The following is a 72,089-nucleotide window of genomic DNA, read 5'->3' as shown; positions in this document are numbered from 1 at the left end:
TGGCCATGGGAGGTAAAAATGTTGAAAAGTCAACATTAGGTAAGTTGATAACATAATGTATGATATAATAATGCCCTAAGCCTAGTTATCATCTTTTTCTTTCTTTATTTCTTCTTTACCACTGATTTTTTAGCCATTTTTATGGGTTTTGAGCTTTAAAAAATTCAGCAACTCATTCCTCTCGCAAGTAAGTAATTTTTAAGGCTTTTCTTGAATATTTTTATACTCTTGAGACCCTTGAAGCATAAGCTTTCAAATGAGGGTACTATTTTGCAAAATGATAAGAGTTTAGGGCTTTTTAATGAAAGGATTTGTAATGGTTGCTGAGTTTTTGTGGAAGAAAATGAGTCTTGGGTGTCTTATAACCAACTTTTGTGAAAGGTGTTAGCATGAAAACACCTAAAAGGACTATTTTGCATAAGTTGTAAAATAGGTGATAAGTGTGTGAAATAGTGCGAAATTGGAGTTGCTATAAGAGTAGTAAAGGTTTGGCTAGGCTTAAGATGAGAAGAAATTTGATAAAAATCAATTTTCGGGCTTAGGGGTAAAATGGTCATTTTGCAAAAGTATAGGGGCAAATTGGTCATTTTGCCCAATTATGTATTGTAGAGTGCCTAGATTGATAAAGTGACTAAATAAGTGCATTTTTTTATTATAGATTAAGAAATACCGAATCCGAACCTAAACCGGGGGAAAGCCAAGCAAATAGACTAAATTGACTAGTCGCAACATTTTGTAATCCAAGGTAAGTTGTATGTAAATAATACAACTACATTGATAATGTATATGTTTGAATTGTATTGAAAGTATTATAGCATGAATTGCTTGATTGTGGGAATGAGATAATGTGATGAGTATAGAGTCAGTAGAATTCCTGAATGAACCGTAGGAAATAAATCAGATATTCATGCCATGACGTTTGGGTCGCTTGTGTGAGCTAGTGTAAGACATGTCTGGGACATGCATCAGCCATATTATGAAAGCCAATGTAAGACCATGTCTGGGACATGGCATCGGCATTGAGACGAGTGCTAGTGTAAGACATGTCTGGGACATGCTTCAGCTTCGAGACGTAAGCCAGTGTAAAACATGTCTGGGGCATGCATCAGCTACAAGATGTATCAGTGTAAGACCATGTCTGGGACATGGCATTGGTACAGATATGCTAAAACTTGTGTAAGACCATGTCTAGGACATGGCATCGGCACCTGACCCCATGTTGAGGCTAAATGAATATCCGATAATGCTTCAAATGGTTCAACGGTGAAAGTATGATTTCAAGTTAACAAGGAAAATATAACCATGTTGTGAGTGGTACAGGTACCTATATGGTATGTATGAAATGTGAGCTCGATATATGCTTTATGAGGTGTATTGAATACTGATGAGTAAGTTGTGCTTATGCCACTTGTGTATTATGATATTGTTGATGAATGGTAAAGTTATGTTGTATATTTATTTATGTGCAACTTACTAAGCTTTATGCTTACTCCCTCTCCTTTTTCATTTTCTTATAATGCCGCCTATCTAGCTCAAGGATCAACGGAAGGTAGAGATATCGATCATACTATCAATCAAAGCTTTCGGTATAGTTTGATTTATATTTTTGAATATGGCATGTATAGGGAACTAGACTTGTGTTTCATGTCATTGAAAACTGGAAAAGTGTGTTGGCTTCGATTGTAAACTCTTCATTTTGTATTAAGTCTTGAATGATGGCTAATATTCATTTTGATTTATATGTGAAGATGTTATTTTTATGGATGAGTAAAATGCACTAATGGAATGTTGTATGTTGTGGCTGATTTGGTTGCATGAGATAGCCTTGTATTGGTTTTGGTTACTTGTGTGTAGGTTGTGTATAAAAGGGTGACAAAGAGGCTTGGTAAATAGCCTTATATTGTCCACACGGGTAGACACACGGGCGTGTGTGTAGGCCGTGTATGACACACGGTCTGCCCTATGGGCGTGTGGTACAGACATGTATCCCCTGCATGTAAATATTTCAAGTCAGCATGCATGACAGTAAACACTTGAGCAGAGACATGACCATGTGTCTCAGCCGTGTGATGGACACGGCCTAGCACACGGGCGTGTGCATTGGCCATGTGACATTTTGGAAATGTTGACGTTAGAAACAGAATGTCCATGTTTTTGCACACAGGCTAGGATATGAGCATGTCATGGCCATGTGAAAGACACGGGCCAGGGACACGGGCGTGTGCCAGGCCGTGATGAAAACCCCTGTTGGTGTGTATTTAGAATTAATTCTACATGGGTGGAGGACACGGGCATGTCCATTTATTGTTAGGTTGTGTGAGCCACACGGGCTATCAACACGACCTTGTCGAGTTAGTCACATGGGCGTGTTGCCCCTCCCACACGGGCGTGTGCCCCTGTACCTAGTGATATTTTTCACAGTTTGTGGAAAGATCCATAACATTCCCGAATGGTTTTAAATGACGGATGGAACCTCGTAGGCCCTTGTTACGAAGTTCTTGTTATAGAATAGAAAAAGTTTTAAATTTGACTAAATTTTGATGTCTAAGAATCGTGTGTTTGTACGTGATCGAGTTAGATAATACCTCGTATTCTGGCCCGTCGTAAGGTACGGGTGATAAATCGTAAACTATACATATTTTTACCCCATGTTTAATGCATTTTATGGATGATTTCTCATTAGAATTGGTGAATTCGATACTCCTAATGCTTTAATTTCATGTTTTATACTTAAGAGAGCATAGGAGAGCGAAAGGAACAAGAAACGGGCCAAAAACGGAGAAAATGGTCCAAAGTACGAAATCAACATGGTCTGGACCTCCTCACACGGGCAGACCACACAGCAGTGTCAATTTGGGAGGCTCAAACACGGCCTGAAGTAATCGAACACGGGCGTGTTAAACGGGCATGTCTCTGCCGAGCCCAAGTTGAGACCAATTCAGAAAAGGCCAATTTTGAAGGTTTTAGGCATTTCAAAGCCTATAAATACACCCTAGATGAGGAGGAAAAAGGAGGCGGAGAATAGGGAGTAAGGAATTACTCCAAGGAAGCTGATTGATCCATCTCAGAAGCCGGATTCATCATCAAGACTGAAGATCTCTCCTCAATTTCCCTTCAGGAGCTTTGGGTTTTCTTTATGTTTTGTATTCTTTATTCTTCTGAGATGTTTTCTTATTTAGTTATGAACTAAAACCCCTAAATACCTAAGGGGAATGAAACCTAAGATGAATCTTGTTATTATTTTCTGAATCGTATGATAAATATTTAACTTGTTCTTAATTATGTATTCTTAATTCTTGTTTTGATATCCTAGGATACTGATTCAAGATTAGCTCTTATTCAGAGGAGGAATAGACCCTGGCTAAGAGTACATTTATCATAATTAAGCGGAGTTGATTGCGCGCCTAGACATAGGGTGACAAGATTTTGACAGATTAGGGTGAAACCTAATAAGGGGATCCATAGATCGAGTTAATGCAACCCTAGAGTGTTAATTAGAGAAAAGTCTCGGTTATTCAATCTAGGGATTAGACGTTATTAGTCTTGAATAGGGATAATAACATAACTTATGGATCTCTACGGAACAAGTTGAATGAATAAATTGTCCGATTCAGAGCCAGAATAACAAGTAAAGTCTAGGTGGATTTTTCCTTAGGTATTGTCTTAAGTCAATCAATTTTTCCCAAAATCAATTCCCCAATTCTTTTCTCTGTGAGTTCTTAGTTTAGATAATTAGTTAATTAAAACAAAACCCCATTATTCTTAGGCTAGATAATAAAAAGACAGTCATTACTAGTATTTTTAGTTCCTTTGGGTTCGACAATCCGGTCCTGCTAAAACTATACTACTGTTCAATAGGTACACTTGCCTACATCACGATAATAGTTTGTTTCAAGAGTGATTAATTATAAATATTTAAAACCTATCATGAAACCACGCAATCAAGTTTTTGGCGCCGTTGCCGGGGAACTAAGATATTAGGAACGCTTTATAGTTTATGACTAGAAGAAACCCATTGGGACCATTACTTTTTGAAGAAGAAATCGATCGCACAGTACGTAAAAACCGTAGAGAAAAAAGGCGAAGCTTAAGATACACGGAGAATAAGCAAGAAGACGATACTCAACCCCCAACCGAAGAGATGGTTAAAAACCAAGGCAATCAGCTACCTCCTACAATTGCGGTTAATCAAAATCCTGCTCCACGCACTATGTATGATTATACTAAACCCTCTTTAACAGGAATTGAATCGAGCATAGCTAGACCTGCTGTAGCTACAAATACTTTTGAATTAAAACCTAACACTATTCAAATGATACAGCAATTTGTTCAGTTTGATGGTTTGCAGGATGAGGATCCCAAAGCTCATTTAGCCAACTTTTTTGAACTATGCGATACACTTAAAATCAATGGCGTTTCTGATGATGCCATTCATCTTCGGTTATTTCCCTTTTCATTGAGGAACAAAGCTAAGCATTGGTTGAACTTGTTTCCACGAGGATCAATTACTACTTGGGAACAAATGACCGAAAAATTTTTACTAAAATATTTTTCACCAGCTAAAACGACTAAATTACGTAATGATATCTCTTCTTTTGTGCAGATGGATTTATAAACACTCTACGATGCATAGAAGAGATACAAGAACCTTTTGAGAAGGTGCCATCACCATGGGTTACCGCTTTGGCTCCAAGTGCAAACATTTCACAATGGTCTAAATCCTTTGACTCGGTAAATGGCTGACGCAGCAGTAGGTGGAACCATCAATAATAAAACACTAAAAGATGCCTATGAGTTTATAGAAAAGATGTCACTGAATAACTATCAGTGGCAAGTCATTAGGAAAATGCCAACGAAAACAGCCGGCGTTTATAACGTTGATTTGGTCACCATTGTCTCTAATCAGGTAGAACTCTTAAATAAAAAGATTGATGGTTTTCTTAATTCTTCACAGGTTCACCCAGTAATGCAGTGTGAAGCAAGTAGCGGTGGAATAAACCGTTCGGAATACCAACCTTATGGCCACAACATGGATAACGATCAATTAAACTACATGGGTAATAATCCTTGACCTCAAAACAATCCATATAGTAACACTTATAATGCAGGTTGGAGGAACCACCCCAATTTCTCGTGGGGCGGTCAAAGAAATCAAAGACCACAACAACCTCCGTGCTACCAACAACCACCCTACCAATAGGAAAAGAAGCCAAACCTTGAAGAGATGCTCTCAAAGTTTATTTCGATGTTGGAAACTTGTTTTTCGAACACTGAGACAGCACATAAAAATCAACAAGCGTCGATCCAAGGGCTCGAAACTCAGATAGGCCAGCTGTCCAAACTAATCTCCGAATGACCACTAGGTAGCTTGCCAAGTATGTAACACCCCAAACCTCGCCTAGACGTTATGACCGGATCTGATGCGCCACATCGAAGCGTTCAAAACATTCCGTATTACTTAGTTTGGAAAACTTAGTTGGTGTTGTAAAAGACACTTTTAAAAGTAGGTTAAAGTGAATGGAAGCTGTGCACCTGGTAGGAAACCAGGAAGAAAAGGAGGTGAGTCCGTCGGACTGCTTAAGTACCAAGCTCCCTTCGGATCCAATCCTAGACATGCACACCACCATTGCCACACTCTAACATCTCGTATAATTTTGAGAAAACCGTTTGGTTATGTCCATCTTAAGAAAATGATTAAGGTTGAAAACGTTTGCTTAGCGGAAGTCTTACTTGTATTCGTGTTATTTTGAAATCACTTAATGTTTTTGAAAACGCGTCCTAGAGCTAATCCATCTCATTAGTTATCATAGTTCAGTTTTATCATAATAGAATTAAATAATAAAGAAACAACCCAAACCATAAAAATAATTAAGCGGCCTTATTACAAAAAAAACCCAAAACCATAAACGAAAATATGGAAAATCTAGTTCACCAGAAGAAAACGAATTTGCAGAAAACGTGTGGCCACTCCGAATCTCGCCCAGCTCCAAGTCCACCAACTAAGGCTCACCTGCAAGGATGGAAGAAAAAAAAAAGGGTGAGTTTGGGAAAACTCGATATATCTGAAACCCATCCAAAGCCCAAATCACTCGAGCCCATTGGGCCTAAGCCCTATTCAGATAACAATTACACGATGGACCAAGCCCTTTTAGAATACAAGATGTAAGGCCTTAGCCCTTTTTACATAACAGTGTGGCCCATAGGCCCGTTCGATAACATAGGTAACAATAGTAATAATGCATGCAAACCCATCTGGGAGACTACTCAACCCACCAACCGCTACACTACCCCAAGACCAAATTTACACTCCATGTGGGGAATATCTCAACCCACCCACCTTACACTTTACAGGTTGCTTGACAGAACGCACTCAATATCGATAAGTTGAGGCAAAGCCTCCGATCGTGGATGAACCACTTTCAATACTTCCTCCATCAACACCCCAATCCCATGCAATGAGATATTAATAAAAGCATATCATGTAAAATACAGTATTAATCAATCATGCAGTTTAGCCAATTTAAACCCTAGGGGTATATCGGTAATTTTGCTCTTTAGGGGTAATTTTCGTAACTTAGCAACTACACAAGCTACTTCAGTAATTTTCAACAGTTTCATGCAGTTTGGTTCCTCCATCTAACTAACAGGCTAATTTGCCCATCTCTTACCCATATTGGTCCGTAAGCCCATTGGGCCCAGTTTTGGCCCATCGAGGCCTTCTTTTTCTGAAGTACGTTAAGACGTCACACAACTTACTTACCACCTTGCGGTGCTAGATCTAACAATTACTCTACGTCTTGAGAGCATTCGTATACTCACAAGCCCATGATGTGACAGCCCTAAATTGACCCTAGTCGGAAAGTGGTCTCGGGACCACTAAACCGAGTCACAAAAATAATTAGTCGTCATAGTTGGTGCTCATTATATGTACATATGCATGTGTGAAAAATTCATGTTTGAATTTTGTTAATTGTAAGTGAATTTTATCAAATAGGACTTATGTGAGAAAATTTAGAAATGTGCTAGGCAAATGTAAAGTGGCCTATTAATGCATGTTGTGAAAATGATGGGCTTGCATGTCAAATTTCCCTAGATTAAAGCCTAGTGGCCGGCCATGACAAAGGGGGATGGGCAAAACATGGCATAAAGCATGTTGTGTAAGTGGTTTATGTTGGAATAAATAAAATAAGGAGTATGGGTAATAAAGAAATGAGAAAAAAAGAAAGAAGGTGTGTGATTCTCCCCCCCCCCATTGCCGTGAGTTGAAGAAAAGAGAAAAAAAAATTGTTCATCCTTTTCATTTTCTTTTGGCCGAAAATTGTAAGGAAGAAGGAAGGAATTCTTGCTCCATGTTTGGTTTAGAAGAGGTTTAGGAGGAGGTTCGGCCATACTTGTATCAAGATTAAGGTATGTTTGATGTTGTGCCATGAGATTCATGCATGTTTTTAGTTGCTAGCTTGATGTTCTTATTAGCCCATGGTTCAAATCTTTGCTATGTCATGGGGATGGTATTCGGCCAAGGTGGATTTTGTGTTGATATCATTGCATGCTAAATGTGAAGCTTGTTAATGATGCATGTGATGGTGGATTGATAACTCTTGAATCTCCTTTTTAGCATCCTTGAGTGAGACATTAAGTTCCTTGTTCAACCATGACAAAAAAATTGAAATGGTAAGGTGTTGTGATGCATTCGGCCATGGTAGGATATAGAAGAGAAATAAGGTTGTTGTTAGATGAAGTTGAGTCTAACAAATGAGCTCGTATGTGCATTGGTTGCTAAATGGAGAAGAATCGGCTAGCAAGTTGTGTGCTAAGGCCGAATGTAATTTGGTATATTATAGGTAATGTATGTGTTGAATTAGTGTAAAGGGAGAGGATGCTTTAATAGTGTATATATGTGTATTATCCAAGTTTTGAACTTGAAACAAATGGTGTTTAGTCAACACAAGTGACCATACTTGTAGAATGTATTAAGTGTTGCAATCGGCCTTAGCATAGATGTATATGTTCGGCCATTGGTAGCCTATTGATGGCTTTAGCTTGACTTAGAAAATTCGGCTAAGGGGAAATATTAGCTAGTATGTTGAATTCGATTCGTGATTTCGTACATATGTGACTCTAATGTCTAATGTATATATATGGGCTAAGTACCTTGAGCTTCTCTTTTGATGTTCGAATGAATTGTATTAAATTGTTGATGTGATTAAAAATGCGTATGATCATTGTGTATTTGAGCTAAAAGGTGGCCATATGACCTATCAAACTCCTTGTCTTATTCGACCATAAGCTAGCAAAATGAGACTTTGATAAGTTAAATTTGTTTGAATTAGCTCAAGAGCTTAGGGGACCACAATTGGATAAGGGAAAGGAAAAAGTGATCGAATAGCCGTTGAAGCCGTTCGACAACATCCGAGGTAAGTTTTCGAGTAATGGAACTTAAATTATGATTCGATTAGATTATGTCTTAAATAAATCAAAATCATGCTCTTTGTATGTGGCTATTGAGTCGAAATTGTAAATATGATAAGTGTCTTGTGTTGAGCTTTGGTAATGAAAATGAAATATGGATGTGTCATGATTTATTGATATATGTGTGCATGGTTCTTCGAATGATGTCCGGGCTAAGTTCCGAAGGCTTTGTGCTAAGTGACTATATCCGAACTAAGATCCAAAGGCATTTGGGTGAGTTACTAAATCCGGACTAAGATCCAAAGGCATTTGTGCGAGTTACTAAATCCGGACTAAGATCCGAAGGCATTTGTGCGAGTTACTAAATCCGGGATAAGTCCCGAAGGCATTTGTGCGAGCTACTATAACCGGGCTATGTCCCGAAGGTATTTGAACGAGTAGCTATATCCGGTTAAACTCCGAAGGTACGTGATTCGGGAATGAATGAACTTGCTGTAAAAATTTCAGTTAATACGCTTGTGAAATCCCGACAATGAGGTATGTTTCGTATGTGCTTTGAAGTAGTCGAGCCCTTACAAATAAGTATTCGCTCAGTTGATAAATGAGCTACCGGCCTTTGGCTAAGTTGATCTTTTGTGTATGAACATAAGGGTTGGTAATGTGAAGTAAGTATGATATTGAGAATTTGTGCATATGAAATTATCTGTTTAGCTATATGAATGCTATGCTTTTGTTGTCTTGGAATCCTTGCTCAAAACTTACTAAGCATAAATTGCTTACTCCGTTTCTTTGTTTCTCTGTTTTATAGATTTTGGCTCGTCACCATCGACTTGGGATATTTGGAAGTCGAAGTCTCCCACACTATCAAAGCCCCCTTTTGGTACAATTTTGTTTGAACTTTGAAATGGCATGTATAGGACTACCCTTTTTGTTGTTGGTCATGTACCCATGGATTTCGTGTAAATTTGGATAGCCATGCGAAAATGGCTTATATCGTTTTAGCATAGTACTATAATCGTTTTGTATGTTGATCACTAAGAGGTATGGAAATGTTTGGAAACGATTAGCCATTGGAATGGTTAATCATGATTATACTTTGTGCTATGTATGCAAAAAGGGCCAATTGAATCATGGAAACTATGAAATAGGTAAAGTCTACCTTAAAGGTAGATGCTGACAGCAGCAGCGGTGTGGATGTGAAAAATCAGTAAACATAGTAGGAATGGAATTAAATAGTTAATAAATTATGTAAATGAACCTTGATGAATCTACTTTCATATGGAAGAAACGAAACGGTCATATGAGTTATATGTTAAGAGATATTTAGGTTTTCGTGAAACAGGGCCAGAACGGTTTCTGGATTCCCTGTTCTGACTTTGGAAATTCATTATAAATTAACCAGAGGTAATTAGGAGTCATGCCATATATTTATAGATTACTCTTTGAGTTTAGTTTCTATAGAAACAAACGGCATCAGTATTGAAGCCATGTACAGGGAGATATCCAGGTCGTAATGCATGATGGTCAGTGTAGTCGCACCCTGTAACAGGAGAGACTTTAACTAATAAACTGTACTAATTGGCCTTACCAAAACTTCTAGAAAAAATTTTTTAGATGCATATATGAGTCTAGTTTTAGGGAAAAATTACGAAACTAATTTTCGAGTTTTGGAACTCAAGATATGATTTTTAAAGTGACAGTGATGCAGTTAGCCAACTGCCTGGAAAATTTTGAAAATGGACTGTGAAAATGAATGGTTTAAGCCGTTAACCCCTCGTGTCCGACTCCGGCAGCGGTCTCGGGTACAGGGTGTTACACATGAAATGCCGAAATTTCGGCATTTCGGCTTTTTCCGAATTGAACTAAGAAAGGGTGTTCGGTACACACCTGATTCGCGACGACTGCTACTGAGATCTATTCCGATGTCCTACAATTGATTAGCACAGTTCTTATTTACAAACCATAATCACTAAACCCCAAAACTTACTCATCCATGCTCAAACCATGTCCCTAAAAGCCTTTGAAACCTTACCTTTTTGCCAAAATCGATAGCTAGCTCCGAATCCGATTGCTCCAACAACCCACGCCTTCAATCCAACACTTAAGAAGACACTAATCATTGACAGAAAACGTCAGTTAAAACCCTTAGAGCCACATGCCCAAATCGACAGCCTCCCTAGATTTTAGGGACTTCGGCTTTTCCTAACTTTGTAAAATAGAACCAGATCTGAGATGATGAACACTTACCCCTTACTCCTTTTTCATCTCCACGCAATCTGGTGTAGATTTATCTTTCAAACGACGATAGAACTCGACTCCCGGAGTTTTGAAGTTTCAGCTATAAGCCCCCAAATCTATGGTTTTTTGGCTTTTGGGTGATGAAGGAGATGACAATGTGGAACTATAACCTGGATGTAGAATTGCCGACAGGTCTCTAGAATTTAGAAAGAATAATCATTGATTAATGGAAACACAATGTTAAAGGGTTTGGCTTTGAAGAAATCGGTACCAGTAATGTGTGTTCAAGATTTCGGCTTTTATGGATTCGGCAAAAGTATTGATGAACAGCAGAATTGATGAATGGTTTTGGAGAAGAAAAATAGAAAAAGAAGAATAGGGGAAGTGGTAGTTTCGGCTAGAGAGGAAGAAGAGAAAAGAAAAACCTTGTGATGTCTCGAGAAAAAGAACGGCACCACTCAATACCCTAGGTGCCAAATACTAACCTCATAACCTTCGCGATTTTTCCCTCTTCAATTCCCAAAATTCAGCCAACTCCTAGCCTCTCTCCCAATCCCTTAAATCTCTCCCTTATCACTCCTTAATCCAAGCGTTTAGGTGATTCAAACTCTCCTCTAGCGAGAATCCACCGACTCCAACACTTACCCTCCAAAGACTTAAAAATAAATGCATCTATTTGTCAACACAGAATCGATCCCATGCTTTCCCCAATGCTCCACATGTCATCTTTTTAGGAGCCTAGTGGCGTCACCCTTGCCACTTTACTAAGGCTCTTTTTGTGATGCAATTTGCCCATATCTCTATACAAGGGCCATCTAGCCAGAACCCCTAACTCCTAAGTCTAAAAATTCAAAAATTCAACCGGGTTTTGGCCAACACATGGGCCTTCTACAAGCCCATTTACCTACTCAAAATATTAATTTCACATCCAAATACAAAATTTTAAAATCTTTACAAAATATTGAAAACCGCGAATAAATCCGAAAATTAGGATGTTACAAAGTAATACTGAACCCAACCCAAGGGAACAGCTCAACGCAATTAATATTCAAGATGACAAAGGAGTCGTTGAGCCTGAACCAGAATCGAGGCAAGAAACTGTGGTAAGCGAAGGTCAAGGTGAGGTAGATCAAAATGTAAACAAACCAGTGATTGTCGAATATAAACCTCGTGTGCCATACCCCAACGCGACAAGGAAAGACCGCTCAGATGAACAATTTGGTAAATTCCTTAAACTCTTAAAAAATTTACATATTAACTTACCGTTTATTGAAGCTCTATCACAGATGCCAAACGTAATGAAATTTTTAAAGGAGCTTTTAGCAAATAAGCAAAAGTTGGACGAGGCTTCACATGTGGAGCTGAACACAATTTGCTCGGCCATTCTCCAAAATAAACTACCCAACAAACTAAAAGATCTAGGGAGTTTTACGATTCCTTGCTTAATTGGTAGTTTAGACGTTAATTATGCATTGGCTGATCTAGGGGCTAGTATCAACGTCATGCCTAACAAAATGTTTAAGCAACTAGGTTTCTGGAAACCCAAACAGACAAGAATGAGCATTCAATTAGAAGATAAAACTATAATATTCCCTAGAGGTATTATTGAAGATGTGCTAGTTAAAATCGATAAATTTATATTTTCTGTTGACTTTATTGTTCTAGACATAGAAGAGGATAGCAACACTCCCTTAATTCTAGGAAGGCCCTTTTAGCAATCGCTGAAACCATCATTCTTTGTTAGCACGGTGAACTCACACTCCGGGTGGGAGACGAAACAATAACCCTTCAAGCTCGCAATTCTGGCAACACATCATAGATTGAAAGTAATTATTTAAACCATCCTACTAAAACTAACTGTATGGTGCAACCTACTTTGCAGAAAATGAGTCTGAAGGAAGCACACGAGTCGTTCTCAAGCAATAGTAGAAGACCTGTTTATGAAGATCGAAGACTACAAATTGAGGAACTCGATGAATGGCGGACGCACAAACCAAGAACACTTGACAAATCGAAACTACGCCAAAACGAGCCCGATACTTTTCCAAATCAACTTAAGGTTAGTGATAAGGTCTTATGAGATGCCGAGGATCCCCACATTGTCACTACCACACCGAATGAGGAAATCCCTCTTACGGTACTCAGTATTTTTTCATTCGATACGGTGGAGGTCAGTCATCCCAAGTTCGGCACTTTTAAGGTAAACAACATCCGATTAAAACCTTATTTTGATGAGATTGATAGCAGGAATGAGGAGTATAAACTCCTTAAACCACCATGATTATTCAACAGAGACGTAAGTCGAGTTTAGACTATAAATAAGTGCTTCTCGGGAGGCAACCCGAGCACTAACAATAGTAATTTCTTTCAATTTTGGTATTTAACTCCTAACTTACTAATAGAAATCTTGAATACAGGTATTTTCACAGAGACATGGCCAAGCACACGGGTGTGCGTAAGGCCGTGTGAAAATAGGGCAAAAGGTTTCCACAACAAGAGCTACAATCAAACGCCATGGCTGTGCAATATAGCCATGGTCAAGCCTGCCAAAACAACACAGGCGTGTGACACGCCTGTGTGGAAAACTCATGGTTGAAACTGAGAAACTAGCACGGGTGTGAGACAAGCCCATGTTGTCTCACACCCGTGGTCGAACCTGTTTTAACACTGGCGTGGGGCTTGCATACACGGGCGTGGGAGAAGCAAACGAAGCTAGAAACGGCTATGCGACACGGTCGTGTTCACTAACACGCCTAAGGCACATAGGAGTGTGTCGAATTTCAGATGCCCTAAAATAGGAAAAACGCGAAACACATGGGCTGAAATTGGGGCACACGGGCATGTCCCATGGCCGTGTGTACCAAAATCTATAAATAAGCTGCACTATTCATTTTCTTCCCCACTCAAAAACCCTAACCCTAGCCACTGCAAGTCTACACGGCCTCTTTGCCACGCCCGTACACCACTTCTCACTCTATTTTTGACGCTCAATCTCTCTCCCTTAGCGTTTGTTCACTCTTTTCACCTCTATTCTACTTATTTTTAATGCTTATTCTTAAAATAATTGTTATTTTTATCATACTATGTTCATTTTGTTCATTATTTCCTACATTATTAGATTATTTATCATGCATTTTATGTTAATGTAGGTTGTTAGGAAAGCTTCATTCCTTTGTCATTCACATGCCATTATGATGCTCATCCTCATGCCCGTACAATGTAAGAAAATTATGCTATCAAAAAGAATTTTGTTGGTTGAGTTTGGTTCATATTTTGGCTAAAATTAGTAGTTAAATTCATGGCTTTCCAAATTCACGTATTTACTATTATTCTTCTTTACAAATTATAGGTATACGATGTCGTCTTCACGAGGAAAGAAATCCACTGTCCCCGCTTCAAAGAAAATGAAGGGAATGTCATCTTTCTCAGGTCCTACTGCGGAAATTCATCACCTTTTCCTCCAATTCCCCAATGGGCCCCAAGAAGAACTGTTTCAAATACTACGGGCCCGACCTTTAGCAGCGGGCCGTTGCATCGACTGGGCTGCTGTCGAACAAGTCCAGTTGGTTGACGCTATCCGGGCTCTTCTTACCACCGACCCTTGGGAGCTGTTCTTCGGGATTATCGAGCCAACATACCTCTAGCTCACGATGGAACTATGCTCAACGTTTCATCTTCAGACTGTAATTACAAGGTACGATGATCCTGGCACAGTTCAATTTCACCTAGGCAGATTAATCCGCCAGCTAAGCGTCCTAGAGTTTGGTGCTGAACTAGGCTTATAGACGGAGGAGTTCAGGGAGAAGAATGAACTACATGCTCTCAGTCGCCACATACATTTCTCTCCCTCGAAGTGCTGGCACATTTGGCCCCTAGAACGGCCTCATAAAATCCTAGCTGCTCCAAGACATCAGTTCTCCCACCATCCCTGAGGTACTCATATGCTATTTTAGCTCACACGATTACAGGGAGGTGAGAGAGCACTGGCGTCATCAACACCCACGACGTCTACTTCTTATGGTGCATGTCGCAAGGGCACCTCATTGACCTTGCCTATTTCATCGCCTTTGCGATTCAGCACTAGATGGAGCGGCATCGGAAAGGGGTCATCTCCATTGGCCCCTACATGACTCGACTGGCGCGACACTTTGGGCTCCTCAACACCCCGACCCAAGAATCATCCCTCACCCTCATCGGCCAGATGTCTCCACAAGGCATCTCGAGCATGCTTAGCATGATGATGATCGAGAGGCACCGAGGAACCTACCCTTGTAACACCCCGAACCCGAGACCGTTGCCGGTGTCGGTCACGAGGGGTTAACGAGCCAAAACCACTTATAGCACCGACCAATTTGACATTTCCAGACAGGCTGGAGAACTGCATCACTGTCGCCTTAAAAAGCATATCTCGAGTTTCAAAACTCGGAAACTGATTCCGTAAATTTTCCCTGAATTTAGACTCATATATCCATCCATGGATTTATTTCTAGAATTTTTGGTCGGGCCAATTGGTACAGTTTATTAGTTAAAGTCACCCATGTTGAAGGGGTCGACTACACTGACCTTCACGCGTTACAACTTGAATATCTCTCTGTACAGGGCTTCAATACTGATGTGGTTTGTTTCTAATGAAACTAGACTCAAAAGGAAATCTGCACATATAAGTCATGACCTCTAATTACTTCTGGGTAATTTATGGTAAATTTTCAAAGTCGAGACAGGGGATCCAGAAACCGTTCTAGCCCTGTCTCACGAGAACTTTAATATCTCTTAGTATACTATTTATATGATCGTTTTGTTACTTTCATATGAAAGTAGATTCATCAAGGTTCGATTAAATAATTTATTCACTATTTAATACCATTCCTACTATTTTTAGTGATTTTACACATCCACGTCACTGCAGCTGGCAGCATCTGTTTTCAAGGTAAACTTTACCTATTTTGTGGTTTCCATGGTCCAACTATAGTCTTGTCATACATAGGTCCACATGTGATCATATTTAGCCATTCCAATGGCTGATCATGTGACCAACACTCCCATTCCAATTCATAATCACATCATGAAACCATATATATATTTACAATAAGCACGACTTCAAATGGTCTAATGCCATACTCCACTTTTACGAGCCATTTTCGCATGGCCGTACACATATACATCACAAGGTACTTGAAAACAACCGAGGGTCGTCCTATACATGCCATATCCAAGGTTCGACTAAAAGAGTACCAAAAAGGAGTTTTGATAGTGTGGATGACTTCAACTTCAATGATCCCGAATCCGATCGCTAACGAGCAAAATCTATAAGACAGAGAAACAAAGAAAGCGGAGTAAGCAATTTATGCTTAGTAAGTTTGAGCCATAAATTACACACAACCAAAGCATAGCATTCAAGTAGCTAAACAATAATTCATATGCACAATTTCTCAATGACATGCTTACTTCACAATCCCAACTCTTATATTCATACACAAATAACGGCTTAGTCAAGGCCGATAGCTCATTTATCATTGGAGCGAATACTCATACACACTTACTCACAGTGTGCAAAGCACACACGAACGTACCTTGTTGTTGGGAATTTCACAAGCGTATTAACTGAAAATTTTACAGCAAGTTCATAATTCTCAAATCACATACCTTCGGAGTTTAACCGGATATAGCTACTCGTTCAAACGCCTTCGGGACATAGCCCGGTTATGGTAACCCGCACAAATGCCTTCGGGACTTAACCCGGGTATCACAACTCGCACAATTGCCTTGGGCTTAGCCGGATATCATAATCGGCACAATTGCCTTGGGCTTAGCCGGATATCACAATTCACACATTTGCCTTGGGCTTAGCCCGATATCTGGTCGCACATTCATACACATCTTTGTTTCAATTTCATAACAAAACTTTTATGCACAATTCACTTAATAAGAAATATCATTTCGGCTCAATGGCCACATACAAGGGCACAATTTCGATTGCTTATTACTTCATCCAATCGAATCAAAATCTAAGTTCGATACTCGAAAACTTACCTTGGAGGTTGTCGGCGCTTCAACTGACTATTCAATCACCTTTTCCTTTCCTTTATTGGAGCTAGTTCCCTTTGCTCTTGAGCTTTATGTTAACAAATAAATTGATTTAATCGTTTTGAATATCAAAAGGGGAATCCAAGGTACTTAGCCTTTATAAGGCCGCACACACTTACATTCACATACTTAAGCTCAATAATTATAATATAGCATCAAGTACTCATTTTACTCATGTGGCCGATTGTTCTAAGTCGATGTAAAGCCATCAACATGCTTAGCTATGGCGAATATACACAACATCTTAGGTACTCTTTCATGGGCCGATTATGCATGTTGATGTCGAGGCCAACTACATGTTTAATACCACACATGAATGGCACACATTTTACTAGCTAATGCATTACATATTGTAGCTCAATACACATCTATCATTTACTTTATAATCGAAACATCATCACAAGAAAATATATACTTTGAGATAGCATATATGTCATACCAATACATCATGTGCAAACATATCTATACATATAGGTGCAAGGCAATCTCAAGGTGCTCATAACCATCCAAAACACAAATTTTACCAATCATATAACAAGCATAAATCATGCTCATGAATGCACCATGGCGAATACATCACAACCATACCCTTTCAACTTCGGTCATGGTTAAACAAAGAATTCAATGTCTTACTCAAGAATGCTAAAAGAAATTTCAAGAGTAGTCAATCCATCATTGCATGCATCATCAACAAGCTTCACATTTAGCATGCAATGGCTTTAACACAATATCAACCTTGGCCAAATACCATTTCCATGGCACAACAAGGATTTGAACCATGGGCTAACATGAACATCAAGTTAGCAACTAAAACATGCATGAATCTCATGACACAACCTCATACATACCTTAATCTTGGTACAAGTATGGCCAAATCTCCTTCTAGTTCTCTTCTAAACCAAAATGGAGCAAAAATCCTTTCTTCCTCCTTATGATTTTCGGCCAAAAAGATGAGAAAGGATGAACACAACAATTTTTTTCTTCCTTCTTTCTCAACTCACGCAAGGGGGAATACCACACTCACACACATTTTTTTTTCATTCTTTTATCACCCATACACCTTTGTTTATTATTTCACCCTAATGCACTAACAAAACATGTTTCATGACATGTTTAGCCCATACTCCTTGTCATGGCCGCCACTTCATGTTAGGGGAATTTGACATGCAAATCCTTATTTTTGCATGCATTATCAACTAGTCATCACACATTTCCCATCATACTTTCAAAGTTTACTACTAGGTCCTTTCTAGTGAAATTCACATTTATAACTCTAAATCGAAACATCAAAAATGTCACACATGAATTAACACATATCATAGGCATCAAAATAAATTATAAATTATTTTTATGCCTCGGTTTTGTGGTCCTGAAACCACATCCCGACTAGGGTCAATTTTGGGCTATCACAACCCTCCCCAGTATCGTCTCGATCAATCTATAGAGGAGGAGGCCTACGAGGAAATTCCTGATGATGTTCCCCCACAGCACGAGGACCCACCGACTTAGCCACCACCACCCTCTCGTCCAGTTCATGCGGTGGCTTCATATGTTGACATCTCTGAGCGCCTCACCCGATTCGAGCAGCAGTGTTTTCAACGATTTGACAACTTGATGCTACTCTACAACAGATTTGTTAGCACCTCTACATCTCATCGCCAGTCCCACCTCGTGAACCATCCAGCGATGAAGATGTTTAGAAATATTTATTTATTATTTTATGTTTTTTATTTTTATTAAAACTACTTTTTATTTTTATTTTTATTGTTTATTTTTTAGCAGATTTTAGAATTTTATTTTTAATTATCAATTTCAATTTTTCTTTATGAGTAATTATTCTTCCTAATATCCCCTAAAAAATTCCTGATTTTATCACAGTTATATAGAGGTCCTAAGCTCATCATCGCATAGAAACTACAACTCCACCGGGAAAAGTTCTCCACGACTGCCATGTCCTGCTCGCCCACGACCATAGCTACCACTAGAGATAATATCCTTTTGGCACAGGACTTATGGCCTAATGAACCTCTATGACTGCTAGAGTATCCTCCTCCACTTTCAAACCGATTACTCTCCAAAACCCTAGTTCGAGGAATTCATCATACAGGAAGTTTCACTTCTCTCCCTATCTTATTTTTATTTTATAATACCTATCTTTGTACATTGAGGACAATGTACATCTTAAGTGTGGGGGGAGGCATTCATTTCATTATTAGAAAAATCCCTAAATAATCTCCTTGTTCGCTTGAAAAGCTCTCATATCATATTTAGGATAAATTTTAATTAATTTATGATTTTGATTGATATATCTTGAATTAAAACATAGGGATTTATGCATTGATTATTTAAACTTTAAGACATTAGAGAATCAAGCATGATAAGTTGATTTTTAAGAATTTAAAATTATAGGTTGTTTCCCCAAGTCTAGGTATTACTTTAAATTGGAATTCACGAGTCTAAACATCAAAAAAGTCATAATTTTTGTGAGCCTTTTGAGCATCTATTAATTCTTTCATGCTCACTTTTATTATTGCTTTGAGTGCGTTAGTATTGAACTATAATTCTAGAACTTGCTTGATTATGTATGTCGAGACCACACCATTTGATTTGATATGTCAAAATAATTAAGGCACTTAGGATTAACCCACTCATGCAATGAAAAGCCTACCTCACGATTAACCCCTAGTAAACTCCCTTGAGCCTAGAAAGCCATTTCTTGTATTACCCTTAATATTAACCTTTAACCCATTATTGTTGAAATCCCCTAAATTAATCCCTATTTTTGTCGAGATTTGAGTTGAATGGATTGCTTAGCTATGTTTTGTTCTTAATAGTTAGTCTATATTATTTAACTTGTTCTTAAAAAAAAAAAACTATGTAAACATATCTGTAATTTCATATTCTGAGAGAAGCTCTGTTGTACGCAAATGAAGATTAACACTTTTTCTAGTTAGGCAATCCTTCAATTTAATCTCGATTCTAACCCTTTCTTTCAGCTTGTAACCACACCCCCTAACCAAGCCTCATTACAGCCCTCCAAAAACCTTTTGATTGATGTATCGTCTATAGTGGTGGAGATTTGATTTTCATGCAAGCCTATGGTAATGACTTTTTATTATTTACTATTGAGTGCTTCGTTTATTGTCCTTAAACACCTCGAGTGATTTGAGTGAATCTTTAGTGAGGATGTGAAACTCTGTGATATTCTGAATCAAAGGTAATTATTTAGATGCGGAGAGCACCTATGTTTGCATGATTAAATACTCAACTTGGAATGTTTGGAACTTTTATGTTCTTTTAGCTGAAGTCTTAATGTATGATTACCTATGGATTAATTTGAGATATTATTGATAGAAATTATAAGTTGAGAAGAATTTATTTTGATTATGAGTTGAGAATTTTGCTTGAGGACAAGCAAATGCTTAAGTGTGGGGGTATTTGATAAACCGTAAATTATACATATTTTTACCTCATGTTTAATGCATTTTATGGATGATTTTTCATTAGAATTGGTGAACTCGATGCTCCTAATGCTTTAATTTCATGTTTTATACTTAGAAGAGCTTAGGAGATCGAAAGGAACGAGAAACGGGCCAAAAACGGAGAAAATGGTCCAAAGTACGAAATCAACACAGCCTGGACCTCCTCACACGGGCAGACCACACGTCTGTGTCAATTTGGCAGGCTCAAACACGACCTGAAGTAATCGAACACGGACGTGTTACACGGGCATGTCTCTACCGAGCCGAAGTTGAGTTTAATTTGGAAAAAAAAGGTGGAGAATAGGGAGTAAGGAATTACTCCAAGGAAGCCGATTGATCCATCTCAGAAGTCGGATTCATCATCAAGACTGAAGATCTCTCCTCAATTTCCCTTCAGGAGTTTTAGGTTTTCTTTATGTTTTGTATTCTTTATTCTTCTGAGATGTTTTCTTATTTAGTTATGAACTAAAACCCCTAAATACCTAAGGGGAATGAAACCTAAGACGAATCTTGTTATTATTTTCTGAATCGTATGATAAATATTTAACTTGTTCTTAATTATGTGTTCTTAATTTTTGTTTTGATATCCTAGGATACTGATTCAAGATTAGCTCTTATTCAGAGGAGGAATAGACCCTGGCTAAGAGTACATTTATCATAATTAAGCGGAGTTGATTGTGCGCCTAGACATAGGGTGACAAGATTTTGACAGATTAGGGTGAAACCTAATAAGGGGATCCATAGATCGAGTTAATGCAACCCTAGAGTGTTAATTAGAGAAAAGTCTCGGTTATTCAATCTTGGGATTAGACGTTATTAGTCTTGAATAGGGATAATAACATAACTTAGGGATCTCTACGGAATAAGTTGAATGAATAAATCATCCGATTCAGAGCCAGAATAACAAGTAAAGTCTAGGTGGATTTTTCCTTAGGTATTGTCTTAAGTCAATCGATTTTTCCCAAAACCAATTCCCCAATTCTTTTCTTTGTGAATTCTTAGTTTAGATAATTAGTTAATTAAAACAAAACCCCATTATTCTTAGGCTAGATAATAAAAAGACAGTCATTACTAGTATTTTTAGTTCCTTTGGGTTCGACAATCCGGTCTTGCTAAAACTATACTACTGTTCGATAGGTACAGTTGCCTACATCGCGATAATAGTTAGTTTCAAGAACGATTAATTATAAATATTTAAAACCTATCATGAAACCACGCGATCAATGGGTGTGGGGTGTTAGACATGAAGCCACAAATGTGATTTCACATACATGCGTCTGGTATATATTTGCTAAGATATTTCACCCTGTATAAGTCGTATTGGGTAAATCCACCTAGACTTAAGATAACAAACACATTCGTAGAGAGTGAAGGTGAACTATTTATTTGAACAAAGTGTACTGTATGTGCGTTGCTTATGTTCATATGTGAACTGTTTAATGTGTTAGTTGTCTTTATGTGTGAACTATTTTCCATACGAGCTGTACGCGTGGATGCGTAAAAATCATGAGAACTCACTAAGTTCATCTTGAACTTCTCATGTTTCTTGGTTTATTTCTTTCAGGTATTAAAAGCCATTTTGAACTTCGAGGGAGGGACTAAGCCAAAAGTTACGGTTCTTAGTTATGATCCTATTATTTGTATTTAGTAACATATTCATATCAGGGAAGTCCATAAGCTAGTAAACTAAGAACATGGTTTTACTATATTTAGCTGAAACTCTTTTGAACATAAGATAGTATGTATGGTTGGATTAAAAATACATATTGTAAACCTTTATGTATGTGCCAACAACGAAATAAGTTGCCAATTCATGCTATTGCACAATTCCAATGTGTTGAATGTTTCAAAAATGATTTAAGTTTCGGTAGTAACATCATCTTGTTTGGGCCCAGTGAACGGACCGAGTAAAGGGTATTACATTTCAACCATATTTTCAGTAAATAACTTAGAAAATATAATATGTAAAATTTATCTTAAATATTGTTATATCAAAATCTCAGGACATCAAAGCTAACACATCATAAAGCATTTGCATTCTTCCATAAGCCTTCCCCCATGCGTGGAAGCAAGACCTCCCATATCCCATGAAACAATGTCCAAAAAGCATGTTGTAAAATAAACATTTGGACATATTAGCCTATGAATTGATTATATATTAGAAATCCAATCTCTAATTTATGATAATGGATGTGAGAGAAACTAAATTTTCTTTGTTTAGTATTACTAGAATTAGAATGAGTTTCAACCCTATTATTAGACATTGATAATGGGAACCTAACTTTTAATTAGTAACTTCTAATTTTAAAGCTCAAAGAGTAAAAACAAGTTATCATTATGTGTCTATGATGCACTTAGTAAAACTCATTCTAAAAACAAGTTTAATAAAAACTAGTGTGGTCCATTGTGTATAAAAGATGAGTTTGAATACTCTTAATGAAGTTCATTACTTATTGTTTAAAGTTCTAAAGAAATGGAGATATTAAAAGAACTCTACCTATAAAAATATAAGAAGTGGTGCAACTTCAACAAGCAAAAGTATCGTCTCTCAAGTGGTGCAACTTCAACAAGCAAAAGTATGGTCTCTCTTGTAAATGTTTATTATGAACAAGTGCATGGTCATATTGTGCTAAAAATGAACAATCTCTAGAAGAAATATAAATTATTATTATATGTGGTGTATTTCAATTTCTAATACTAAGAGTTGTGGTTCAATCTTCGAACACCAACAACTTCATTAGAACTCTGAAATACATTCACTAATTAATGTTCAAATCCAGAGATACCATATTATATGCATAATATTTATTTATGTGAAAGACTATAAACTAAGGATAAATTGTTAGTAGCTAATAATATTGGTAGGTAATAATTTTATTATCTAGAAAAGTCTAATAAATTATAATTATTAACGAACAATTGTATTGTAAATCTATAACTTTTATAAAGTTATTTTGTAAAATGACACAATATTATGAAATTGTATCTTATTAAAAGAACATCCCTATAAAAGGGTATCCTGTAAAAATATACACTCAGGAGACTTTTATTGTATCTTAAAAGCATATAAAACCTTTAAAAAAATGTTCTACACACTACAAATCCGCTAACATTATTTTATTTTTCTTGTTTCTATTCTTCTATTATTTCTTTTTCTAACACCGACTAGCAAAGCGATAGTGCAATGGGATTGGTGTATGAGAAGAGGTAAGAAGCACTCACCCCAACTTGGAAAGGGTTCAAAACCGGAGACAGAGACGCCGGCAATGTTCTGCCAGTGGAGAACCGAAAGTTTTTCACGAATTGGAGAAAGCGATAAACCAAGGAGTCGTGGAAGCTATAGGCCCAGCAAAACTTGTAGAAATGAGAGAAGACAACCAGCTTTGGAACGTGTGTAATCCTGGCCGGAAATATAGACGACACTGGCAGCGAAAACTCTCACTAGAAAATCAAAATGAAAGAGAAAGTTACAGGGAACTTAAAAATGCAGGCATATATCTTGCAAAGAAAAGTGAACTTTGGTTACGAAGGGTTTTTTCATTCTATTATATATTAATATGTAAGGTTAGAAAGCCTAAAACCGCCCCACAATGGATTCATCATTACTCAATCATGAAAAATGATAGTCAATAACTATTATAATTAAAATATGCCATGCACAAAATTCATTCCTAACTCTAGAAAACCTGCAGCTTTCATGGAAGGCTGTCCATTTTTCCTCTTACTTTTTATTATCCTGGAAAACTTTTTACTTCTTTTTACATTGTCTTTCTTTTTTCCCCTACCCTTTCTGTATTTGGAGGTTTCTTCCTAGCTGGAGAATAGTCCATTACAGCTATAATGGAGGAGTTTCTCTTTTCCTACCCTTTCCTGAAAAACATATCGGCTTTAGATAAGTCTGCTGGATTTGGTGCAATTTGCAAAACAAGACAAGACATGAAATGTCTATGCCTCACAACTCTTACATATAATTGATCCATTTCAAAGGGAAATAATAGTAGTTAGAGAAACATCTTAGTGGACAAAACTGATTTGTCAGATTACATGGCCTAGTGTTCAAATGATCATTGTTAACCTGCGACTACAAAGAATAATACTAGCTAGGCCTAATAGTCAAGAAAATGGAAGAAAGCTAATGGTTGGTAGATTTTAGTGGTGCCTTGGTCTGTGTCTCCTAGGTCCACGGTAATCTTCATGAATGCTAGGTATCCAGTGGTGGGATCTTTTAAAAACTTTATGGGCTTTTTTCCTCTTGGTACCTCTACAATGCCCTTCTTTGCTGAGGGTGTCATCTCCCCTAACTCCATTACTGTTTTTCATCAGAGAACCCTCCTGCTTGGAACAATAAGTTTTACACTTAATATTTAGGAAAGGAAGAGAAATAAAAGAAAAAAAAAAAGGTTCCATATTACAAGCAAAATAATGAAGGAACTGGATACCAACTTGCAGTTTAGGATGCATTGATTTGGAAATTTTCTCCAAGCGGATCCCTTCAAAAAGCAACATAAGAAATCAGAATTAATTTATGATCTGTAATGGGAATGCAGAAACAGGTTCACATCAGTTGTTACTAAGGAAGAATTCTTGGCATACCTTCAATACTGGAGAGGACAATGAGAAACACCAGAAGAGAGACTGCTAAGCAGGAAGGTCTCATTTGCAAAATTTAAAAAAAAAATTATGACCAGATACGGAATTCTAAGGTCAGTAAAAGAACTTCTGTTTCACTTTATTGCTGAGTGCAGGAACATTTGAATGTTAGACCCTCTGAATTGCCAATAGCCTGGGAAGTGTCTTTAATATATACTACTTGGCTTTAAGGACCCACCAAGTTTCCCACTTTCAATCGACTTGAAAATATATATTTCTTTAATGTGTTAAAGAATATGACTATTCATTTGAGCACCCCAATAACACACCATGCTCAACTGTGGATTGTGTGTAGGTGTGGTTTTAGAGTACTTATATTGCGGAATGTGTAGGCTTGTAGGGGGGGGCATTGTATTATTAATTAACGAGATGTTCTCCACTACGTTCAATGTTTTAAGTGTCAATATGAAACCAAAAAAGACAACAACATTTCCTTAGCTGCAGCACTACTCTTTAGGAGATAGCTCGAGGGTTTTCTGAAATGATGTTACTTTGCCAATGACCACATAAAGCTTTAAATATTATAAATAAACTTTTACTGGTTTCTCAATTGAGTAGACCATTGATAAAACAGAAACAACTAATACAATTTTATTTTAAGAACCATGCACTCAAATTGAATTTTTCTTTCAAGATTAGACAACTTACATATACTATACTATATTGTACAATCATCTTTATGTTCTTGATGTTACTTATTTAGGGTAGTCAACAGCTTTTTTTCACCATTTGACTCAAGCTATAATAATAAGGATTATTCCATTTTAGATGACTTATCATATCAAATAGATATGGATGCCTTTCATGGAAGCTTATGGTTGTTTTTGGATTGAAGTGATAATAGTTTAGGCAAAATTAAAAATAACAGCGAGATGAGATTGTAAAAGTTGAGTGACTTAAATTCTTATTAAAATAAAATATAATGGTAAAATAAAATAAAAGTAAAATTCATATAAAATTATATTTTTTTATTTAAATTGACTAGAATAAGGTTTTTTAACCTTACTACATTTCATCTATTTATCATTGATTAGAATAAAGATTAGAATAAGGTTCTTCAACTTTTAAATAGATGTAGCCTAAACTCCTCTTACATCATTCGAATTTCAATATTAGTGAATTTTTTTCTCCTCTACCCGTGGTTTTTTTCCCAAAAGGGTTTCCACATAAAATTTATGTTCTTCTTTTTTCTTTCTTTTTTGCTTTGCTATCATTTTATATTGCTATTATCAATGTTAGTTCAACAAACTGGTTTCAAAGCTTTTCGGGTTGCTTGTCTCGAACACGGTAATGGCGACATTAAAGTATGATATTTAGTTGTTGGATCGCAACACCAAATTCGCGTTGTTGCAGATAAAGATGCAGGCAGTTCTTGCGCAAATGGATTTGGAGGATGCCCTGCTAGGGATAGATACGATGCCTTCGACATTGACGGAGAAAGAGAAGAAGCATAAAGATTGAAAGGCTTTAACGCAATTATATCTTCATTTGTCAAATGAAATTCTACAAAATGTGATGAGGAAGAAGATTGTCGTTGCTGTAACACCCCTTACCCGAGTCCTACGCTGGGATAGGGTACAAGGCGTTACCGGACTTTAACATACACATTCATGCAAAAACCAGGCCATTAAAATTCATTTAATTCAAAACTTTTCAAACACATGCATGATGTCCCATACATGGGCCTACAAAGCCCTAAATATGTATTGAAGGTAGTTAAGGACTAAACCGAGAACCTTAGAAAGTTTTGGGAAAACTAAAAAAAAATTCCATGACACAAAGTCACACGCCCGTGTGGACTTAGGAACATGCCCGTGTCCTCTGGCCGTGTAACTTTCAGACTATGATGTCAGCAACTAAATTAAACCACACGGCCAAGCCACACGCCCGTGTACTAAGGCCGTATCCCCTACACGGTTGAGACACACGGCCGTATCTCAGCCCATGTGGCCAACACGTAAGCTATTTTCCAAGCCTTTTGTTACCATTAATCCCTCACATCTTTACACACATCAAAGTCATACATCATGGCTTCATTTCAATGGTTTAGCCTATTTGACTAAGGTGTATTCTTAACTTTAACATGCTATTGTTCACAAGTTTCACATACTCATATAATATCAAGTCTAGACACAATAATCCATATTCATTGACCTTGTCAAGTGACCTTATTTAAACATTAAGCATTCATGGTCAATCATCATTGTCTTATTTCTATACCATACAATCACTTTATGGCTATAACCATTTAGAATTAGTCATGAAGCATTTATCATACACACATGTCTTAACACCAATCATGCATGTCCCACAAGCATAAAAACATCATTGCATCACAAGCATTAGGTCTTATCATGGATAACTAAGCTTACAAGCCACAATCATTATAAGCCACATCTCATGGCTATATACAATGAATAAATATAAGCCAATAAATTTGGCTAATCATAACAACATCTATCATAAAACTGAGTCCCTATACATGCTACTCACTTGAAAATGCTAACATATGTATCAATGCTCCAAAGGTGATAGCTTGATAGTGTGATGCTGCCTCCGACAATCTCCAACCCCGAGCTAACCTGACAACACTAAGAAGTGGAAAGGAGAGGGTAAACTTTATAACTTAGTAAGACCGTATGAAAATAATAAGCAATTATTGTAACACCCCGTTCCCGATACCATCGCCGGAGTCGGACACGAGGGGTTCTCAGACCAACTCTCATGTGTCACACAGACTATTTTTAACATTTCCAGACAAGCTGGCAAACTGCGTCACTGTCACTTTAAAAATCATATCTCGAGTTCCAGAACTCGAAAACCCGTTCCGTAAATTTTCCCCGAATTTAAACTCATATATCCATCCTTGGATTTATTTCTAGAATTTTTGGTCGGGCCAATTGGTACAGTTTATTAGTTAAAGTCACCCCTGTTTCAGGGTTCGACTACACTGACCTTTGCGCATTACGACCAGGATATCTTCTCGTACAGAGCTTCAATACTCATGCCGTTTGTTTCTAACGAAACTAGACTCAAAGGGAAATCTATACATATAAGGCATGACTTCTAATTGTTTCTGGATAATTTATGGTAAATTTTCAAAGTCGAAACAGAGGATCCAGAAACCGTTCTGGCCCTGTCTCACGAAATCTTGAATATCTCTTAAATTACAGCTCATATGATCGTTTCGTTTTGTCCATATGAAAATAGACCCATCAAGATTCGATTACATAATTTTTTTAGCATTTAATTCCACTTCTACTATTTTTAGTGATTTTTCGATCTCACATCACTGCTGCTGTCCGCAACAGTTACTGCAGTAGACTATGCCAATTTCATGAATCTTTCCTTGGCCTTACTAATCATCCATCATACATGACACAAATTATGTCCACCTTATCAAAATTAAGGTTTCTAAGACTCGTGGCTATAGGTTTTAGCATCCCACTCAACCGACCACATAGGCCATTTTCACATGGCTTAAAGTTTACAACCCAAAATTTCAACAAAACAAAATAGCCTATACATGCCAAATGTTCTCCTAGATCGACTAAGAAGACAATACCAAAGATTGCTCGCCGGTGTGATGACTTCGTTGACGGTTCCGAGCACACAAAAGGAGACGAGTCCAAGAGACCTAAAATGGGTGACAAGAAAACACCGAGTGAGTTTATAACTCAGTAAGTCATAAGCACTTCATAATTATCCATAAGCAAAATTCATCACAAAGTGAATCAATGAAACGAGGCTAAGTGTTTCATCCATACCGAACTATACCATAGTTCCTTAGACCTTTCGGTTCAATCTCATACATTCACATTTCATATACTAATCAATAGGGTATTTAAAGCATTTTTATACATCATCTCATTTTCGCTACAATCATGCAAATAATGAAATTTCATCTATTCCACAATACCTTATTTACGTGACCGCAATTGTAATCATCACATAGGTACAAAACTTACCAAGCTCAACCCTGAGCGTGAACATAGAGCCTATTCGCCATGAGCTCAAGGTACTTACTCTTTCTGCTGTCCATGATCAACTCGATAAAGTCACAACCTCCATGTGAATAATCGATCGGAGATATACACATTAAGTTCGCACACATAGTGCTTAATAATCGATTTCGCACACTTAGTGCCATGTGATTTAAGCTCGCACACATAGTGCCATACAATTTAAGTTCGCACACTTAGTGCCATATGTTTCAAGCTTGCACACTTAGTGCCAATCTTGTCACCGCGCCCACTTATTGCCCGCACACTTAGTGCCGAGACCAATCACTCTACACATTTCACTACCTTTTTACATTCAATAATGTCATTATTCCATACACATACATATCATCTCATCAAACACAATTGCATAGATATTAAGTTCATTTAAGTCAATACCAAATATATGCTTAATGACTTACTTGTATTGGGTAGAACGGTTCCCACTCGGCTACTCGATTGCTTTCTCCTTTCCTTTATCCAATTGTGGCCCTCTAAGCTCTTGAGCTAATTCAACAAATTTAACTTATTAAAGTCTCACTTGCTAGCTTATGGCGAATACACATATCATTAGCCCAATATCAAATAACTAAACACTTTATTCAATTCTCTTTAACTATGCACACATTCGCACTTTCATTCATCACTCTACCAAGCATGTGATGTTCAAACACAACCAACTCACATTCGGCCCTAGCTCATAACAAGGTAGCCGATTATCTAAGTCAAGAATAGGCATCAATATGCTTGCCTCTAACCGAATGCATGCACAACAAATTCCCCTCATGTGGCCGAATATGCATGTCCATGTTGAGGCCAATTATATACTTCAAAACCGAAACATCATCATATGTAAATGTACACCTTGAGATAGTCTATATGCCATACCAATGCATCATGTGCAAACATATATATATATATATGTACAAGAGCCGAATCTCAAGTTGATCATAACCACATATAAACATATATCCAAAACACAAATTTTACCTATCATGCAATAAGCATAAATCATGCTTATGATCACACCATGGCCGAATACATCACAACCATACCCTTTCAAATTTCGGTCATGGTTAAACAAAGAACTCAATGTCTTACTCAAGAATGCTAAAAAGAAAATTCAAGAGTAGTCAATCCACCATCACATGCATCATTAACAAGCTTCACATTTAGCATGCAATGGCTTTAACACAACATCAACCTTGGCCGAATACCATTCCCATGACATAGCAAAGATTTGAACCATGGGCTAATATGAACATCAAGCTAGCAACTAAAACATGCATGAATCTCATGGCACAACCTCAAACATACCTTATTCTAGACACAAGTATGGCCAAACCTCCTCCTAATCCTCTTGCAAACCAAACATGAAGCAAAACTCCTTCCTTCTTAGAATTTTCAGCCCAAAGAAATGAGAATGGATGAACAAAAATTTTTTTCTTTTTCTTTCTCTCAACTCACGGCAAAAGGGGGGGGGACACTCACCTATTCTCTTTTTTTTTTCTTCCATTTCTTTATTACCCATACTCCTTATTTTATTTTTTTCTACCATACACCATTGTCACAACATGTTTCATGACATGTTTTGCCCATCCTCCTTTGTCATGGCCGGCCACTTCATGTTAGGGGGGGAATTGACATGCAAGTCCCCTCTTTTGAGTACATGCACTATTAAGCCACTTTACATATGCCTAGCACATTTCTAAATTTTTTCACATAAGTCCTACGTACTCCATTCACATGCAATAGACTAAATCGAAGCTTAAAAATTTTCGCACATTCATATTCACATATTCTAGACAATAAATATTACGTTCAAACATTTCGGTGACTCGGTTTAGCGGTCCCGAAACCACTTCCCGACTAGGGTCAATTTTGGGCTGTCACAATTATCAACTTGCTCCTCAAGGTAATACAACCATATTGCACTTTTACTTATGCTCAGGTCAAGCTGTTTTCTCAAGTCATAGTCACTAAATTACTTATATCTGGAGTTATAGAACTCCAAATTAAGTTCCGCTAATTTTTCTTAAAACTAGACTCACACACCTTCTTACCATAAAATTTTCAGAATTTTTGGTCTAGCCAATAAGTACAGTTTATTCCTTAAATTTACCCCTTTTTCGCTGTTTGACAGTTCCGACCCCTCTTCACTAAAAATTAATTATCTCATGATACATGACTCAGATAATGTTCCCGTCTATTTCTCTTGAAAGTAGACTCGTTAAGAGTTCTAGGAATATATAACCCATTACTATTTTTTTTACAATTTTTAATGATTTTCTCAAATCAGAACAGGGGATTTCTAAATCATTTTGACTATGTCTCACAACAATTTAAATATTTCATGATATGAAACTCTTTTGCTTACATTGTTTCCTCTTTGTGAAACTAGACTCATTAAAATTTAATTTCATATTTTATTCAGTCTCTAACTCAATTTCCACAATTTTTGGTGGATTTTCAAAGTCGAACTACAGTTGCTGTCCAAAATTGCTTTAATGTAAATTAATGATACTAAGTTTATCACAGTTATTAATTTATTTTCACTACATTGGTAAAGATACATATATATACATCATAGGTATAGACCTATAATCACAAGGTCATCATAAAATCATTCTCATATGCATGAATTACCTATTTACATCTTCACCAAATGTGCATCATGAACCGAAATCATTTCTCATGAGCTTGTTATACATACCTATGTTACTCAACATGCTCATATTCAATCATTACTAATCATACAACATTAATTGAGTTCACATCTCCTCAATTTCATGTAAGTGCCTGTACCACTCACAACATAGCCATAAGCTCTATCATTGTGACTTAAACCGTAAATTTCCTGTTCAACCATTTGGAACACTATAGGATATTGAGTAAGCTTCAAACATAGGGTAAAATGCCGACGCCATGTCCCAGACATGGTCTTACACTGGCTAGCACATCAAAGTCGATGCCATGTCCCAGATAGACTTTACACTGACTTTCATGTATCGAGGCCGATGCCGTGTCTCAAACAGGTCTTACACTGGCTCTCATCTATCAGTGCCGACGCCATGTCCCAGACATGTCTTACATTGACACACATCAAGCTGACGCCATGTCCTAGACAGGTCTTACACTAGCTTCTATATCTCGAGGCCGATGCATGTCCCAGACATGTCTTACACTAGCACACATATCACCCGAATGTCATGGCATGAGTATCCAATCTATTCCTAAGGTTCAATCGGGAGTTTATCATAATAAGTCTCATCTTACCATACTCATAGCCACATTCAAGCATTATATGCAAAATCAAGAATTCAATGCGTAATAACGATAAAGTTGTAATATTTACGCACAACTTACTTGTTTCAATGGAATATCATATTCCATAAAATTTCCAATGTATTCAATCATTACAAAAATGTTATTAACATTTGGTATCACTTTCTCATATATAACTCCTTCAACGTATAATTTAATACAATTATAACAAAATGGATTTCAAGTATATTAACAATAATATGGATAACTTATTTATTTAGTCACACGGACTTACCTCGAATGCAATTTCGGCTAATTACGCCATTTTTAGTCCATAACCTCGTACTTTTCGATAAGCTCGAATCTCGGTTCCTTGATCTAAAATGATGAAATTCACTCATTTAATCACTAAATAAATTTAGACAATAAAAAAATTACATTTTTTTGCAAAATGACCATTTTTCCCCTAAACTTTCACAAAATGACTATTTTACCCCTAGGCTCGAAAATTGATTTTTATCGAAGTTCTTCATGTCTTAAGCCTAGACAGACCCTTTTTACTCTTATAAAAACCCAAAATTTCCATTATTTCACCACATTACTATGTATTTTATAATTACTACAAACTAGTCCTTTTTAGGTATTTTTCATGAACACCACTTCACAAAAGTTGTTTATTAAACAACTAAGATTCATTTTCTTCCATAAAATTTCAGTAAATATCATAGATGCTCTCATGGTAAAACCCTAGACTTTCATCCATTTTGTAAAATAGTCCCCATTTAGTTAGTTCATCCTACAAGGGTCCCAAAAACACAAAAATCAACAAAGATAATCATCAAAATCACTTACTTGCAAGGGATGGAAGTTGCTGAAATTTTGAGCTCTCAAAACCCCTATTTTTCTGGTATTTTTGGTGGAGGAAGGAAGAAAGATGAAATGATGACATCTTTTTTTCTTTTTGTTTTATTTTAATACCAAATAAGCTTACCGAATACCCACCAACTTTGACTTTTCAATTTCATTCTCTCTATGGCCGGCCAAGTCTTTTCTAAGGGTCCATTTGCACTTTAAACACCCCAAATTTTTGTTCTCTAGCTATTTAACATATTTAGCTAGCAAAACAAAATTTTTGCCCTTTATGCGATTTAGTCATTTTTCACAATTAAGCATGAAATCGCTAAAATTATTTCACCAAAATTTTCATGCACTCATATAATTATGCTATAACACATAAAATAACATTAAAAATAATTTCTCCTACTCTGGAATAGTGGTTTCAAAACCACTATTCTAACTAGGCCCAAAATTGGGCTATTACAATTCTCCCCCTTATGGATTTTCGTTCTCGAAAATCTTACCGAAAAAGTTGTTTTAGTAATCACATAAACTTCTCTTTCCTATAATCATCGCTAAAGAGCTTTCACTCAACTATTCTTTAATACTTATCTCTTTACTTTCTCATATCGGTCTCATAAGTGGTTCATTGCTATACTACACCTCGGCTGAATTTCAACCTCTATTTGAGAGTTCATACACACGAAAGTTCGATCTATGTCATCATGTCACATATACACACATACTTGAATCCTTTCGAATTCAAATAGTAAAACTAGTCAGTTCTTCTTGACCTTATGCTCTCTAATTTCACACAGTCCGATTGTTTACCAATTCAACTCTCAGTTGTCTCTAAATGTCAAAGCCTCCTTTAGCTTTCCCAAGAAATCACGGTATAAAACCCGGATCTGAATCCAATTAGTGGAGACTAGAATTCCAAGAAATCTTACAATCATAAAGATACAAAATTCCATGAATCTAATGAGCGAAAATTTAGTATATACTGGCATGATTTCCATATCTCGCCAAAAATTTAACAATGAGCTACATCATATTTTTTTCTAAGACGGAAATAATTCTGATAAGGCCTCGAGAATAATCCTTTCTCAATTCTATTCTAATATCAGCACTAGAGAAGATAGCTCTGATAAAACCTGATGCTCGGCTCTAACTCTATTAACAACTCAAATCTTTTTGTGGTATCGAATGCTCTAAGCTATCACATTATCTTATTGTCTTAAAACACATCACAATTCATACAACAGTGTGTCACTGAAAATTAAGAAGTCTCTGCCCAATTGCAAACTAGAACAGTTCAAATGCTTCGGTTAATAATATTCTAAACTATCCAAGTTTTGGTAATCATGGATTAAGCCATTCGACTTTAATAAGATGAAAATTTTATCACACTGTCATTCTGAATTCACTCATCATGCTACTCAAAGACCATTTCACTTGCATTAGCTCAAATAACCAATATATCCCAATTGAAGACATTAGCTTTGATTAACTTACTTGAGAAAAGAGATCTATCATACCAATTGAAATTCAAAATTTCACCACTTATGTCTTTGCCGATGTCAAATCCCTACACGTAAATTAGAGAAATCTAAATACTAAAATCGCCGCATTACCATGATTAAATCAGGAGCATAGTCATACTTGACATGATTATGGAACAAAGATAACAAGAAAACCAAGTAAAGAAATCCAGGATAGAGAAATCTCAAGATACGATACTGTATCATAAGACCAAAAACAAACTCTTAAGAAAATGTGAAAGACCTCGATAGTTCCTCAAAGGGAAAAAGTCCAGGAGAACGCATCATTTAATCCCACTGGAATCAAGTGTGACAATTAAAAGAAATAGAATCATAGCATCATATGCATGTCATCATAAATTCCCTACAGATAGAATATAACAAAATACCAAAGAGAAGTAGAGCAAAGCAGATTATAAACTAGTTAGACCTACAATGCCTTCGTCTGACATTAAGATCAGATAACATTCCCATTCAACAAAAATTTCATCAGAAGATAGATAGCCACTATAACATTTCTGAGAACAACGATCTCTTAGAATTTATTAAGAGAGGTAGTCATCATCTGCTCACTGTAATTACCATACTCAGACATTTCAAATCACAAATATTATTCCTCTAACTATTTCTGTCATCACCAACTCATATTATTCTTTTCACTAAAGAAGATCAGTTCTGAGGAGATCTTAATCATTATGATTTCTCGACGCCGTACCTGAGTAATTCGATTTACCAAAGTAAATTTTCTTGTCTAACTATGACAGTGCATAACTCACATAATCTTTATGTCAACCTGATAACTTTCTAGCTTTGGCTTTACTTATCAACTCACTCTCAATCTATAATCATGTCTATAGATATTTCTCCAATGAACTCTTTGGTTTTCACACTTGTGAGTTTATTCAGTGCAAATCTCATGAAATTCCATTACAAAACACCACTCTGGTAAGGGGGTGAAATCTTAGGGCTTCTGACTTGACTCTCATATACATGTACATGTAGCACAACTTTCATCATCATAATCATATCATCCATTTCAGACAAACTGACATTCATATTCTTTTTATGCCAACTTCCCAGTTATCTCATTTAGACAAGTACACTTATGCATGCACTCTATAAATTCTGAATAACTTTAGTTATCCCATTCATTTAATCAAACAAGTCATGTACATAACATCATATAAAAGCCAAAAAGCATGGATAAGTATATTCCAATCTATACTTTCATTTCACACATCATCGTATGCATATCATTACAAACATGTAAATCAATCCAAGCAATTTAACACTTGTACTAAGACTATGTGAATTTCCCAATTATATTCATTCAAATAAGTATACACGAACATTCATTCCATCGATATTTTTGATAAGTTATCTAAACACATGCATTCACTTGAACAAATTAATCATGTACACTACAAGATTATCAATCACTCATAGATAAGCTCAATATGCCATTTACACATTCTATTTCATGTTTCTCATATCACAAATATGTACATATACACTTCACAAATTCTTATTGGTAACTTTTCGAGTTTCGACTCCTTATAACTACACTTTATTTGAATACTCTAGTACCACTATCTACGTGATCGGGTGTAGCTCGGTTGGGGAGTATCTTTATCTAAACAAGATAGTTCTCATTCACGTTGGGAGACATCACACTATCACAAATCTATGGCATAAATAGCTCGACTCTCATACGTGCTAGGTTAGCCCTAGAACTAACTAAACTACTACTCTGATACCACTAAATGTAACACCGCTTACCCGAGTCCTACATCGGGACAGGGTATGAGGCGTTACCAAACTTCAACATACACATACATGCCAAAACTGGGCCATAAAATTTCTTTTAATTTAAAACTTTTCAAACACATGCATGATGTCCCATACACGGGCCTACAAAGCCCTAAATATGTATTGAAGGTAGTTAGGGACTAAACCGAGAACCTTAGAAAGTTTTGGGAAAACTAAAAAAATTTTCCATGACACAAAGTCACACGCCCGTGTGCCTTCAACACGCTCGTGTCTTCTGGCCGTGTAACTCTCTGACTATGACGTTAGCAACTAAATTAAACCACTTGGCCAAGCCACACGTCCGTGTGTTAAGGCTGTGTCCCCAACATGGTTGAGACACACGGCCGTATCTCAACCCGTGTGGCCAACACTTAGGCTATTTTCCAAGCTTTTTGTTACGATTAATCCCTCACATCTTTACACACATCAAAGTCATACATCATGGCTTCATTTCAATGGTTTAGCCTACTTCACTAAGGTGTATTCTTAACTTTAACATGCTATAGTTCACAAGTTTCAAATACTTATATAATATCAAGCCTAGACACAATAATCCATATTCATTAACCTTGCCAAGTGACCTTATTTAAACATTAAGCATTCATGGTCAATCATCATCGTCTTATTTCTATACCATACAATTACTTCATGGCTATAACCATTTTGAATTAGTCATGAAGCATTTCTCATACACACATGTCTTAACGCCAATCATGCATGTCCCACAAGCATAAAAACATCATTGCATCACAAGTATTAGGTCTTATCATGGATAACTAAGCTTACAAGCCACAATCATTATAAGCCACATTTCATGGCTATATATAATGAATCAATATAAACTAATACATTAGGCTAATCATAACATCTATCATAAAACTGAGCCCCTATACATGCCACTCACTTGAAAATGCTAACATATGTATCAATGCTCCAAAGGTAATAGTTTGATAGTGTGATGCTGCCTCCGACGATCTCCAACCCCGAGCTAACCTGACAACACTAAGAAGTGGAAAGGAGAGGGTAAACTTTATAGCTTAGTAAGACCTAATGAAAATAATAAGAAATTATCAACTTGCTCCTCAAGGTAATACAACCATATTGCACTTTTACTTATGCTCAGGTCAAGCTATTTTCTCGAGTCACAGTCACTAAATTACTTATATCTGGAGTTACGGAACTCCAAATTAAGTTCAGTTAATTTTTCTTGAAACTAGACTCACATATCTTTTTACCATAAAATTTTTCAGAATTTTTGGTCTAGCAAATAAGTACAGTTTATTCCTTAAATTTACCCCTTTTTCGCTGTCTGACAGTTCCAACCCCTCTTCACTAAAAATTAATTATCTCATGATATAGGACTCGGATGATGTTCCTGTCTATTTCTCTTGAAAGTAGACTCATTAAGAGTTCTAGGAATATATAACCCATAACTATTTTTTTACAATTTTCAATGATTTTCTCAAATCAGAACAAGGGATTTCTAAATCATTCTGATTTTGTCTCACAACAATTTAAAATTTTCATGATATGCAACTCTTTTGCTTACATTGTTTCCTTTATGTGAAACTAGACTCATTAGGTTTTAATTTCATATTTTATTCAGCCTCTAACAAATTTTCACATTTTTTGGTGGATTTTCAAAGTCGGACTACGGTTGCTGTCCAAAATAGCTTTATTTTAAATGAATGATACTGAGTTTATCACACCTTATTAATTTATTTTCACCACATTGGTAAAGATACATATATATACATCATAGGTATAGACCTATAATAACAAGGTCATCACAAAATCATTCTCATAGGCACGAATTACCTATTTACATCTTCACCAAATGTGCATCATGAATCAAAATCATTTCTCATGAGCTTGGCATACATACTTGTGTTACTCAACATGCTCATATTCATTCCTTACTAATCGTACAACATTAATTGAGTTCGCATCTCCTCAATTTCATGTAAGTGCCTGTACCACTTACAACATTGCCATAAGCTCTATCATTGCGACTTAAACTGTAAATTTCCCGTTGAACCATTTAGAACACTACAGGATATTCACTAAGCCTCAAACATAGGGTAAAATGCCGACGCCATGTCCCAGACATGGCCTTACACTGACTTTCATATATCGAGGCCGATGCCGTGTCCCAAACAAGTCTTACACTGGCTCTAATCTATTGGTGTCAATGCCATGTCCCAGATAGGTCTTACACTAACACACATCAAGCTGACGCCATGTCCCAGACAGGTCTTACACTAGCTTGCATATCTCGAGGCCGATGCATGTCCCAGACATGTCTTACACTAGCTCTCGTTTCAATGCCGATGCATGTCTGAGACATATCTTACATTGGCTTTCATAATGTGGTTGATGCATGTCCCATACATGTCTTACACTAGCACACATATCACCCGAATGTCATGGCATGAATATCCAATCTATTCCTAAGGTTCAACTAGGAGTTTATCACAACAAGTCTCATCTTACCATACTCATAACCACATTTAAGCATTATGTACAAAATCAAACATTCAATGCGTAATAACAATACAGTTGTAATATTTACACACAACTTACTCATTTCAATGGAATATCATATTCCATCAAATTTCTAATGTATTCAATCATTACAAAAATGTTATTAACATTTGGTATCACTTTCTCATACATAACTCCATCAACGTCTAATTCAATGCAATTATAACGAAATGGATTTCAAGTATATTAACAATAATATGGATAACTTGCTTATTTAGTTACACAGACTTACCTCGAATGCAATTTTGGCTAATTACGTCACTTTAGTCCATAACCTCATACTTTCCGATTTAAGCTCGAATCTCGGTTCCTTGATCTAAAATGATGAAATTCACTCATTTAATCACTAAATATATTTAGACAATCAAAAATTCACATTTTTGGCAAAATAACCATTTTACCCCTAAACTTTCACAAAATGACCATTTTACCCCTAGGCTCGAAAATTGAATTTTATTGAAATTCTTCATGTCTTAAGCCTAGATGGACCCTTTTTACTCTTATAGTAACCTAAAATTTCCATTACTTCACCACATTACTATCTATTTTACAATTACTACAAGCTAGTCCTTTTTAGGTGTTTTTCATGTACACCACTTCACAAAAGTTATATATTAAACAAATAAGATTCATTTTCTTCCATAAAATTTCAGCAAATATCATACATGCTCTCATGGTAAAACCCTAGACTTTCATCCATTTTGCAAAATAGTCCCCATTTAGTTAGTTCATGCTACAAGGGTCCCAAAAACACAAAAATTAACAAAAATGATCATCAAAATCACTTACTTGCAAGGGATGGAAGTTGCTGAAATTTTGGGCTCTCAAAACCCCTATTTTGCTGGTATATTTGGTGGAGGAAGGAAGAAAGATGAAATGATGACATCTTTTTTCTTTTTGTTCTATTTTAATACCATATAAGCTTACCTAATACCCACCAATTTTGACTTTTCAATTTCTTTCTCTCTATGGCCGGCCAAGTCTTTTCTAAGGGTCTATTTGCACTTTAAACACCATAAATTTTTGTTCTCTAGCTATTTAACATATTTAGCTAGCAAAACAAAACTTTCGCCCTTTATGCGATTTAGTCCTTTTTCGCAATTAAGCATGAAATCACTAAAATTATTTCACCAAAATTTTCATGCACTCATATAATCATGCTATAACACATAAAATAACATTAAAAATAATTTCTTCGGCTCTAGAATAGTGGTTTTGACTATTCTAACTAGGCCCAAAATCGGGCTATTACAATTGCATTATGGGCATTGCTGCAATAGCTATGCATGTCGAAAACCCTAACTAAAACATTGCATATGAAGTAGCTATTGAGATCAAAATACATTAAGAGGGGGTGACTTGGTGTTTAAAAAGATTTTCAGGAAATGAAAAAAATCAAATGACTCAAGAAATTATAGTGGTTCGGCATCAATTGCCTACATCCACTACCTTAGCTTTCCTCAACTAAGGATTTTCCAAATCCACTAGATTTGGACCTTTAAGGACAAGTTTTAACCTTACAAATACCTATCCTTTCAAAGGTAAGATAGAACCACTTCCCCTTAAGTTTTCTACCTAAAACCTTGAAAGAATATAGAAAACTTAACCCACAAGTGTGTACAAGAAATATTTAGTAAAGGATTGAGAAATATTGGAAAATTGAGTTCTTGGAAGTTAGACACTTGTTTCTTGTCTTTTGTTGACTTCAATGGGAAGCCTTAACATTGTATTTAAGTCCTCTAACAACCTTGTAGACATTTGTAGCCGTTAGAAACAAATTAGAGTCGTTGCAACCACAAAAACTAGCATTAAATGTAGTCTACAGCTTTGTTGTACCGGTAGAAGGAATCTTGTATTGGTAGAAGTCTTTCCAAAATATGACCGTTGGGCTCGTTCTATCGACAGAAGTTCTTCTGTATCAGTAGAACTTTGAGGGTTTCATTTGGTATCGGTAGAACCCATCAGAGTATCAGTAGAAGTGCAGGGGAGGCTGAACTTTTACAACTGTTTTGACTTGTTTCGGTAGAAGTACTCAAGGTAGCGGTAGAACTCTAGTGGTTTCAGCTGGTATTAGTAGAACGCAGTAGAGTATAGATAGAAGTGTAGAAGGGGCTAAACTATGGCTATTATTTTGACTTCTTTTAGTAGAAGTCTTCAAGGTATCGGTATAACTCTAGTTGTATAATAAATCAAACCAGGGTATCAAAAGATCTTTCAGGCCAAAACTACCTTACACACTAGAGTGCGTTCTACCGATAGAAGTCCAGGTTGTATCGGTAAAACCCAGAGTTATCTCGGTAGAGCTCCTAGTTCTATTAGTAAAATTTTGTAGCTTTTCAAGATCTTTTCATCTTGAGTTCTACCGATTCTCGTCCACCTAAGTATCGGTAAAAGTCCTTCAGACTTCAAAAACTCGTCAAAAGATAAGTTAGTTCAAGGCTTTTTAACAATTTATTTTGTCAAACACTTTGAAAATAATTTTAAGGACTTAGAAACAATTTTTGCAAATTTAAGTAGGAAATTTTTAATATACTTTTTTTTATATCAAAATAATTGAAAAACTAGAGCTAAAAATGTAACATCCCTAACCTATATCCATTGCCGGAATAGGGTTGTCGAAACCATTTTTTAACGGGTTTGGAAAAAATCGGGTTCGACTTTTTGAAAAATAAAAATAGGAGTCGCCACCAATCAGTTTAAGCATGATTGAACCACCTTCAAACCACTTTTTGTTTGAAATCATTTGTTTTGGTCTACGAAATCAAGAAAACGGGTTCGGGAGTCGATTACGTACGAGGAAGGGTTAGCACCCAGTAACGCCCAAAAATTGGTACCAAATTGAATAACTTTTGTCTTTAATGTCAAAAGTTTTAAAGAATTTAGAAATAAGGTCTCTTTTAAAACCATAATAATTTGAAAAATAGAAATCAAGATTCCTTTGCTTTAAAAGAGTACAAACACCACATCCAAATGATTGGACAAGATATCCTTAAACTTTACTTTTAAAATCATCTTGTAATTTGTGAAACTTGTTTAAAAGGATATTTTTAGGCATTTAGACAAACGGGAAATCGCAACCCAGCATGTTAGGGTACTATTTCCCGAATTCCTAAATATCAAAACATTGCCTCATTTTTTAAATTCCTTTTGAATTAAAAGAGATATGATTTTTTTGAAAGTAATGATGTGTTTAATACATTACTAAGAATCAATATAAATTAACCTGCATAATACTCACTTTAACATTCTATGTATATATAATATAAAGGATGATAAATAATGGTATAAATTACAATATACATTATCATTTCATGAATGGTCATAGATAACGATATATACATGCATTGTCATTACATGCGAAATACAACGTAGAGCATAATGAATTCAATGATATAAATTGTATAATACATATATATATAACAACCTCATGCAAATGTACCTTAAATCAACATAAATGATTAATTCTCATGCAAATATGTAAAAACAATAACAAATATTTTATAAAAATTTTAACCTACTAAACAATAACAAAATAAAAAAGAAAAAAAAAAGTAAATAAGCAAATTATAAACATATGAAATATAAATTAAAAATAGTAAAGATATTCATAAATTCTTAGAACAATATGAAAATAATAAAGGAAAACCCTTTTTTTAAATGATTAATATATATATATATAAACCATATTACAGGTATAATAACTTAATATATTAACAAAATAATGTACTAAATATTAATATTACACATATTTATTTAATAATAAAATAAAAAATCTATATAATTAATGAGTGATAAAGTAGTATATTTTTATAATGAAATAAAAGTAATGCAAGGTATAATATATGGTAAAATATATAGCGTATAATATAATTTGTAAACAAAATATATAATAATATAAACCATATGGTAAGTAATAAAATGTATATAATGTAATGTACAATAAAAAGGAAAAAATACTATAAGGAATAATATAATAAAATATGATATGGAATAAATATAAATAAAATATAATGAAATAAAAATACTATCATATAAATAAGGATAATATATACTATTAAATAAAATTTACACAATTAATGAATAATAATACATAATTTATAAAAATATATATATATATAATAAAATATATAATAAAATTTAATTTATAAGTAAAATATAGAATAATAAAAATAACATGATGGATAATAAAATAATATATAACTAATGTTTATAAATAATATATAAGGTATTTAAAATAAATTAAATATATAAAAGGGATTAAAATTGAATTTAATTGAAGAATTTAGGATTAATTACAAAATAAAATAAAAAATTGGGCCTAATTGAAAAGCTCATTTAAACTAGAGGGACTCACTGGACAATTAGCCCTTATCCCAGGAAACGACGTCGCTCCTCAGAATGGAGTTAATGACCATTTGGACTAAATTGAAACAATTATAAAAGATTGAGGCCGAATTAAAAATAAAATAAAATGAAATTATAAAGATTAAAAATGCGGAAGGACTAATTGGGCAATTAGCCCATTTTTCAAAAACACACGGATCCTCCCCGGGTCATCGGGTCAACACGCGGATCTGAGCCTTGAAACGACGCCGTTTTAGAGCTTATTGTTTTAAGCTAAACGACGTCGTTCTAATAAGGCTATATAAGCCAGATTTTTAACTTAAAAATCATTTTGAAACCCGATTTTAAAAAAAAGAAAGAAATCCTCTGAAAGAGGATTTAGGGTTGACCTCGAAGCTCAGTCGAGCCTCCGTTCTCAGGCGTCCACGCGCCAACGGACCACCACGAACGTCACCACGTGCAGCGGTCGGAATCTAGAAGACTTCCCGTTTCAACGCAGATTAGAAACGGTTCGTCTCCTCTTTTCCCCTTCTATATTACCAGCATATATTTTGTAAAAAATAAATGAAATATTCACCTCTATATTCTTTGATAATCAGCCAATGTTCCTCTTGTTTTTATATATATCAACTGTTTGTATCTGTGTATATAAAAAACCTCTGTATTACAACGATAGCACTGGGGCCTTATAGCCACTGTTTACAATATATTTACATCTTTATTTTATTTCCTTGCCATATTTGTTTCGTCTCTGTCGTTTATTTCTCTTTTTTGCAGGTAATTGAGGAAAATCCAGCGATGATCGTGCTGATGACGATGATGTTGGCGCTGATTTGTGCGTTGACTGCGGTGCGATTCGGGGCCAGAGTTGCGGGTGAGGTGAAAAGGCGTGATGCTTGGGATGGTTGCGGCGCTTAGCTTCTGGAACCTTCCATTTGTGGTGCCTAGGGTTCCAGAAACCCTAGGTCTTCCGTCCTTTGTTAACAAATTGGGCCATTTGGGCCGTACTTGTTTGTGGGTTGGGTGTAAACGGGTTAATGGGTAGTTTAGGTTAATTGGGTTCTAAGTATTTGGGCCTACGGGTCAGTGGGCTATGGTATTGTAAATGGACTGTAATAAATAAACATTCATTTATTTATTTTTTTGCTTTTGGTTTTAAGGCCCGGGCAGATTTGGGCTACTATAAGAGTTACAGAGCATTACCTAAAAATTTTAACTTAAAACATTCCATTATAACTGTTTCAATAAAACGCATCATATCTCAATCAAATACAAGCATAATGTCCCTTTTTTGAGCCCTTGAGGCCTTAAAAACACTTTATAAATGATTTAGGACTGAATCAGAAACAATTGGAAAGTTTAGTAAAAAGTCAAAAATTTGATCGAGGGTCTGCAATTTGAGACACATGCCCGTGTCTCAGGCCGTGTGGGCATTCGAAATATGGACAAATTGAAAAGCGCATTTAAACCAGAGGGACTCACTGAGCAATTAGCCCTTATCCCAGGAAACGACGTCGTTCCTCAGAATGGAGTTAATGACCATTTGGACTAAATTGAAACAGTTATAAAAGATTGGGGCCGAAATAAAAATAAAATAAAATGAAATTATAAAGATTAAAAATGCGGAAGGACTAATTGGGCAATTAGCCCATTTTCCAAAAACACGCGGATCCTCGCTGGGTCATCGGGTCAACAAGTGGATCTAAGCCTTGAAACGATGCCATTTTAGAGATTATTGTTTTAAGCTAAACGACGTCATTCTAATAAGGCTATATAAGCCAGATTTTTAACTTAAAAATCATTTTGAAACCCGATTTAAAAAAAATGAAAGAAATCCTCTGAAAGAGGATTTGGGGTCAACCTCGGTGCTCTATCGAGCCTCCGGTCTCAGGCGCCAATGCGCCCACGCGCCACCGCGAACGCCACCACGTACAACGGTCAGAATCTGGAAGACTTCCCGTTTCAACGCAGATTAGAAACGGTTCGTCTCCTCTTTTCCCCTTTTATATTACCAGCATATATTTTGTAAAAAATAAATGAAATATTCACCTCTATATTCTTTGATAATCTGCCAATGTTTCTCTTGTTTTTATATATATCAACTGTTTGTATCTGTGTATATAAAAAACCTCTGTATTACAACGATAGCACTCGGGCTTTATAGCCACTGTTTACAATATATTTACATCTTTATTTTATTTCCTTGCCATATTTGTTTTGTGTCTATCATTTCTTTCTCTTTTTTGCAGGTGATTGAGGAAAATCCAGCGATGATCATGCTGATGACGATGATGTTGGCGCTGATTTGCGCGTTGACTGCGGCGTGATTCGAGGCCAGAGTTGCGGGGTGAGGTGAAAAGGCATGACACTTGGAATGGTTGCGGCGCTTAGCTTCTGGAACCTTCCATTTATGGCCCCTAGGGTTCTAGAAACCCTAGGTCTTCCGTCCTTTGTTAACAAATTCGGCCATTTGGGCCATACTTGTTTGTGGGTTGGGTGTAAACGGGTTAGTGGGTAGTTTAGGTTAATTGGGTTCTAAGTATTTGGGCCTACGGGTCAGTGGGCTATGGTATTGTAAATAGATTGTAATAAATAAACATTCATTTATTTTTTTTTCTTTCGGTTTTAAGGCCCGGGCAGATTTGGGCTACTACAGCTGCCCCTCTTTGCTCATTGCTGTGTAATAGGGATCGAGCAAAGACTTATAGACAAACCAAATTTGTCCGATCTATCAGATCCCTGTCTTTAAGACTATAATGCTGATATTTTCGATCTGCTCTCCGTCGAACACAGAGACGCCAAATTTGCTATATTCGATCTGCTCCCTGACAATACTGAGACGCCAAATTTGCTATCTTCGATCTGCTCTTTGACCATACAGAAATGCCAAATTTGCTATCTTCGATCTGCTCTCTGACCATACATAGACGTCAAATCTTCTATTTTCGATCTGCTCTCTGACCATACAGAGACACCAAATCTTGGATCTGCTTCAATGTGAACACGTGAAAGCCAAATCAGCTATGTTTTCGATCTGCTCCTTGTGAACGTAAGGATGCCAAATCATATTGGATCTACTTTGATGTGAAAACATCTGAAGGTTAGATCTGCTATGTCTTTGATCTGCTCCTTGTAAACGCAAGGATGCCAAACCATCTTGGATCTACTTCGATGTGAAAACATCCGAAGGTTAGATCTGCTATGTCTTTGATCTACTCTCCGTCAAATATGGAGATGTCAAATCTGTTATCTTCGATCTGCTCTCTGACAATACAGAGATGCCAAATCTACCATCTTTGATCTGCTCTCTGACAATACAGAGATGCCAAATCATCTTGGATCTACTTCAGCGTGAACACGTGAAAGCCAAATCAGCTATGTCTTCGAACTGCTCATTATGAACGCAAGGATGCCAAATCATCTTAGATCTACTTCGATGTGAAAACATCCGAAGGTTAGATCTGCTATGTCTTCGATCTGCTCCTTGTAAATGCAAGGATGCCAAACCATCTTGGATCTACTTCGATGTGAAAACATCCGAAGGTTAGATTTGCTATGTCTTCGATCTGCTCTCCGTCAAATATAGAGATGCCAAATCTATTATCTTTGATATACTCTCTGACAATACAGAGACGCCTAATCTGCCATCTTTGATCTGCTCTCTGACAATACAGAGATGTCAAATCATCTTGGATCTACTTCAGCATAAACACCTGAAGATCATATCTGCTATGCTTTAGCTTGTTACCCTAGTGCTTAGGGGATTAAGGCACAACAATCTTCATTGTCCCTTGAAGGACTTAACCTGTATAATGCGTATGAGTTCATGCCTAATGATTAGGATGCTATGATCGAAATGAGTCAAATGCCCCTAATTAAACTCGTTATAATGCAAAAATGTTTATGAATATGACCACTATTCCCAACATCACTACTCATTCTTTCGTTAAAGTTTAACTCGAAGTATCATTCCTACTCAACCTGTGGATTTGTACCATTCTTCAAATGCTATGACCCATCAAAATGTCTGTAAGATGATCCTCTCTTAGGATCAAATCATTTGATTTGTCCAATCATTATTTTGGACTCAAGAAAGAATTTCCTCGAGTTCTTTCAAACCTCACTTACGTGAATTCCTCGAACAATTGTTCTGTTTTAGTTTCTTGTATTATCTAGAAATTTCTAGAGTAATGAGCAAAACTTCATTTGTAAAAATTATTTAGTTCATCTATCAATATTTTAATACAACATACTTTAAAGATAATGGAAGATGAATTTAATCTTGAGAATAATTAGATTTGAATGAATTTTGTCAAAAATACAAAGGGAATTAATCTGATAGCTTATCTTTGAAAAGAAAGAGAATCTAAAGATAGCAAACAGGACAAAAGTTAGATGCCCTAGATATCGCTGCTTGAGCGTCTATACGCCAGCTTGATGAAGACTTTCTTGAGTTCAACATGTGTTTAAAAGATCAAAGTACTTTCTTGATGCCCCGATATGCAACGCGCTTAACTCTTTATTAAATAAGATATAGCAAGATTACCGTGTGCTCTTCAAAATTTGAGCTGCCCTTTCGGGTTTTCAACTCAAAACCCCTTTGGTCACAAGGCGCCCTTTGCGGGTTTTCACCTTGGCCTCTCCATATATATATATTTTTTGAAAACTCAAGGCACCTTTGCGGGTTTTCACCCTGATTTCTTCTCTCCTTTAGACAGAGTACTTTTTGACTGAGTTTGAATTCACTGGATTGGGTAAACTCTTCCCATCCATTTCCATTAACATCAATGCACCCCTAGAGAAGGCCTTCTTTACAACATACGACCCTTCCCAATTCGGCATCCATTTTCCTCTAAAGTCCTTCTAAATAGGAAGGATCTTTTTCAGCACAAGATCCCTCTCGTGGAATTCTCTTGGACGAACTTTCTTATCATAAGCTCGCATCATTCGCTTCTGATACATCTAACCATGGCGAATAGCTTTTAGCCTCTTTTCTTCGATCAAGTTTAATTTGTCATACCGAGATTGAATCCATTCTGTGTAACACCCCAAACCCGTGACCGTCACCGGATTTGACCACATGGTGCTACCGGTCTTACTTCCCTTATTACTCTCTTTGTAATATTTGATTGCTGTTCCAGGCAGGCTAGCTAACTGCGTCACTGTCGCCTTAAAAATCATATCTCGAGTTTCAAAACTTGGAAACTGATTCCGTAAATTTTCCATGAATTTAGACTCATATATCTATCCATGGATTTATTTCTAGAATTTTTGGTCGGGCCAATTGGTACAGTTTATTAGTTAAAGTCGCCCACGTTACAGGGGTCGACTACACTGACCTTCGCGCATTACGACCTGGATATCTTCTCATACAGAGCTTCAACGCTCATGTCGTTTGTTTCTAATGAAACTAGACTCAAAGGGGAATCTGAACATATAAGGAACAACTTCTAATTCCTTCTGGATAATTTATGGTAAATTTTCAAATTCGAGACAGGGGATCCAGAAACCGTTCTGGCCCTGTCTCACGAGAACTTTAATATCTCTCAGTATACTGCTCATACGGTCGTTTCGTTTCGTCCATTTGAAAATATGTTCATCAAGGTTCAATTTCATAATTTATTCACTATTTAATTCTACTTCTACTATTTTTAGTGATTTTTCAATCTCATATCACTGCTGCTGTCCGCAACAGTTACTGCAGTAGACTATGCCAATTTCATGAATCTTTCCTTGGCCTTACTAATCATCCATTATACATGACACAAATTATGGCCACCTTATCAAAATTAAAGTTTCTAAGACTCGTGGCTATAGGTTCTAGCATCCCACTCAACGACCACATAGGCCATTTTCACATGGCTTAAAGTTTACAACCCACAATTCAACAAAACAAAATAGCCTATACATGCCAAATGTTCTCCTAGTTCAACTACGAAGACAATACCAAAAGATTTCCAGCCGGTGTGATGACTTCAACGACGGTTCCGAAACACATAAACAATACGAGTCCAAGAGACCTAAAATGGGTGACAAGAAAACACCGAGTGAGTTTATAACTCAGTAAGTCATAAGCATTCAACAACCATCCATTTATAAAGTTGCCACAACATGAAACAATAAACGAGGCTAGGTACTCATCCATATCAAAACTATACCATAATTCCTCGGACCTTTCGGTTCAATCTCATACCAAGTCATACATCCACATTTCATATTCCACACAACAAGATATTTAAGGCATTTTCACACACTAACTCATTTCCACCACAACCATACAATTTCAATCATCACATAGATTTAAAGCTTACCAAGCTCAACCCCGAGCATGAACATATTGCCTATTCGTCATGAGCTCAAGGTACTTACCCGATCCGCTGCCCATACTCAACTCGATGGAGACACACCCTCCATATAATTGTTCGATCGGAGATATATATATATATATATATATATATATATATATATATATATATATATATAGAGTACGCACACACAGTGCTTAATACTCGATTTCGCACACTTAGTGCCATGCGATTTAAGCCCGCACACATAGTGCCATACCCTTCGAGCTCGCACACTTAGTGCCATATATTTCCAGCATGCACACTTAGTGCCATATATTTCCAGCATGCACACTTAGTGCCAATCTCGTCACCGTACACTCGTATTGCCCGCACACTTAGTGCCGAAAGCAACTTCCTACACATTTCACTATTTCTTTTACATTCAACAAATGTCATCATTCCATACACATACATTTTCATTTATATATATATATATCATCCCATTAAACACAATTGCATAAATTTTACAATCATTTAAGCAATATCAAATATGTGCTTAATGAATTACCTCGGATGTTGTCGCACGTCTTCAACGGCTATTCAATTACTTTGTCTTTCCCCTTGTCCAACTTTGATCCTTTGAGTTCTTGAGCTAAATCAAACAAATTTACTTCTCAATCAAACACACACATACGGCAACCATATTTTGTTAAACGGTCACTTGGGTGACCTATTTAACTTTCAAGCATTCATTTCAATTCTTAGTTAAATAATGCGAATACCATTAACTACTAATGCCACACACTCACATATGCATAAAATTAACCCTACATGACCTATAGCTCATTCGGTCATTAGTCTTTCAAGCTTATCAAGCTTCATATCATGCTTCCTTGGCGAATATACATATAAGCACAATGTAGCATTTTATTCACTTCATGATACATTCGCCTTGGCATAATTTTCATTAAAATCCTATTAGCCACTTTTAAAATGCCAATGTTACAAGAAAGGTTACCCAAATTCACATTCGCAACTACACATACACAAGCCAATTTTTCTTCCTATCATCAAATTTAACACGAATCACAAACTTAAACCCTCAATAGCTACTATGGCGAATAGATCCTTTCTATTCCATTTAACTACCATAAATTTAAAGTATTTAAATCAAGTTCATGAGTTTCTAATGCAAGAATTAGGCCAACCTACTAACCTTAACACCCACATTCGGCAAGTGACCACATACACACTCTCATAGCCAATTTCCATATTACCAAAATCCTCAATACACATATTCCCTTATTCAACTTCAATTTAAGCTCCCTACTCACAAAACACAAGGAATAGAAATCATCTTCTAAGTTTCCTACCTTAGCCGAATGGCCAAATCACCACAAGGATCTAAATTCACACATGGGCTCAATCAAAGACCTATCCATCAACTAAATTTTATGAAATCTCAAAGAATTTACTTAAAACTTACCTCAATCAAACAAGTAGAAGACCGAATACCTAGCTTCTTCCCCCCTTTTCTCTTCCTTTAGTTCATGGCAAGAAGAACAAAACATAACCAAATTTCTCCTTTCTTTCTTTTATCAATTTCCTTCTTCTATTCGCCAAGACACCCAAGGATGAGCAACAAAACTTTTTTCTTTCTTTCTTTGCTTAGTCACGGCAATGGGGCATCCACACACATTATTTCTTTTTTTTTGTCAACATTTTCTTTAATGCTAGCTTTTTATTTTATTGCTTCATACATACCTCACTAACCAAACATGTTAGAAACATGTTTCCTTTGCCCATCAACACCCATCTTGGCGGCCACTATAGAATAATTTGGGAAATTTGACATGCAAGGACAACCTTTCCTAGTATCTATCAATAGGCCACTTCAACATTTGCCTATCACATTTCTAAGTTTTCTCACACAAGTCCTATTTAGCAAAATTCACTTAAAATTTTCAAAATTCAAACATGAAATTTTCACACATGCATATGTACCTATAATGAGCATCAATTATGATGGTTAATTATTTTATGACTCGGTTTAGTGGTCCCGAAACCACTTTCGACTAGGGTCAATTTAGGGTGTCACAACTCTCCCCACTTAAGAAATTTTCGTCCGAAAATCTTACCAAATAGGCTCGGGTATCGCTCTTTTATAGAGTCCTCAAGTTCCCAAGTGGCTTCTTCAATTCCGTGTTTATGCCACAACACCTTCACCAATGGGATTTTCTTATTAGCAACTCTTTTACTTGCGTGTCGAATGCGAACCGGCTCTTCTTCATAACTCAAATTAGGTGAACCTCGACCTCGGATGGAGTAATTACGTGTGTCGGTCAGACCTATATCGTCAAGCATCGAGACATGGAAAATGTTGTGAATCTTTTCAAGCTCGGGGTAAAATTAATCGATGCGCTCTTCGCCCAACTCGTTCGGATACTTCATACGGACCGATGAACCTCGGACTCAATTTGCCCTTACGGCCAAATCTAAGCACCTTCTTCCGGGTGAGACTTTGAGAAATACCTTGTCTCCAACCCGATATTCAATGTCTTTCCTTTTCAAATCCGCATCGACTTTTGGCGATCCGGCGACCTTCAAACTTTCACGAATTACTCGAACTTTCGCTCGGCATCCTTAATCAAATCAACCCAAGATTTTACCTTGATAAGTTCACCAGAATAATGGGTACGGCATTTACGACCGCATAAAGCCTCGTAAGGTGCCATCTTAATACTTGATTGAAAGCTATTGTTGTAAGCGAATTCAATCAAAGGCAAATATCTTTCCCATGAACCACTAAACTCAAGGATACAACATCTCAACATATCGTCAAGGATTTGAATTATCCGTTCGGATTGACCATCGGTTTGGGGATGAAAAGCAGTGTTAAAATGCAGCTTGGTACCCAAAGCCTCTTGCAATTTCTTCCAAAATCGCGATGTAAATCTTGGGTCTCTATCCGATACGATAGAAACAGGTACCCCATGCAATCGAACAATTTGGGAGACGTATAATTCTGCCAATTTATCGAGCGAAAAATCCGTGTGGACAGGGATAAAATGAGCCGACTTAGTCAATCTATCAACAACAACCCAAATCGTATCCTTCTTACTCGCTGACAATGGCAGTCCGGGCACAAAGTCCATGGTGACTCGATCCCATTTCCACTCGGGTATCGTGATCGGCTGAAGTAATCCCGATGGCACTTGATGTTCCGCTTTCACTTGTTGACATATCAGACACCTTGAAACAAATTCAGAAATGTCTCGTTTCATACCGGGCCACCAAAATTGGCGTTTCAGGTCATTGTACATTTTAGTACTACCCGGGTGGATTGACATTCGACTACTAGCACCTCCTCGGGTGAAATGGATAAATGAGCATCCATCGCTCTCAAAGCAGACAGTGCCTTGTGACTTAAAGCATCGGCCACCACGTTGGCCTTTCCCGGGTGATACTCAATGATAAGTTTATAGTCTTTCAACAACTCAAGCCAACGTCTTCGTCGCAGGTTTAAATCTCTTTGAGTCATCAAATATTTGAGACTCTTGTGGTTCGAATAAATATGACACCTTTCTCCAAACAAGTAATGCCGCCATATTTTCAAGGCGAACACTATGGCTGCTAGTTCAAGGTCATGGGTCGGATAGTTTCTCTCTTGCGGCTTTAGTTGTCTCGACGCGTAAGCCACAACTCGACCTTCTTGCATCAACACACAACCTAACCCAAGCAAGGATGCGTCATCAGATATGACAAACTCTTTCTGGGACTCATACTGTACTAATACCGGGCCTCGGTTAAGCAGTTTTTTTTTTTAGTCGATCGAAACTTTCTTGACAGTTTCGACCACTCGAACTTAACATCTTTTGAAGTAGTTTTGTCATCGGTGCAGCTATCACCAAAAACCTTTCACAAATCGTCGATAGTATCCGGCAAGCCCCAAAAGCTCCTAACCGGTAACATTCCTCGGAGGTTTCCAATCGACTATGGCGAAATTTTGTTCGGTCCACCACGACACCGAGGCGATACCACGTGTCTCAAAAGCTAACCTCTCTCAACCAAAATTCACATTTATTGAACTTTGCGTATAACGCTTATCTCGTAAAACTTGCAACACTAGCCTCGGTGTTCAAAGATGTTCGATTTCATCTCTCGAATAGACCAAAATGTCATCGATAAATACAACTACGAACCGATCCAAGTATGGCACGAAAATTCTATTCATTAAATCCATAAATACCGCAGGGCATTAGTGATCCCAAACGCATCACCAAGAATTCAGTAGTGACCGTACCTCTTTTCACGAACAATCTTGGTGCGCCCATGGAGAAAAACTCGGTCGAGTGAAACCTCTATCCGTCAATTCTTGCAATTGAACCTTCAATTCCTTTAATTCCGTTAATGCCATACGATACGGGCTATTGAAATCGTCGTAGTACCGGTACAACTTCGATGCGAATTCCACTTCTCGAATCGGTGGCAATCCGGTAACTCCTCGGAAAACATCTGAATACTCACAAACCATCGGTACCGATTCGAGTTTCCTTTCCGTCTCTTTACTTTCAAGCACATACGCAAGGTATGTTTCACACCCTTTTCATATGTCTCCGGCGGTCATAGAAGATATTATCGCGGCACTCCTTTTAAATCGATGAGACTCTACTCGGACTACCTCATTATTTGCACTCCTCAAATCAATGGTTTTCCTTTTGCGATCCACCACCGCATCATGTACGATCACCAATCCATACCAAGAATAACATCGAATTCATCAAATGGTAGAAGCATCAAATCACCGGGAAAGCAGATTCTCGAATTATTAGGGGCATCTCTTGCACACTTTATCAACGATGCGTATTGACCCAAAGGGTTTGACACCGAATTACGAACTCGATGAGACTTAACGGTAGAGTCTTCTTGGATGCTAAGGTTTCACATACATATGAATGAGTAGAGCGGGGTCAATCAATGCAATCACACTAGTATCAAAGAGAGTAAAAGTACCGGTGATAACGTCGGGGAGGATGCCTCCTCTCGTGCGCGGATGGCATATGCTCTAGCAGAGCACGGGTTTCGGTCGGACAGCCGTATTAGAGGCTCCTCTCTGATTACCACCCCTACCTCCAGAGATTCTCGGGGGCCTACCTCCAGCCGTCGTTCCACTAGGTCTTGCACCTTGCGTCTTATTCCTCTCATCTAGCTCCGTACAATCTCTAATGAAGTGGTCCTTCGAACCGCATCCATAACAGGCCCTATTACCAGACTTACCCCAACATTCACCCAGGTGTCGTCTTCCACATTGGGGGCATTCAGGTCTCTCTTGACGATTATTGCCCACACTAGCTACCGAAGTAGCTCGGGAGTCCATCGATGGTCGTGCTCTAATGGAAATCCCCGCAGTCGCCCTCGACTTATTTGTGTCCTCTCTGAACTTCTTTACAGCCGAAAATGGAGCTTTACCCGTCGATCTTTTACGATAATCTCTAGCTTCAAATTCGGCCTTCTTCTTCTCCCTTCCGAGCTCTTCCGCCTTGCAGGCTCGTTCAACTAGTGTTACGAATTCTTTTATCTCCAAAATACCCACCAGTAGCTTTAAATCTTCATTCAATCCCTCTTCAAATCTTTTGCACATAGCAACCTCATCAGCCACACACTCCCGAGCATACCGACTAAGTCTTACGAACTCATGTTCAGATTCGAGATCTGAATCATCGACCTTGCTTGAGTTCCAAGAATTCCTTACGCTTTTGATCGATGAACCGTTGACTAATGTATTTCTTTGAAATTCCGTTTGGAAGAAATCCCAAGTAACTTGTTCCTTTGGGACTATGGAAATTAAGGTCCTCCACCAATAGTAGGTGAGTCTCTTAACAAAGATATAGCACACTTAAGACATTCATCGGTGTGCATGACAGTTCATCAAACACTCTAATTGTGTTATCAAGCGAACTCGGCCTTTTCGGCATCATCGGTAACTATGGCCTTAAACTCCTCTATTTACGCTTCCTAATCAAGTCTCTGGTGGTTTACTCAGCCTCACGGGATCGATGGCGATGGCATTACGGGCCCTTGGGGTGGATTATTTAAATTTGGGAATGGTTGGACAATTTGGATTGGTTCGGGCATATTCGCGACCCACTCATTCATCATGGTGAAGAAGGCTTGTTTCGCCCTTCATTTTGATTATTCATGGATGATCGAGGCTCAACAGGCGGTGTCCCTTGCGCAGAGCAGCCGCTACACTTTCAACGTCATCCGCCAATGGTCTCTCTACCGGGTTCCATTGCAAATCAAAACAAAAATTTCAACCGTCAAGTCATCACATTATTAAGCACTAACAATTTGGCATGTATAGCTAGACTCACACGCGCTATGGTAGTCCTAGAACCGACTAAACCATAGCTCGATACCAATAAAATGTAACACCCCAAACCCGTGATACCACCGGATTTGACCACGTGGTGTTACCGGTCTTACTTCCTTATTACTCTCTTTGTAATATTTGATTGCTGTTCAGAGCAGGCTAGCTAACTGCATCACTGTCGCCTTAAAAATCATATCTCGAGTTTCAAAACTCGGAAACTGATTCCGTAAATTTTCCCTGAATTTAGACTCACATATCTATCCATGGATTTATTTCTAGAATTTTTGGTTGGGAAAATTGGTACAGTTTATTAGTTAAAGTGGCCCATGTTACAGGGGTCGACTACACTGACCTTCGCGCATTACAACCTGGATATCTTCTCATACAGAGCTTCAATGCTCATGCCGTTTGTTTCTAATGAAACTAGACTCAAAGGGGAATATGTACATATAAGGAACGACTTCTAATTCCTTCTGGATAATTTATGGTAAATTTTCAAAGTCGAGACAGGGGATCCAGAAACCGTTCTGGCCCTGTCTCACGAGAACTTTAATATCTCTCAGTATACTGCTCATACGGTCGTTTCGTTTCTTCCATATGAAAATAGGTTCATCAAGGTTCAATTTCATAATTTATTCACTATTTAATTCTACTTCTACTATTTTTAGTGATTTTTCAATCTCATATCACTGCTGCTGTCTGCAACAGTTACTGCAGTAGACTATGCCAATTTCATGAATCTTTCCTTGGCCTTACTAATCATCCATTATACATGACACAAATTATGGCCACCTTATCAAAATTAAAGTTTCTAAGACTCATGGCTATAGGTTCTAGCATCCCACTCAATCGACCACATAGGCCATTTTCACATGGCTTAAAGTTTACAACCCACAATTCAACAAAACAAAATAGCCTATACATGCCAAATGTTCTCCTAGTTCAACTACGAAGACAATACCAAAAGATTTCCAGCCGGTGTGATGACTTCAACGACGGTTCCGAAACACGCAAACAATACGAGTCCAAGAGACCTAAAATGGGTGACAAGAAAACACCGAGTGAGTTTATAACTCGAGAAGTCATAAGCATTCAACAACCATCCATTTATAAAGTTGCCACAACATGAAACAATAAACGAGGCTAGGTACTCATCCATATCAAAACTATACCATAATTCCTCGGACCTTTCGGTTCAATCTCATACCAAGTCATACATCCACATTTCATATTCCACACAACAAGATATTTAAGGCATTTTCACACACTAACTCATTTCCACCACAACCATACAATTTCAATCATCACATAGATTTAAAGCTTACCAAGCTCAACCCCGAGCATGAACATATTGCCTATTCGTCATGAGCTCAAGGTACTTACCCGATCCGCTGCCCATACTCAACTCGATGGAGACACACCTCCATATAATTGTTCGATCGGAGATATATATATATATATATATATATATAGAGTACGCATACACACGTGCTTAATACTCGATTTCGCACACTTAGTGCCATGCGATTTAAGCCCGCACACATAGTGCCATACCCTTGAGCTCGCACACTTAGTGCCATATATTTCCAGCATGCACACTTAGTGCCATATATTTCCAGCATGCACACTTAGTGCCAATCTCGTCACCGTACACTCAGATTGCCCGCACACTTAGTGCCGAAAGCAACTTCCCGCACATTTCACTATTTCTTTTACATTCAACAAATGTCATCATTCCATACACATACATTTTCATTTATATATATATATCATCCCATTAAACACAATTGCATAAATTTTACAATCATTTAAGCAATATCAAATATGTGCTTAATGACTTACCTCGGATGTTGTCGCATCGTCTTCAATCGCTATTCAATTACTTTGTCTTTCCCTTGTCCAACTTTGATCCTTTGAGTTCTTGAGCTAAATCAAACAAATTTACTTCTCAATCAAACACACACATACGGCAACCATATTTTGCTTTTAACACATTCGGTCACTTGGGTGACCTATTTAACTTTCAAGCATTCATTTCAATTCTTAGTTAAATAATGCGAATACCATTAACTACTAATGCCACACACTCACATATGCATAAAATTAACCCCTACATAACCTATAGCTCATTCGGTCATTCGTCTTTCAAGCTTATCAAGCTTCATATCATGCTTCCTTGGCGAATATACATATAAGCACAATGTAGCATTTTATTCACTTCATGATACATTCGGCCTTGGCATAATTTTCATTAAAATCCCTATTAGCCACTTTTAAAATGCCAATGTTACAAGAAAGGTTACCCAAATTCACATTCGCAACTACACATACACAAGGCAATTTTTCTTCCTATCATCAAATTTAACACAAATCACAAACTTAAACCCTCAATAGCTACTATGGTAGAATAGATCCTTTCTATTCCATTTAACTACCATAAATTTAAAGTATTTAAATCAAGTTCATGAGTTTCTAATGCAAGAATTAGGCCAACCTACTAACCTTAACACCCACATTCGCAAGTGACCACATACACACTCTCATAGCCAATTTCCATATTACCAAAATCCTCAATACACATATTCCCTTATTCAACTTCAATTTAAGCTCCCTACTCACAAAACACAAGGAATAGAAATCATCTTCTAAGTTTCCTACCTTAGCCGAATGGCCAAATCACCACAAGGATCTAAATTCACACATGGGCTCAATCAAAGACCTATCCATCAACTAAATTTTATGAAATCTCAAAGAATTTACTTAAAACTTACCTCAATCAAACAAGTAGAAGACCGAATACCTAGCTTCTTCCCCCTTTTTCTCTTCCTTTAGTTCATGGCAAGAAGAACAAAACATAACCAAATTTCTCCTTTCTTTCTTTTATCAATTTCCTTCTTCTATTCAGCCAAGACACCCAAGGATGAGCAACAAAACTTTTTTCTTTCTTTCTTTGCTTAGTCACGGCAATGGGGCATCCACACACATTATTTCTTTTTTTTTTGTCAACATTTTCTTTAATGCTAGCTTTTTATTTTATTGCTTCATACATACCTCACTAACCAAACATGTTAGAAACATGTTTCCTTTGCCCATCAACACCCATCTTGGCGGCCACTATAGAATAATTTGGGAAATTTGACATGCAAGGACAACCTTTCCTAGTATGCATCAATAGGCCACTTCAACATTTGCCTATCACATTTCTAAGTTTTCTCACACAAGTCCTATTTAGCAAAATTCACTTAAAATTTTCAAAATTCAAACATGAAATTTTCACACATGCATATGTACATATAATGAGCATCAATTATGATGGTTAATTATTTTTATGACTCGGTTTAGTGGTCCCGAAACCACTTTCCGACTAGGGTCAATTTAGGGCTGTCACATTCTGCTTCATCTAGTTTTATCTTTGACAAAATTAGGAGAGAAGGTATTTCTGCTTCAATAGGTAACACTACCTCCATTCTATATACCAGCGAAAAAGGGGTTGCCCCAGTAGAAGTTCTGATGGACGTTTGATAAGCTAAGAGTGCAAATGGTAGTTTCTCATGCCAATCTCTATATGTCTCAGTCATCTTCCCCACTATCCTTTTGATGTTCTTGTTGGCTGCTTCTACTGCCCCATTCATTTTTGGACGATACGGAGAAGAGTTATGATGCTTAATCTTGAACTGACTGTAAACTTCTGCTATTGTTTTGTTGTTCAAGTTCAATGCATTGTCTAATATGATCCTTTCAGGCATCCCGTACCGACAAATGATTTCTTTCTTCAAGAATTGACTTACAGCTGACTTAGTAACATTTGCATAAGAAGCAACCTCTACCCACTTCGTAAAGTAATCAATACCACAAAAATAAAGCGATGCCCATTTGAAGCTTTTGGTGATATTGGCCCAATAACATCCATGCCCCACATGGAAAAAGGCCATGGAGAAGTCATAACATGTAGAGGTGAAGGTGGTACATAAACCTTGTCTCCATAAATCTGACATTTATGACATTTCTTGGCGTAGTTTATACAATCCCCTTCCATAGTAGACCAATAATATCCAAACCTCATGATTTGTCTAGCCATCATGAAACCATTAGCAAGCATCCCACAAACACCCTCGTGAACTTCTTCTAAGATTAACTTAGCCTCCACGATGTCAACACATCTCAACAGTACTTGGTCCTTTCTTCTTTTGTACAAGATGTCCCCATCCAAGACATAATCGTAGGCTAATCTCCTTAAAGTTCACTTGTCATTTTCAGTTGCCTGTTCTGGGTATTTACGATCTCTCACATATCGTAATATATCCTGATACCAAGGGTTATCATCCTTTTCTTCTTCTTCAATGTTACAACAGCGAGCTGGAGCCTCAAAGATACTCATTTGAATGGGTCTTATCTCTTCTTCTTTATTTTCTTTAATCATTAAATCCAAGGTTGCTAGAGCATCTGCCATCTAGTTTTCATCTCGTGGGATATAATTAAAAGTGATGTCATCGAATTCCTCAAGTAACCCCAAAACTACCTTTTGATAATTGATAAATTTAGGATCCCTTGTCTCCCATTCACCTCTAAGTTGGTAAATTACCAACGCAGAATCTCCATATACTTTCAAGGTTCTTATTCCTCGCTCTATAGCTGCTCAGAGTTCTATGATGCACGTATCATACTTGGCCATATTGTTTGTGCAATCAAAATTCAACTTGCACGTGAATGGATAATAATCACCATTTGGGGATATCAGGACTGCCCCAATTCCATTTCCCACTACATTGGATGCCCCATCAAAGCTCAACTTCCAAGAATAATCCTCTGTAGTTGCTCCACACATCAATTCCTCATTTGGGAAATCGAAATTCAACGGCTCATAATCCTCTAGAGCTCTACTAGCCAAAAATTCTGCTATCGCGCTTCCTTTTATAGCCTTCTGGCTCGCATAGACTATGTCAAACTCTGAAAGCAGAATTTGCCATCTCGCCATTCTCCCATTCAACGCTGTTGATTCCATCATATACTTCAAAGGATCAATTTTTGAAATAAGCCAAGTAGTATGATATAGCATGTACTGTCTTAACCTTCGAGTCTTCCAGATTAAAGCACAACACAATTTCTCAATTGGCAAATATCTCATCTCACATTCTGTAAATTTCTTACTGAGGTAGTATGTCGCCTTCTCCCTTCTTCCCGACTCGTCATGTTGACCAAGCACACATCCCATAGAATTATTAAACACCAACAAGTACAGAATTAATGGTTTATCTGGACTAGGTGGAGATAGTACTAGAGCATTTAACAAGTATTGCTTAACTTTATCAAAGGCATTCTGGCATTCTTCATTCCAAGTACCTTGGTTGTGTTTTCTAAGGAGGCAAAATATAGGGTCACATTTCTCCATTAATTGTGAAATAGACTGAGAATATAATGCAACCTTCCAAGAAAACCCCGAACTTCTTTCTGAGTACACGGTGAAGGCAAATCTCGTGTGGCTGTAACATTTTCTGAGTCAACTTCTATTCCTTTTTCACTGACCACAAACCTAGTAACTTCCCCGACCTGGCTCCGAAAGTGCACTTTTCCGGATTAAGTTTTAACTGAAACTTCCTTAATCTTAAGAACAGTTCCCTTAAAAATTCAATATGTTCCTCCTCTATTTGAGATTTGGAAATCATGTCATCAACATACACCTCAATTTCCTTGTGCATCATATCGTGAAATAAGGTCACCATAGCCCTTTGGTATGTTGCCCCTGCATTCTTTAGCCCAAAGGGCATTACTTTGTAACAAAAGGTGCCCCACAATGTTATGAAGGTGGTTTTATCCATGTCTTCCGAATGCATCTTGATCTAGTTGTACCCCGAGAAACCATCCATGAAGGAGAACAATGAATATCCCGCTGTGTTGTCTACCAAAGTGTCTATGTGTGGCAGAGGGAAATTATCTTTTGGGCTAGCTTTGTTCAAATCTCTGTAATCAATGCACATTCGTACCTTTCCATCCTTCTTAAGGACTGGTACAATGTTAGCTACCCATTCAGAGTTCTTCACCTCTTGTAAGATTGACTTCGTCCTTTATCTTCAATATGATATCTGGTCTCATTCTTCACAAATCTATTGGATTGGTGTAAGCGCCTCGAAAGCCTTTGGTACTTCGGTAGGGCGAGCAGCCCTCTGTCTTATTGGAAGACGATGCACCACGATATCGATATTTAACCCTGGCATATCTTGATAAGACCATGCGAAGATATCCTTGAACTCACGTAGCAACTCAATCAGTCTTTGCTTTGTGTCCTCAACAATATGCGTGCCGATTTTCACCTCTTTCCCTTCCTCTAGGGCTACATTCTCTATTGCCTCTTTCTCATAGGTCATAATTTGTTTCTCCTCTTGTTTTACCATCCTCAACAGATCTGGAGATACATCACAATCCTGGACATCTTTAAAATCCTGAGATTCCTTTAAACACATGTCTTGTTCGCAAGAGAAATCAGGATTTGTAATATTAATGCTCATGTCATTGATATCTAGGGACCTGTGAAGTATAAAGAATATACAAAAAATGAATGAATTTAAAAATGATTATTTATGTGCTATGAGTAAGAATTGCAAAAGTTTAATGGAATATTGGTTGATAAAAAAAACAATACTCGTTCAAATTGATAAAAGTTATGTTTTATTAAAAAAATAATAGATGATCGTAAGCCCATCTCACAAATGTAATCCTATTACTCCTAGGCCCTAGAGTAACAAGAATGTTTTGAAAATTACTCTGAAAAATTCCTAAAGACTATAGGAAGTTCCTCCGCAGTCCAATTGTTTAGAGAGCTTCTCGGTTCGTAAGGGCGAATGCCCTCAAGGTTTCCTTTCTCTGATCCTTCGTCGTGTATAGCATTAACCTAATGACTTTATTCTATAAGTAACCCTCCCGATATGAAGGTTTGGGATAGTGGAGGGAATGCCATCGGCTCCTACTCCACTTCTCTTCCATTAAGGCGCCCCCTTCTTCCCTTTTGGCGCTTTTCAGCTTTCTTCCTCCTTTGCTTATAGTCTGGCTTGAAGCCCAGACGAAAGCGATCTTTCTTCTCTTTCAGTTCTGGGATTTGAGTCCCTCCTTGCAGGTATTTTCCTAACCCTCTTCCTGGTAAGGCTCTCTTTCCCACCATTATTTGTAGAGCCATCCTCGTGGCTCTTGCTATCTTTGGCACCGGTGGCTCACTCCCTTCTGAAATGAAGGTTCCATTCAGAAATTCTAAAGAGCGAAAGGAACACTCAATAGATTCTTCGTTCATCTTGACATAAGGGGCCTTGCTAGTGACTGTGGCTATAATGTCCTCCTCCGCATTGATGGTCACTAACCGTCCATCCGTCACTAACTTTAGCTTTTGGTGCAACGATGAGGGCACCGCTCCTGTTGAATGTATCTATGGCCTCCCTAATAAGCAATTGTAGGAGGGCTTGATATCCATCACCAAGAAGTCTACTTCGTATATACTTGGCCCAATTTCCAAGAGGATGTCAATCCTTCCTATCACCTTCCTTTCTTTACCGTCAAAGGCTCTTACTACATTTTGACATGTCTTCATGTGAGAATTGTCAATGGGTAATCTGTTCAATGTAGACAATAGTAGAACATTTAAGGCCGATCCATTATCGACGAGCACGCTTGGGAGTATGTACCCCTTGCATCGAGTGGTGATGTGCAAGGCCTTTGTTATCCCTCTGCCCCCTGGTGGGATTTCATCATCATTGAAGTAGATGAAATTATCCGCACTTATGTTATTCACCAACCGGTCCAGCTTGTTAACAGATATGTCATGGGTGACATATGTTTCATTGAGCACCCTCATCAATGCATTCTGATGCACCTCAGAACTAAGAAGTAAAGCCAATACTGATATGTGAGCCGGCTGCCTATGCAATTGCTCGACCACACTATACTCACTATGCTTAAGGAACTTTAGAAATTCCTTAGCCTCCTCCTCCTTTACTGGCTTCTTGACAGACACTTTGGCCTCTTTCTCTTTCTTTGCACTAACATTCTTTATTTTTGTGGGCTCCTCTCTGACGCCCACTGTATCATACCACTTCCCACTCCGTGTATGGGAACCCTTAACTTGTGCATCTTTAGACGTGCTGGCTATATTCTCCTCCTCCGGCACTGTCACACTGCAGTCATAGCTCCATGGTACCCTCTTGCTATCTTTATAAGAAAAAGGCATAGGTTTATGGATAATGACCTTAGGAACCATTTGTGCCCCCACTTCATTATTCCCTAGCAGGGAAATAATAATCCTTGACCGGCTAGTTCCTTTCTGTTCATTCTCCAGCACACATACTTGTTTTTCACAAGAACTACCTTCAAAATTTTATAGCTCTTTGTTGTCCATAAAGCCTTGCACCAAGGCCTTGAATTTTTCATAATCTTAAACTTCATGTCCTTCTTTCTCATGGAACTCACCATAGTTCCTTGTTTCTCTTCTCTCATTTTTAGAGGTTAACATACCTCTCTTCATCATCTCCTCCCAAATCACCTTCATTGGCATCCCTACCTCAGCAACATCTTCCTTCATTCTTCTCTCACTGGCGTCGCTAATGGCATTCACTCATTGATTGTTATGATTTGGCAATGGGTTTTCAGTATTAGGGGTATTGTCGAACTTCACTACCCCCATCTTAATAAGCCTCTCTACGACCTTCTTAAAACAGGTACAGTTTTTGATCGAATGCCCCAGTATTCCAGCATGATAATCGTATCTGGCTTTTGCGTCATACCATTTGGGATATGGGGGCTGTAGTGGTTTCAAGTGAAAAGGAGAAATAGTATGTGCATCATATAAGCTTTGATAAAGCTCACGATACGTCACAGGGATGGGTGTGAACTGTATCCTTTCAGAATTCTGCCTTGTACCCGATTCCTGCCTTTGAGAATTCTGTTGCTTAACTGCAGCTATTTTAGGTTGACCAACTGTGATTGCCTTCGCGTTGAAGGTGCTTGTGTTATTCACTTCACTATCCTTTCTCCTTGGAGTCGATCTTTTGGTTGCTTCCCCCTTGATTTTGCCACCCCTTATGGCATTCTCGATCATCTCTCCCACCATGACTATATCCGTGAAGCTTTTAGTGGTGCTCCCAATCATGTGAGTGATGAATAGAACCTTTAGAGTGTTGATGAACAACATGGTAGTCTCCTTTTCCAACAACGGTGGTTGAACTTGTATTTCCACCTCTCTCCATCTCTGTGCATATTGCCTAAAATTTTCATTAGGCTTTTTCTCTATGTTTTGCAGTGTGATCCTATCCGGAGTCATGTCAGTCACATGATTGTACTACTGTATGAAGGTCTGTGCAAGATCCCTCCGTGAACTTATTCTGGCCCGGCTCAGTTGATTATACCACTTCGCTGCTACTCCAATTAAACTATCTTGGAAATAGTGGATCAACAGTTGATCATTATTCACGTACCCAGTCATCCTCCTACAGAACATCTTAATGTGGGCTTCTGGGCAAGTAGTCCCATTGTACTTCTCAAATTCTGGCATCTTGAATTTGTGAGGAAGCACCAAGTTTGGGACCAAGCTTAGATCTTTGGCATCAACTCTATGATGCCCATCAGCATTCTCTAAAGCCTTGGATTTTTCCTCCAACCATTTGCAGCGTTCTTCTAACTGTCTTGCAGCCTTAGTTCTAAAATCCTCGTTTTCAGCCATGTCTAAGTCAGGAATGACAGGATTTGTGGGATTGTTGGCCAAATTAAATCCTGAACCAGTTGGGAAATTTATGGGGATCCCAGCATCGACCAACCTTTGTTGAGGCCTTATAGAGATAGACAACCTCCTAGGAAGTGCCTCAGTTGGTGTAGGCATATGGGGTGGGGTGAAACCTGAAGGATGATCCTCACCATCCTCACCAGTAATTGTCATGAGAGCCTTTCCCTTATCAGTGGCCCTCAGTAGTTGAGCCATCTCAGTCATCATGTTCTTTTGAGCCTCCAACATTTGCCCCCTCATGTCATTTTGCATTTTTGCCAATTGCTCTTGCAATTGGTCCTGCATGTCCTTCTGTAGCTATTCAAATCTTTGGTCCATATTCTTTGAATTAGCGCGTGTACTGTAGGGATGTGTTACTTCTAGATTTTCTTTCTCTTACTCTCTTTCTCCCTAATAATTTAACTAATTAGGGTCTTTCTATGAACTCGAATACATATGATGCAATGAGATACTATGAAATGCAAATGCATGAATGCAAAAAGATGTCGATTCTAATTCAATTTTCATTTTAGAAAATGTTATTTAAGGAACAAAAATCTTTTCATAAAACGGATTACAAATACGCTTTCGCCCGTAGGCCTAGAGTCTTAACCCTATCTAATAATAATGCTAACTCTCGTCCTCTGTCTGACAATGACTCATACATTATACTCAGCGTTCTAGCTTGTACCGCCAAATCCTACAAGTGTTCAACGACCTCTCGAATCTGAACTAAGGCTTCTTCCATGAGATAATCCCTATTTCCAACTTGATCCTGAAGATGGCGAAGTTCTCCCTTTCACTGTTCTTCTCTTGCCTCGAACTGCTCAATCCGTAGCTCACAGTCCTGTAGTGCTGCTTCCAACCCTCCAATATTGTACTTCATTTCCTTGATCTTATTCAAGCTTGCCTTTAACTCGATCACAGAGTTACGACTTCGATGATGATGAAGAGATCGTCTAAGTTCAGCCACCTTAGTTTTTAATCCTTGATTTTCCTTCTCTAGGGCCTGATTACGTGATTGCATCTCTTAGAACTTCTTCTCCCAATACTCGGCCTTGGCTCTTTATTCCTGAATATCTTGCTGTCACTGCTCTAAAGATCTCCCTAATCCGACCCTTTTCAATGTTACTTGAGCCTTCTTGTAGTGCGTCTTTAAATCATCTCGATCTTCCTCGATCTTTCTCTTTTCCTTTTTCACCTTCTCGACTTCCATTTTTTGAACATCGACGTCGACACTCAAGCACATTTTTTCCTCTTCGAGCTTCTCAATCCTCTTTTCAAGGTCTGAATTCTTTCTCTCGAACTCTTGCTTCATAACCTCCAACTCTAATGGAATCACTCGTAAGCTCTCCTCTAATGATCGAGCCACCTCTAAAATCGGCCTAGGGACATTATCATTGACTCTCCTACTAAACCATCCTTTATACTCAAGGGTTGACGTTGAGCCTTCGGTCAAGATCTTCATACAGAAAGGCTTTTCCCAAGCCTTAGAAATCTCTCGCATCCTCTTCTTATAATGATCTCCTTTATAAGAGAAATCACTCTGAGCTAAAACCTGTGTAGCCGGTATGAACTGCCTCGCTCGATATTACCTTAGAACAAGCAATGGTGCACATCCAACAACTCCCCAAATTCCTAGCAGAGGGACCCAATCAAAATTGCCACAACGGTAAGGGACTTCACTAGGAACCAACTAAGGAGCCTTCCACATAACATCTTCCTCTCGAAGATTCTGAAGAATGTCTATCCACCTCTCCTCTGAAATGTCATCTCTCATAGGCACGTCTACTGCTTCCTTTAAGGGAGAATAACCCTCAAAGAATACTCGGCAAGGAACCTTATCAAGCTTCCAAAAATGACTGTGGAACCAAACCAACAGCAATTGTGCACATCCAATGAATCTACCCTCGCCGGCCCTCCGACATGCACTCAAAGATCTAAATGTCTCAGCTAAGATTGCTGGTACCGGTGTATTCTGCTTACCGACACGATCGAACAAATCCACAACTGCCTCATCTATGTGCCCCAACACCTTTGGGAAAATTACAATGTCGTAAATGCTCAAAGCTAGGACGTCGACATGTGTCGATATCAAATCCCTCAAAAAGGCCCATGGAACGCACTTACTATCACCCTTTTGCTGTACACGAGCTATAGCCCACTACTCACTCATCCCAGTAATCATCACCAACTTCTTTGCAAAAGTTGGAAGACTAGCAGGCCTAACATAAGCCTTGTGACCCTGAATCCTTAGGCAATGTAGTAAAATCGTATACTACTCCAAAGTAGGTACAAGATCTACATCACCAAATGTAAAGCAACTATAAGCAGGGTTCCAGAACTGTACCATAACTCGAAACAAGTGCCTATCTACTTTGACGTCTAGCAAATAGGGAAGGTCTCCATAATTCTGATAGAGAAGCTGCTTAGCCTCGTCATCCCATTGGGCCCAAATGTCTCTCAACTCCTAAAACTCATTCTGGGTCGAATTAATACGGGTGAAGTCCCATAACTCTGATGTATGTCCCTCAATGACACTATCTCCTTTCTCTAACCGGGTTTTCTCTGACCAGGTACAGACAGAAGCGTTGTCCTCCACTTTATTAAGGTATTCGTTCCTCATTACAAAACTTTCTAATCTAAAAATCAAACCTTGAATCGACACCTTTAAATGTTGAGTGACATGCAATAACAGCAAAATAAAATAGGTCAGTATCATATATATATATATATATAAAAATAATAATAAACAAGTACTTACAAGGGTAGCTTACTAAAGGCTATCACTATTTCCCTAGGGTAAGCACTTAAAGTTCACTATATGAGTTTTAGTTCTAAAGCAAGGGTACCTAAACCAGCAGATTCCTCGGTCCTCACCCATTATAGGCTCATATAGACCAAGTTCAGTTCAGGGGGACACGTTTCCCTATGGCCATATGGAGATGAAAATCTCACGAAGACATAGGTACAGTATCCCGGAAGCAATCCACTAGCTCATACGGAGGTGAAAACCTCACGAAAGTGTAGCTTCTCACTTCCACTTAAAGGTGCGACCAACGGTCATGCAAATGCAATGTGTGCAGATAATATAACAAACATATGCAGCGAACACATGACAAGAGATGTTTATCTTTAAATACTTTCAAGTTTTAGCATTAAGACAGAAAGTTATCAATTTTTTTGGCTTGACTCTCTTATTGTCCCCAGTGGAGTCGCCAAGCTCTCGAAACCATTTTTAAATGGGGTTTGGAAAAAATCGGGTTTGACTTTTTGAAAAATAAAAATGGGAGTCGCCACCAATCATTTTAAACGTGATTGAACCACCTTCAAACCACTTTTTGTTTGAAATCATTTGTTTTGGTCTGCGAAATCAAGAAAACGGGTTCGGGAGTCGATTACGTACGAGGAAGGGTTAGCACCCCCGTAACGCCCAAAAATTGGTACCAAATTGAATAACTTTTTGTCTTTAATGTCAAAAGTTTTAAAGAATTTAGAAATAAGGTCTCTTTTTAAAACCATAATAATTTGAAAAAAAGAAATCAAGATTCCTTTGCTTTAAAAGAGTACAAACACCACATCCAGCATGATTGGGCAAGATATCCTTAAACTTTCGCACCCGAAATCATCTTGTAATTTGTGAAACTTGTTTAAAAGGATATTTTTAGGCATTTAGACAAATGGGAAATCGAACCCAGCATGTTAGGGTACTACTTCCCGAATTCCTAAATATCAAAACATTGCCTCATTTTTTAAATTCCTTTTGAATTAAAAGAGATATGATTTTTTTTTGAAAGTAATGATGTGTTTAATACATTACTAAGAATCAATATAAATTAACCTACATAATACTTACTTTAACATTCTATGTGTATATAATATAAAGGATGATAAATAATGGTATAAATTACAATATACATTATCATTTCATGTATGGTCATAGATAACGATATATACATGCATTGTCATTACACGCTAAATACAACGTAGAGCATAATGAATTCAATGATATAAATTGTATAATACATATATATATATAACAACCTCATGCAAATGTACCTTAAATCAACATAAATGATTAATTCTCATGCAAATATGTAAAAACAATAACAAATATTCTATAAAAATTTTAACCTACTAAACAATAACAAAATAAAAAAGAAAACAAAAAGTAAATAAGCAAATTATAAACATATGAAATATAAATTAAAAAAGGTAAAGATATTCATAAATTTTAGAACAATATGAAAATAATAAAGGAAAACCCTTTTTTTTAAAAATGATTAATATATATATATAAACCATATTATGGGGTATAATAACTTAATATATTAACAAAATAATGTACTAAATATTAATATTACACATATTTATTTAATAAAAAATAAAAAATCTATATAATTAATGAGTGATGAAGTAGTATATTTTTATAATGAAATAAAAGTAATGCAAGGTATAATATATGGTAAAATATATAGTGTATAATATAATTTGTAAACAAAATATATAATAATATAAACCATATGGTAAGTAATAAAATGTAAATAATGTAATGTACAATAAAAAGGAAAAAAATACTATAAGGAATAATATAATAAAATATGATATGGAATAAAATATAAATAAAATATAATGAAATAAAAATACTATCATATAAATACGGATAATATATACTATTAAATAAAATTTACACAATTAATGAATAATAATACATAATTTATAAAAAATAAAAAAATAATATATATAATAAAATATAATTTATAAGTAAAATATATAATAATAAATATAACATGATGGATAATAAAAATAATATATAACTAATGTTTATAAATAATATATAAGGTATTTAAAATAAATTAAATATATAAAAGGGATTAAAATTGAATTTAATTGAAGAATTTAGGATTAATTACAAAATAAAATAAAAAATTGGGCCTAATTGAAAAGCGCATTTAAACCAGAGGGACTCACTGGGCAATTAGCCCTTATCCTAGGAAACGACGTCGTTCCTCAAAATGGAGTTAATGACCATTTGGACTAAATTGAAACAATTATAAAAGATTGAGGCCGAATTAAAAATAAAATAAAATGAAATTATAAAGACTAAAAATGCGGAAGCACTAATTGGGCATTTAGCCCATTTTTCAAAAACACGCGGATCCTCCCCGGGTCATCGGGTCAACACGCGGATCTAAGCCTTGAAACGACGCCGTTTTAGAGCTTATTGTTTTAAGCTAAACGACGTCATCCTGATAAGGCTATATAAGCCAGATTTTTAACTTAAAAATCATTTTGAAACCCGATTTTAAAAAAAAATGAAAGAAATCCGCTGAAAGAGGATTTAGGGTCGACCTCGGAGCTCGGTCGAGCCTCCGTTCTCAAGCGTCCACGCGCCCACGCACCACCGTGAACGCCACCACGTGCAGTGGTCGGAATCTGGAAGACTTCCCGTTTCAACGTAGATTAGAAACGGTTCGTCTCCTCTTTTCCCCTTTTATATTACCAGCATATATTTTGTAAAAAATAAATGAAATATTCACCTCTATATTCTTTGATAATCAGCCAATGTTTCTCTTGTTTTTATATATATCAACTGTTTGTATCTGTGTATATAAAAAAGAACCTCTGTATTACAACGATAGCACTAGGGCTTTATAAGCACTGTTTACAATATATTTACATCTTTATTTTATTTCCTTGCCATATTTGTTTCGTCTCTGTCGTTTCTTTCTCTTTTTTGCAGGTGATTGAGGAAAATCCGGTGATGATCGTGCTGATGACGATGATGTTGGCGCTGATTTGCGCGTTGACTGCGGCGCGATTTGGGGCCAGAGTTGCGGGGTGAGGTGAAAATGCGTGACGCTTGGGATGGTTGCGGCGCTTAGCTTCTGGAACCTTCCATTTGCGGCGCCTAGGGTTCCAGAAACCTTAGGTCTTCCGTCCTTTGTTAACAAATTGGGCCATTTGGGCCGTACTTGTTTGTGGGTTGGGTGTAAACGGGTTAGTGGGTAGTTTAGGTTAATTGGGTTCTAAGTATTTGGGCCTACGGGTCAGTGGGCTATGGTATTTTAAATGGACTGTAATAAATAAACATTCATTTATTTATTTTTTTGCTTTTGGTTTTAAGGCCCGTGCAGATTTGGGCTACTACAAGGGTTACAGAGCATTACCTAAAAATTTTAACTTAAAACATTCCATTATAACTGTTTCAATATGTAACACCCCGTACCCGAGACCGTGGCCGGAGTCGAACACGAGGTGCTAACAGACATAATATATTTATTTTCACAGTCCATTTAAAAATTTCCAGACAGCTGGCTAACTGTGTCACTGTCACCTTAAAAATCATATCTTGAGTTCTACAACTCGAAAATCAGTTTCGTGATTTTTCCCTGAAACTAGACTCTTATATGCATCTACAAATTTCTTTATAGAATTTTTGGTCAGGCCAATTAGTACAGTTTATTAGTTAAATTCTCCCATGTTACAG

The sequence above is a fragment of the Gossypium arboreum genome, chromosome 8, assembly GCF_025698485.1.
Source record: "Gossypium arboreum isolate Shixiya-1 chromosome 8, ASM2569848v2, whole genome shotgun sequence".
In the NCBI taxonomy this organism is placed as follows: Eukaryota; Viridiplantae; Streptophyta; class Magnoliopsida; order Malvales; family Malvaceae; genus Gossypium; species Gossypium arboreum.
Note: the sequence above shows the minus strand (reverse complement) of the source record.